Source organism: Alosa alosa, chromosome 8 (genome assembly GCF_017589495.1).
Source record: "Alosa alosa isolate M-15738 ecotype Scorff River chromosome 8, AALO_Geno_1.1, whole genome shotgun sequence".
Classification (NCBI taxonomy): domain Eukaryota; kingdom Metazoa; phylum Chordata; class Actinopteri; order Clupeiformes; family Clupeidae; genus Alosa; species Alosa alosa.
The window spans coordinates 11,049,885-11,121,973 of NC_063196.1; the positions used below are offsets into that span (position 1 = coordinate 11,049,885).

General features: G+C 40.5%; 2 protein-coding genes across 3 annotated transcripts in view; one reads left to right on the forward strand and one right to left on the reverse strand.

The window, feature by feature from the left end:
• mmut (methylmalonyl CoA mutase) overlaps positions 1 to 13,292 on the forward strand; it is a 36,883-nt gene extending 23,591 nt beyond the window's left edge. For both annotated transcript variants that reach the window (XM_048250013.1, XM_048250014.1), the window contains exons 10-13: positions 1,171 to 1,302; positions 5,079 to 5,226; positions 8,500 to 8,667; positions 11,552 to 13,292. In XM_048250013.1, the coding sequence (XP_048105970.1) occupies positions 1,171 to 1,302; positions 5,079 to 5,226; positions 8,500 to 8,667; positions 11,552 to 11,680 (577 nt within the window). In that variant the 3' untranslated portion in view covers positions 11,681 to 13,292. The remainder of the gene's footprint in view (positions 1 to 1,170; positions 1,303 to 5,078; positions 5,227 to 8,499; positions 8,668 to 11,551) is intronic.
• A 7,353-nt stretch (positions 13,293 to 20,645) lies between these two features.
• Positions 20,646 to 42,369, reverse strand: opn8b (opsin 8, group member b). Its single transcript, XM_048250807.1, has 4 exons — positions 42,349 to 42,369; positions 26,856 to 27,149; positions 23,015 to 23,346; positions 20,646 to 21,075 (listed from the first exon to the last, which is right to left on the reverse strand). The coding sequence occupies exons 2-4, from the start codon at positions 27,109 to 27,111 to the stop codon at positions 20,689 to 20,691; spliced, it is 975 nt and encodes a 324-aa protein (XP_048106764.1). The 5' UTR covers positions 27,112 to 27,149; positions 42,349 to 42,369; the 3' UTR covers positions 20,646 to 20,688.
• Positions 42,370 to 72,089: the final 29,720 nt, after the last annotated feature.

Genomic DNA, 72,089 nt, shown 5'->3' on the forward strand with positions numbered 1-72,089 from the left:
TTGTTATATATATACCAACCGGAACGTTTTCAGACCCTTTCAAGTTTTCCACATTTTTTTATGTTTCAGACTCATCTTAAAATGGATTCAATTATTTTTTTTTTTCTCATTAACCCATTTACTCCTAAAATGCCTGCTAAAAACGCCTATAGAATCCTATGGCATTCTAGAGTAAATAACCTTATTTCCTGAGGGTTTTCTGAAAACATACTAAAAATTGTCAACGTCTACCAAAATTTAATATCTAAGCCTCTGTAGCACCTAGAAACATGAAATAAAAAGCATGCTGCGCTACGCAGCATCCAGCCGGAGATTCAATGTTGCGCTATGCAGCATCAGGCGGGAGATAGAATGTTGCGTCTTGCAGCATCCAGTGCGAATGGGTTAATCTACACACAATACTCCAACACTCCACAAAAAAGCAGGTTTTTGGAGTTTTTTGTAAATTTATAAAAAAAAATAAAAGACTGAAATGTTTCATTTACATAAGTATGACCCTTTGTTATGACTCTTGCAATTGAGCTCTGGTGCCTCCTACTTCTATCAATGGTCCTTGAGATGCTTCTACAACTTGATTGGACTCCACCTATGAATTCACTGAAATTTATTAGGAGAGGCAAACATCCCTTTATATATGGCCTCACAGTTGATGGTGTATGTGAGAGTGAAGGGTCGAGAGAATTGTCCGTAGTCTGTAGACCTGCGAGACAGGGTTGTGTGAAGACACAGATCTGGTGAAGGATACAAGAACATTTCTGCAGCATTATAAGTGCCCAAAAGCACGGTAGCCTCCATCATTCTCAAATGGAAAAGTGTGGAACAACCAACAGTCTTCCTAGATCTGGCCGCTCAGCCAAACTGAGTAATCCGAAACAGATGGCCTTGGTCAGACAGGTAACCAAGGACCCAATGGTCACTATGAATGACATCCAGAGTTCCTTTGAGAGGATGAGAGAAGCGTAAAGAAGGACAAAAAACAAACACCTGCTTTTTGGTGGAGTGTTGGAGTATTGTGTGCAGATTGATGAGAAAAAAAATGAATGGAATCCCTTTTAAGATGAGTCTGAAAAATAACAAAATGTGGAAAACTTTTCTAAAAACTTTCTAAAAACTTTCCAGTTGCATTGTACTGTATATATATTGACTGCAAGGTTGCTGTGCATTCCATAGATGCTCTGTGGGTGAGATCACTGATGCCATGAAGACCGTGTTCGGAGAGCACAAGGCAAGCACGCGCATGGTGAGCGGCGCTTACCGCAGTGAGTTCGGCGAGTTGGAGGAAATTTCCCTGGCCCACAAACGGTAAGAGAACACTTTGTTGCTGACCTTGGGAAAGAAAACTGGCAAACATTGAGTTCACCACCGTGATATTTATTATTTATGTCATGGCTTGGCTGAATCTCCTGTTGTAAAACATTCTTTAGTTTACATTTGACTGCTTCACCACCTCAAACATCCATCACATTCTCCACATTCATAGTTGTCCACGTCACCACCCTTAATAGCTTGGACTGACTCCACAGCTTCAGTCGTCATAGGATTGCTTTACTGTTCAACTTACACAACTTGCTGCTGTGGGATCTGTAGTCTTAGTCATTGTGTGTTTAAACTATACAGCTTACAACTTCTCCTTCTCCAAAATGTAGCTTATATTTGGAGTGCTTTTTAACCCCCATTCCAACAAGCTTCTTGTAATGGTTACTAGCAATGGGTTCGTTAGGTCTTGTTGTTTTATAGAATATCAGCACATTCACTCAAGGTTAAAAGTGTGTCAACAATTTCATAGGCCAGCATTTTAACAACACTAGTATAATGTGACATCCTTTATTCGTAAAACTGTGGTAGGCATGCATGTAAGTGCTATTGATGGAATGCCATACTGAGCCCTGGCCCTTAAATGGTAAGAGGATAAAGGGATAAATACAGGTGAAATGGCATTCAGAAGGCTAATCAGAAGGATCAGCAAGGATTTTTTTCTTGTTTTCGAGAAATATCCAATGTTTTCCTACCTTTCACGCTTTTCAGCAGCAGAGAGATCCTTTTTCTTTCCCATATTGCTTGAAACCTGTGGCATGCTTAATAATGTGCAACATCCTTCTTAAGTAGTTTTCTTTTGATTGGGCTCACCTGGCAAACTAATTATCACAAGTGTCTGAGATTGATTTCAATGATCCAAAGAGCCCTGAGACACAATACCATCCATGAGTTTAATTGAAAAACAAAAAAATAAATGTTTATGACACTTAAATCCAGTTTGCATAATAATGTGAGAGTGAGTGGAGTGAGTGGAGTGAGTGGAGTGAGTGGAGTGAGTGAGTGAGTGGTTCAAGGACAGTGCATTTGTAAGGTGCTGAAAGGAAACATGACAAAAACAGGTGAGTGGAAGAGAGCAGCGACCCTAAGAGCGGAAACCATTGTGTCATCATGAGTGGCTTGTTGCCAAGTCAACAAAGAAAACAAAGAAAGCAAGGTGCTTATGCAAGTGTGGTCCTTTTTTGTAGATGTTTTTGTGTGGCTTGGTAATTAAATATTATACGGCTCTTCAGTATGCTGCAGAAAGCTCAATTAGCATCAGTAAGCCTTCTCAACGTTGGGAGGTTACATAAATCTGACCAATGGCAATAGTAGAGGGAGGTTACATAAAAATGACCAATGGCAATAGTAAATTCATGTACTGTGTGGTACTTCTGAGAGTTCAAAATATACAGATGAATGCATGAATGGAATTACTCATACTATTACTTTACTAGGAAATTACACAATGAATTTCACAAACATTTGTTGAACAGCTTGTCCATAGGATATTTAATTATCTACTCTATTCGAGTCAGGTTCCAGGAATGTTAATTTTAGACTTTGGCTGTTAAGAAAAACACTTTTGCGTTTAATGTAGAGATTATGTACATAGCCAGCTAAACATTTGCAGCACAGCTCAGTAAAACTACACAAACATACCGTTTGGCAATGAATCAAGCAGTTTGCCTGAGTCTAGGCAAGCGGTGACTGAGTCTAGATGTTTATTTTGGGCATCTGGAGTGGACACATACAGTACGCAATACACATAGATCTGATGTTTCCATAATAACTAATGTATGATCAAATTTTTCCATTTATTTTGGCATGAGAATTTAAGTGTCTTGCGGTTTATCATGCTTATTGTGTAGCAAAACTTTTAAGCCAACCAGGGCATGCTTGAAAGACTCGTTTTGCATCCTATCCATGCCACAAAGAGCCTGTTTTGATTACCAAGGCAAAGGTGGATTGAAAGTAAAGTCCAGAGAGGTTTGCGCTTATGCAAGACTGAAGGTCGGCTGTGGAACGAGATTGAAGAATACATGCGCTGAGAAAGAGTATGCGATGGTGATGATGGACACCAAAGAACAGAGATTGGAACTAGATGTCTGCGAGAGATTGGCACTAGATGTCTCCGCTGTCCCTGTCCCCTGTCCCTGCAAAACTGTGTACAATTTTGTTCCACCCTCACCTGTAGTTTTGTCCTGCTCGCCAAAAAACTAAAACATAACTAAAACAAAACAGCCAAAGCACCTAAGAGTCAGCAGGGTGTGACAGAAATCAAAAGTTGATAAAACGTTGGCTAATGAAGGCCAATGAAAACCAGATGGGCCTAACAGTGAGGTAAATATGTTGAGGAATCTCCTCGAATTGTGTGCTCACATACCCAGAATTAGCATTGTTTACAGACCTAGTAAGACAGTTAATCCCAAATTGCTCCATGGGGACTGTCCCGGTAATTAGCTCAACTCCCTGTGGATAAGGGCATCTGTGGATAAGGGCATTAGATTTGCATCATTAAATCTGCACATTATTTTTCAGTATTACACCTGCCTGTTCTTGTGCGCTGCATTAAATTCTGAAACCTTGAGCCTTGAGCCAAGGACTGTTTGCAGGATTTGCCGTGAAAGGTGGCATGAGTGCATGTGTGCTGCTGACAGCTCAAGATCAGAGATGGGGACAGCTAGATGAAAAAGAATTAATGCAGAATTATGTAAAGCAGTATTATGTATCGCCATGTTCCTGCCCACCAAAAGCCCGTAGGTAGAGGCCGACACAGGACACAGACACTCCTGCCTACTCCGGTGAACATGTGCTCTTAAAACATAGAACCTTGTGCCTGCCCCTGAACATGAATATACGTGATGATGGGGTCAACAGCTAAAGAACAGCGATGGGGATGGAGATATTAAGATAACGCCGAATCCAGTCCTTTCCACCCTCTTCCTGTTCTTCCTTAACGTGTGTAATTAAACTGTATTACTTATAAGTATTAATTATATGAAACGCCATTCATATTAGCTCATATTAGTTCTCTCATACAGAAAAAATGGGCCATGTTCAAGGGATGATTGCTCATCACGACAGGCTTCTTTTCTTGGGTGTAAAGATTTACTGTAAGGTATGCCTGGATTGTCCTTTTATAGTGTGGTGAATTATCTGTCTTATCTGCCTCTCAGTCAGGGACTCATAGTATTTTCATGTAGCTCCTTGTTTTCCACCCTCCAGTAACTCAACGGGTAGAAGAACGTACTAATAGCGCCAAGGTTAGATGTTCAAAGCCAAGGTAGATGACATGCTGATTTAGCAAAAAAAGCCTCAAGAGGCCGTGGTCTACAGTAAAATGCTAGGGGGCATTGTTAGGCACGGCATGAAGCAGAGTTTGGTGTAGTGATACTCATGGAGTGAGATACACAGGTGTTTGATTGCAGATTATCTGTTTACTAAGAAAAGGCACAGTATATCTGTACTTAATTGAAAGTCTCTTTGGGTGAAAGTGACAAATGAATGAATGAATTAAATTAAGTAAATTAATTTATGTAAATGTAAATTGTCACTTCAATGTTGAGTTGGTGACAGTGCTTTTCATATGTGTAGAGATTTGAACTGAAGACTACTAGTAACTGAAGTTTTTATCATTTATTTTAACTAGTACTGAATACTGTACTGCATTTTTACATCAATCTGTGCATTGAGTGGTCGTGAGTGATTTTGTTTGTTTGTTTGTTTGTTTGTTTTCTATGGGTTTCGTTTGTTCTTATGCTATTGTGGTGCCTGCTCCTCAGGGTGGTGCAGTTCAAAAGTCATGAGGGCAGAAACCCGCGTCTCCTGGTGGCCAAGATGGGGCAAGACGGCCATGACCGGGGGGCAAAGGTCATTGCCACAGGATTCGCTGATCTGGGCTTCGACGTTGACATTGGACCACTCTTCCAGGTGAACAGTTGAGCAAGGAATGAAAGCATTTAAATATCAACCTACCAAGTTTATCTAATATAACCTACGACCAGGGGTGAAGTGGTAAAATAAGAGGTGGATAAACTATGAATTCTGTGATCAAGGTAAGGTGGACTGTGCCATGACATGTGGTATCAGAGTTTTGGTAACACTTTACTTGACGGGTGAGTTCATAACACATTCATAGCAGCTGTCATAAACTGCACATAAAGCATTCATGACTTTCATGAGACATGACTCAACATTCATACCAAACCTTTCATGAATGTGGAAGACAGAATGACAACAACTTGTCAAAATAAAAGTCCAACAATCGCAAAGGCGCATTGTCATTTTTCTCTCCAGCCTTTGTAAATATTTCATAAATATATCTTATGAAGTCTTCATGGAATGTCACTTTACTATACAAGTTGTGAAGTATTAAGTAATCACTGAGTTTAACACTGGGAGGTAAACTAGCCTACATTCAGCTGACCATTATTTGTGTAACCTGGAAGGTTGGACATTCCCAGTAGCAAAAAGATGAGAAATCATCTGCAAAGGTTACATCATAAAACAAATACATTTTATGAAACAAAAAAATTATTTGCTTGACCATGTTCTGTCTTTTGGCACCGGAGTAGCCCATTGACTCAGATGTGATGTGATCAGGTAAGAGGTTTGGAACAAAAATGGCAATGCTGCTTTGCGATTGTTGGACTTTTATTTTCACAAGTTGTCGTTGTTCCGTCTTCCACATTCATGAAAGGTTTGGAATGAATGTTGAGTCATGTCTCATGAAACAGTCATGAATGCTTTATGTGCAGTTTATGACAGCTGCTATGAATGTGTTATGAACTCACCCGTCAAGTAAAGTGTTACCAGAGTTTTTAAAAAGGCATTCAGAACATTTTTGATGATGGTGGAGGTTATTGTGTTTATTGGAGTGTGATTTTTGAATGCTAAAAGTTGCAATTGGTGAATAAACTCTTTTGGGAGGTGGATAAACTCTAAAAAGAGGTGGATAAACTCTATTTCTGAAATGTCAGAGGTGGATAAACTGCTTTTACTTGCGTTTAGCCTCCACTACATCCCTGCCTACGACTGTTTTTGAAAACCTGTGTCGATTGTTGTTGTTGTTATGGACACATTCAATTCTCTTATTTCACAAGGGCATCTTAGAATTTCTGTAAAGGTTTTGGGTGACGTAAGTGTCTCACAAAATGTCTCATCGATGTTTCTGTGGATGTTTTTTTTTTCTTTGTGAGCACAACTGTAGGGATTTGGAGTGTGAAGCCTAGTTTATGCTTCCTTTTCATACGTAAATAGATGTTCATACATTGATTCATTTAATATATATTGAAGTTGACAAAAGGACAGACAGAATCAATGCAGAGTACGGACGCATGGTCCTTCTGTATCCTCTCTGTTACTCTCCAAGTATTCTTTAGAATGTTGATTCTACAACATTCCATACATCACACGTTATGTCAGTACCTGCTAAAGATTCAATTATGCTGAGCATTACCGTTTTCATTTACATTGGGTCCTACATTAACTTTAAACACATATTCCTGGAGGTCTGACTGATTCCAGGAATTCAGACATGGTTTAATGGGGTGACATTTAAAAAAAAAATATTATCATTTTTTTATTCCATCTTTCTATGTATCTTTCCTGTTCAGGTCATCTTTTCCTCTAAGCTCATTATTTGCTTCAGTGGACCAAATGAGTCATCCAGTTCTTTTCAAAAGATGTCCTAATTTTTCTGTCACTAAAAGAATGATTTTCTTTTCTAAACCTTTCTTTTGTACTTTGTCTGTCACAAGGCTAATCTTCTGAGGTCAAGCCTGCAATCCCAGCAAGCCTGCAACCCCCCACACACACACACACACACACACACACACACACACACACACACACACACACACACACACACAACCAGGGAGATAAAGCTGGTAGCTGTTCGCTGTCAGCACACCATGAGACCAGATGAATCCAAAAAGTCCTCCCATAGTTGTGCAGATTAAAATGTATATGGATGGGCTAAGCTTCACCCCGATGTTTACAAAATACGGCTCACGCTCTAATGATTTCTCCTTCATGCTACCCAGCAGAGCACAACACAGACAGAGACAAATGGCCCGAACAAGTGATTTGTTCAGGGACAGACAGACAGACAGACAGACATACACTTATATGGCATGGGGTGGGCTTTATATCATGACAGACTGAGGAGCATATTTAGCGCTGTTCAATATAACCAATGGCTGTGCTGATGGCAGCCATGTTAAACAACATGGATGTGCATTTTCTTTGGAATTGAGTAAACAACTGCATTTAAAACCTTCGTTTATAAGAAGGATGTGTTTGCTATGCTTCCAAAAAGATTTGGTTAGAGTGAAATGTACCAATTTAATTTCACTGCCAATTGTTCCCTTGGGGATCGGAAGCAGATAAACAGTCCCCAGACTCATTTTCAATATGAAATGAGATTTGAGAAGCAGTGTGGTGTTAACCAGGCTAGTGTTTTTAGGTATGTGTTACCATAAAGGGTAGTATACCATGTTTAATTGTAGTATACCATACCATTCAATTTATACCAGTGTAGTATATATTGAATAGTGGGTTGTTTGTAGGCACATTTCATTTGAATAATTTTCCCTAAGGGAATGCAGATGAATCCCCACTGTGTGGGAATTCTAGTATCTAAAATAAGCTGGATCAGTCATAAACAGGAAGAAACAAGCCATAAGCAACATCAAACATGTCATTTCAGTTTGTTTACAGCTTGACGTCACTTGTGACCGCCAATCTCACCAATGTCCTCCTTCCTCCCTTCTCTCTCTCCCCCTCTGTCCTCTATTTATCCATATTTATCCTTCTCTTCGTCTCTCTCTCTGTCTCTTCCCTATCCAATTTCTTTGTCTTTGTCTCTCATTATGTTTTTCCTTGGATCTCTCTCCTACATTTCTCTCATCCCTGCCCTCCATCTCCCTCCCTCCTTCTATCTAATTCTCTCCCACCATCTTGCCCCCTTTCTCCCTCTCCCCCCCTTCCTATAACACCCTCTCCCTCCCCCTCCAACCTTTCTCTTCTACCCCCTACCTCTCTCTCCACTCTCCTCTCTCCACCCCTCTCTCATCTTCTCTCCTCGTCCTCTCCTGCTCACCTCATTTGTCCTCCTCCTGCCTGTTCTGTTCTGTGCTCTTGCCCGCTGATGGATGCTGGCCTGGGCCTGCCTGCGTGCGTGCACCGCTACCATGGCAACAGACGCCCCTGGAGGTGGCTCAGCAGGCGGTAGACGCGGACGTGCACTGCGTCGGAGTAAGCACGCTGGCGGCCGGCCACAAGACGCTGGTCCCCGAGCTCATCAAGGAGCTGAGGAACATGGGCCGTCCTGACATCATGGTCATCTGCGGCGGAGTCATCCCACCCCAGGTGCCCCTCCCTCACCCAAAGACACAAACACACACACAAGTTTATTTATATATTGCATTTCATACACGGGTAATTCAACAAAATCAAAGAATACCAGTAATAGTAAATAAAAGCAGAAAAGGGCAAGAGTTGAACAATAGCTTTAAAAATAATAGACTATAGAATAATTAAAAGATATTAAGATACAGAGTGCATCTGATTACACACATTCACTTACAGACACTCACACTCACAGGTCTTCCTAGTTAAGTTTACTTCAATCGCACATGCACATATTTGTACCAGTCCCACCCCCCACCCCCGTGCGTGTTGTGGAGTTAGTCGTCCATAGGGTAGGCTAAGTAAACAATACGTTTGCAAAGTTAACTTTGACAAGGCTGGCGGCTAGCATTATTATAATCAAAAAGTCCTTTGCATAGAGGTGATACTTCAGACTTGATGCTCCTGTCAACAGGAGTGGTCTGGGCGTTTTTTTAAACGTAGGCTAAATGTTCCATTTACTAGCCCAAGCAGTGCTGTCTCGTCTGCCTCCTTCAGTCACTATAGCCAGACTGCACTGGGTCAAATGTCACTAGCCCGCCCAAACATTTTAAGATGGAAAACATGTTCTCAGTATGACTGGACCATTACAAGTTTGTACTGTATGCCCATTGGTTTTACATAAGGCCCTTGCTTAGGGGCAGCCGTGGCCTACTGGTTAGCACTTCGGACCTGTAACCGGAGGGTTGGCGATTCGAACCCCGACCAGAAGGCACAGCTGAAGTGCCCTTGAGCAAGGCACCTAACCCCTCACTGCTCCCCGAGCGCCGCTGTTGATGCAGGCAGCTCACTGCGCTGGGATTAGTGTGTGCTTCACCTCACAGTGTGTACACTGTGTGCTGTGTGTCTTTCACTAATTCACGGATTGGGATAAATGCAGAGACCAAATTTCCCTCACGGGATCAAAAGCGTGTATATATACTTCCCAATCAGTATTTTGTCTGCGAATGCAGTACGTTATTATTGTTGTGCTAATATTTGAGGTCTCCGCAACAAATGGAGCACATGAAGATATATTTAGGATAACACAAAGTGTGCTTGCATTTTCATAATTCTAGAATGGTATGTGGGTTAGCTAGGAGGAACACGAAAATCTATGTGGGAATAGCAGTCATTTAGTGTACCATATTTCATTCATAGATAAAATACACTTACTTAGTTGCACTGTATACCAGTGTTCTTTACCATTGTTGAGGTAAAACAATGATTTTCTTCTAAACAATTATCTATTTTTCTGATGCCGCTTTTTGCCTATTAGCCTATTAGTGAAACTTTTACTGAAAATCGTAACCTTCTCTTGTTTTATCCTTAATATGTTCCTGCTCATGAATATTTTCAACATAGTGAATTTTAAGTAAAGAATAATGATTGATACCAAATGGGTACAAAAACATGTTTATAACACTCTCTATGTCCCTCTTTTTGCAAATCTAGGACCTTATGGAAAATTAAGTAGTAAACAAACATGTAATGGTTTATTCATACTGAGAACATGTTTTCCTTCCATCCTACAAAGTTTGGGCTGGCTATGAATAATCAAAGTCAAAGTCTGCTTTATTGTCAATTTCTTCACATGCCCAGACATACAAAGTGATCGAAATTACGGTGAAGACAAGACATATTTTACCAATTAAGTCCACAGACAAACATAACATTCAAATGAACAAAAATACTTTACAAACATAGTTTTCCAGATGTGTTATCTGGCATCAAAAAAGACTAAGTAATGCCAAGGGCTTGGTTTTGGGTTCCATTCATGATGTACACAAGGTTTGATTAAAAGTGGAAAAAGCATGGTTTAATCACGCACATCCAAATCGTACAGGTGCAGGATCGAAGATACGGTTCAAAGAAAGTAGGAAGTCTGAGGAAGGGCCGTAAGGGCTTGAAACGTTACCATTAAAACTACTTGAATGGGAGCTCTCCAGTGTGTGGATCTTACACTTTTTCTTTAATTAAAAATGGAGACAGTGCAGCAACAACCTCATCTGCTTTGACACGCAATGACCCTTCTACAAAAGCCCCACACTGACAACACACATAGTTGCAATTCAGTAGGCATTGTTTAGTCATGGGATGTGAATGCACAAAATCCCATGGCTATAGGCGAAACAAATTAGGCCAATTAGGCTTCAGAAGATGTTAGCACCGTGCACGGCTCATAGTAAAGTCACGATCTTCATTTCACACCTATTGAGGTTTTGAACCTACGTCACAATATCAGATCACTATTTGTTTACCACCGGACTGGTAGGCAGAGTGGTAAGCAAGGCAGATTGCAGGGTTGCATAAGCTACACATAGTTACAATAGGGAGGGAAAGTAATCTCATCGCCCCCCTACTGGTTGCCTTCCTACAGCTTAGTGGAGTTAATGGGATTCTACATAGCATAAAATCGTGATCTCAATTCTAAGCAAGAAAAGTGTGATTCTCGGTTTATATAGAATCGTGCTGCAGTAGTGGCAACTGCAGTATTCAGGAAGTTTTTCCAGCACAAAATTAACTTGATTCATTCTTTCCTAAGATCAAAATTCATTTTTTCCCTTTCATTTGGCCTAAAATGGACTTTTAAAATGATAAATTTGATTCTGGACATGGAATATATCATTGGAGGAAGGCATGTTGCAAGCAGCAGTATCACAACCAAATTTCTAGTCCCATAGTCCCATCTTGATGTAGGTAGAATTGTCAAAATAATAGTAGAGTGCTTAGATTTGTGGGATGTAAGATCTTTTAAAATCTCCAAATCCCTTTCTCTGCGCTTTAGTAGCGGTCATGTTCTAACGTTACCCCCTCTCTATCATTCTCTCTCTCTCTCTCTCTCTATCTCTCTCTCTCTCATTAGGACTATGAGTTCCTGTACGAGAGTGGGGTGTGTTGTATCTTCGGGCCAGGGACCAGAATCCCACAGGCAGCTGTGGAGGTCGTCGACAACATTGAGAAAAGTCTGGAGAAGAATCGGCAGGCCATGTAAACACACAAGCTATATTTAGAATGCTGGAATTTGCTGTGGCCTTCTGACACAAGTGTTTAGAGAGGTTTTTTTTTATGTTTGTAGCAGCAGGGGTTGAGATTTAATACAGAAGCCAGAATAGACTTGCCTCTTTCCACTGGTCTGAACTGCTCTGAATTCATACTCATCATTGCCATCACTCTGAACACTTTAATGACTGTTTGTTTGAAGTAGCAAGGGAAGATATTTTGTTCATAGGCTAAAGTGTACTTCTGTCTATCGAAGCGATTTCTGACTCGGCAGCCATTTTTGTAAAACATATTTTCAATACTTACACATGAGGACTTTATTTTAGTTTTTGGGTTGAACACGATTTTTGTGACATTTGACTAATTTCTATGTGTGATGTCAATGAAGCTGCTGTAGCCCTGTTGTCTTTCCACTGAACCAAATCTTGGCATCATTCTGAAATACTAAAATGTTGGTTCATTTTCAACTTCCTCGTTGACATTTAATTTTGGCCATCCTTATTCAATATTACACTCAAAAGTAGGCTACTTATTGTTACAAATGATGATGATCTGTGTGTAACGTCAATCAGAGATTGCCCCCCACACACACACACACACACACCACCACCCCCAGGGCAGGATCAAAGCCTTCTGTTCTCTGATCCTGCCCTGGTTAAGGTCCACTCGGCGGATGAAAGTGTAATGGCGCGAGGTAATTCTCTCTCTCTCTCCGTCTGTCTCCATTCTTCTCTCGCTCTTCCTGTTCCCATTTCGTCCTTCCCTCACTCCTCTCTTCCTCCCTCCCTCTCGCCCTCCCTCACTTGCTTTCCTTCTGTTTGACTGTTTCCCTTCCTATCTCACCACACTCCATCGCTCTCTCTCTCTCTCTCTCTCTCTCTCTCTCTCTCTCTCTCTCTAAAACACACACACACACACACACACATAGACTTTATTTTCTGTGTCCCACCCCATTGGTGGGAAGTTGGGAACTTTTTGCATCCTAAACCACAGTGGAGTCCACTGCAAATGTTCTTGTGTGTGTGTATATCAGGCCCAGTCACACACATTCATTGGCTTAGTATTACTACCCTGTTGTTGTTGTTATTATTGTTGCTGTTATGCTTTCCCCCTATTTTCCCTCCCTGTTATGTTTTTCCTCTTCTATTTCTTGCTTTTGCTTTCTTCAATTCTTCTTTCTTTTTTCAATCTATTTTCATCTCTTCTTCAAAATAATAATAAAAAAAAAAAAACTCATGACCACTATGATTATAACCATAAAGGGTTGGGTTGTAATCCACATCAGGCCGGATCCAAGTCAGACTCATTCCGTCTGCTTTTTGGCAGAGGACCATGATCGGTCAGCTAAAGACTGGGGCTGTAATGTGTCAAGGCCACTTATCAGCCCTACTCTCCATTGTGTTGTCACTTTGGCAACTGAGAGCACTAATTCTGCCTTTGCAATAGTAAGCTGTCAGGACTGTCTGTTTGCCTGTTCCTTTTGCCCAAGCTGCCACCTCCTCTTCCACAGACACATTGATCTAATCGGGACACATATTTAGTGGATCTCTATGGACAGTCTTGAATTTCCCCTGGGGATCAATAAAGTATCTATCTATCTATCAGTTTAGCATTGTTGGGGAAAAAATAAGGAATCTTAGGGATTTAAAGATCAATCAAATAACCTCTGAAAACATCAATATCACTAATAATCTGTGCGGTCTTTGAAAAGCTTTTAGAGCCACCTCCATTGACATGGCTTACCCATGCAAACTGTATTGCATTGATTTGTCATTGAATGACAAAACCACAGGTGTCAGTGCAGACAAGGCTTTCTGGAAGATTCCCACTGCTTGTTGTAAGAGCATGAAACATTGACAAGCTAGTAGAGAAAGAAAACATTGATATTCTAATGGTGGAAGAACAATGCCGTCTTGAGAATAAGAACCTCTTTAATTACCTTAATTTTCTTAAATGTCCCAATTACAGAGTGTCCTCTCTCTATTTTGTGTAAATTGATGAGTCTGTGAACAGTGCCGGGTGGCAGCCATTGACCTGGCTCTTAGCAAAGACCCCAGGATTCTGTTTTGGTTTTGTGTGTGATAGATGTGGAGGACAGTGTGGGTGCAGCCAATCTTTTTTTGGAAGCGGGGAGAGAGAGGGGTGTGTGTGCGTGTACATAATTAGATTTGGTCAGACCTGTTAATCAATGTTAAGGCATTGCATGTGGAAAAAGACTGATTTGGTAGGTTTTAATCGGTTATTCATGTCTTTGCTGGAGGGAAATATCTGACATGCATCCTCATGTCTCCACATGACTGGATTGTTGATTGTTTGAAGCTTTGTACTTTGTCAGAAGAAATTAAGACAGATTTCCATAACTGATTTCTTTCAATTTCACTGATAATATGAAATATTATATCAATCCCAATGGTGTGAGAAAAACTGGAGGAGATTGTACAAAGAACACATCTCAAAGGTGTCTTGTTTTTATTGTGAGAAAAAAATTAACTGAATAAATATTTAAACAAGGGAAAAAAAACAGGACCCTATTGGTTATTTGAAATGTATCACTGTGGGATCGAATGATGGCTGTATTTGAATGTGAATATTTTTTTAAATATTTCCTCGAACATGACTCTCAGATCGGCAAGTCTGCTGCATTACCTCTCATTAGGTAAAGAAGACCTCCAGTCTGGACAAATCTAGTTGGTCTTCAACTGATGTCTGCATCTGAGGTAATAAAAGTCATAAAAGTCTCCTCACTCCAGACTTTTGAGATCTTAAATTGGACTTGGGCTGAGAAGTAGAGCTATTTTGCAGCTGTGAAACGGCCTTCCTGTTGTCTCAGCCCATGTGTGATTAAGTGAGATCTCGATAAGAGCTGATTTATTTTTTCTTGTGACACAAAGAAAATACATTTTTGAGGGCTCCTTCCTTAGCAAGTTTACTCTGAGATAATTTAACCAGAGGCACTAAACCATGGTCTTGGAATACACTCCTAGATTACGTTAATTACTCCTGGCTGGCTGGGGGGCAGCCGTGGCTTACTGGTTAGCGCTTCGGACTTGTAACCAGAGGATTGCCGGTTCGAACCCTGACCAGGAGGCACGGCCGAAGCGCCCTTGAGCAAGGCACCTAACCCCTCACTGCTCCCGAGCGCCGCTGTTGTTGCAGGCAGCTCACTGCGCTGGGATTAGTGTGTGCTTCACCTCACTGTTCTCATAATGTCACTCATAATGCAGAGACCAAATTTCCTTCACGGGATCAAAAGAGTATACTTATACGTACTTATACGTACTTACTTAATTCTGGATAATGTTGTACTGTATATCAGTATACCTCCTTGTTTGTCATGCTACTGAGAACCAGGAGACAAGGTGATGCTCTGAAGTGCTCACCTTAAAAATGACTTTTTTGACCACATAATTCCAAACAAACGTCACCAGGGAAACCAAGTGGTTTATCCACCGTTCTTTATTTGTTCACGGCAAATGATACATTCACTTCTTTGTCGATCATCAGACATCACACTGGGGACATTTTGCAAACGCATATTTGTTTGACACACCATGTAGGAAGCACTGGAGCTTTCTTTCAAAATGAAAATGAAAGGTTCAAAGAGTAGTGTGTTACAAATTCTCTGGACACACTGCTCTGAGAAGAACACATTCAGAAGGGAAGAACAGGGTTCAAAAGAACATACCCATACAAGTCCGATGTTTTTGACAGCAGGCAACATCTTAAACAATGTGCAAGTTAGAATAGATTAGAGTTAGGTGACATTTAGTCATTCAATATTTCAACATTGTAGGCTAGGACCTGACAGAGCAGAGAACACACATGAGTTGTGTTCTCCATGAAAATCACACTTATCTGAATATTATTTTGGCAACACTTTACTTGATGGGTGAGTTCATAACACATTCATAGCAGCTGTCATAAACTGCATATAAAGCATTCATGACTGTTTCATGAGACATGACTCAACATTCATACCAAACCTTTCATGAATGTGGAAGACAGAACGACGACAACTTGTCAAAATAAAAGTACAACAATTGCAAAGCAGCACTGCCGTTTTTGTTCCAAACCTCTTACCTGATCACATCACAGTTGTCGTCGTTCTGTCTTCCACATTCATGAAAGGTTTGGTATGAATGTTGAGTCATGTCTCATGAAACAGTCATGAATGCTTTATGTGCAGTTTATGACAGCTGCTATGAATGTGTTATGAACTCACCCGACAAGTAAAGTGTTGCCCATGTTCCTTTCAACCCAATTCTCCCCTACTCAGGAAAACAAAGAAGCCAAGACCGTTTCTTATGCGACACCATTTTCTCAAAGCACATGAATATGCCTTCATACCATACCCTACCTAGTAAAAGGCCAACAACCCTGATTATACTTGTCTGATGCCATCTTAGTCAATTACAGATGGGGAATCACATACACACACATTTTAGGTGTTTTACCTTAAATTTACAACATGTTAAACTCTCAAAGGAGACAGGGCTATGGATATACCTGCGTATTTTCTATTCCTTAAACAACCATGTGATACCCAATCCACATTCTGTGTGATTCTTTGGACAACTTGAATACTTATAAATAATATTACCATGGCATACACATACAGTGATTGGAATGTGCAGACGCTAGATCCGTTTATTCATAGCAATCTAGACTAAAGATCATCAATTTGGGAGTTTTGGCACATAGGAGGGCTCCGAATAAATGAACTGATTTTCTCTTTAACAGGGATGTTACATTCTGACGCCTGTTTTAGATCGAACTTCAACTTCACAGATTACTCACTTATCCACTCATTATCTTGAAATAGCAACCAAATGTGAAGAAATATCCATTATAACATTATGCCAGAATCACCTATGCTTTGTGTAGCCCAGATATTTACTAAAGTCAGCATATAACCCAGCTAGCTTTGGACCCTGTTCAGACCACACTCTGTTGTAATACCACTTTAACCTCAATGCAATGCAGCTCAAGTCAATAGTGAGTGAGCCATAATTTTACACATAACACCATTAAAGGTACAATTAACAATTGTTAGTTTGGCTGACCAGCCAGTCAAATTACATCTCTACATTCTGTGGCCCAAGCACCATGTTGATTAGTGCACGTGACATGTCATAGAGAGCTAATGGACTATGAATAAAAAATGCTGCTGCATTTCACTTGGGTGTATTGCATTACAGTTGCGAACGTCACTTTTGAATTTAAATCCCCTTCTTACCATTATCTGAGAATGCCTTAGAGCCTTTCATATAGCCTAGCTCATAGCCTAATCCAGCTAAACAGACATAAGGTAAATTTTTATTCAAGAGCAGAACAGAATAAAAAAAGATCAGTAAGAACAAAAAATAAATATCTACTATTACTACTACTAAATATTTACTCATACTGTATGTTGAAAGCAAAAGGTGTAGAGTTTTTGGTGGTAGACACTGAATTGTGCAGATATAAAATAATACTGATGGAATAAAAATCCTTCATGTTCATGCCTTCGCTGTTTAAGAGAATTACATTTTTAGAAATTTGAAGACACTACAGTAACTTCAACGCCAGCTGCACAGACACAGACACACACTCGCACGGATGCACATAGTGATAGCCCTAAAGTAAAATGTGGCGACCATACAACAGCTGGAAGTCCTGCTGTTCTCAACGTGGTGCTTTGTCATAAATATAGGAGTTGAGGTTGCTGATTTGAATGGATCAGAAGGTTTATTGTCCTTTCTTTTAGGTTTTGAGGTAGCTGAATTGTTAAGCATGCAGTTCACCTGATTTTGTAAAGTAAGGAACCAAAAAAAATATATATAACTAATTTTGCACTACCAACAAGGACAGGTGACAATGACTGAAGATGAAATATTCCCTTGGCATAGACTTACCAAGGGAATAGGAATATACAAATCTAATACAACGCTTTTAAGAGAGAACCTGTGACCAAATGACCACAAATATAAAAGCAATCTGGAAAACAACCAAAACTGGAATGCTTAAACCACAATAAAGCAGTGGGTAACTTCCAGTCCCACCTTTACATTTTTATGCAAGGGTGACAAAAAAGAAACATAGTCACGACTCATAGATTAGTGTTAATGAAGTGTCAAAAATTGTGTTATAAACAGACTGTGGTGTGATTTGACAGGTGTTGAATTGGTCATTCTGTTTCACAATGCTTGTGGCCTCAGATGTGAGACAGACATGCTCCTAGTTTTCTCTCTCCACTTGACATATGAGAGAATGAGACAGGTCTGGGTAAAACTTTACTTGAGTGCTGCTTCATAAGACAATCATATCATGACATGCAGTAACGTCTACAGTTACTGCAATAAATGGTTATAAGTTATGATTGAAGGAACCATATGTAAGATTGTGGCCAAAACTGGTACTGCAATCACTTTCAAAATACTGAAGAGCGGTGTATCCCCTCCCCCTTCCCCCTGACTCGAGGTTGCCAACCCAGATGCTGAAACACTACTGACTTTGTGATTAGTAGATAGGTGGAGGGTGGCGCATCAGGCCAAAACACAACATCAACATCAGTTGAGGGCTGCAACTTCACTTTTTAAATGACAATATCCTGGCCGGACTACTGTTGTCAGTGATATAAGTATTTGAAATGAACATGATTTCTTAATGTCTAGTGACATATCAGGGCCATTTTATGATTAATTGAAATATTTTTCTTACATACGGTTCCTTTAAGTAAAATGAGCAGAATATCCAGACTTCCATAAACTTTTTCATATTGCACTGCCTTGGGTCCAGCTGTGTGATGTGTGCACCGCTTTGACATTTATTTTTTAAATCAAACCTCTTATCAGGTAACAGCTCCCACTGCTCCTCCTAACCATAGTATTATGTGTCTGCTGTCACATTCATTGGCGCCTTATGCAGGGGCTTACCTGGGCTTCAGCCCAGGGGCCTCGACCAATGAGGGGCCTCCTAATAATAATAATGATAATCAATAATATTAAACGGCCGTGTCCGTATTCGCGGCGTCAGTCATAGCCTACTCTGGAGCTAGCCTAATTGAGCACATTGCACTGCTCTACAATGACATCCATGCAGAGGCCCCCTTTGTCATCTCTTCTAAAGTGTAACAAAATGTAACAAAACTTAATATATTCCAATGGGTGTGTAGAGGAGCTAGAGGAGAGGCTGAAACTGAATGACAAACTTACAAACTCTGGAGATAACGTGGGTTGGATTGAAGCAACGATAAACGAATGACGTGGATTCCTGTAACTGTCCATGAAAACAGAAGGCATAGCAGGTAAATATCGTAGCAAATAGCCTGGCAAATTTCACTTGTCTCACTGGAGTGAACGCAGAACATGGGTTGTTGCGCAAAGAAATGAATTAGTGATTAGCATCTCCCTTCACCAAAAGCTAACCCATTCGCACAAATAATAGCCTATGTTATGTTTTCTCCATTGTTAACGTGAGATATGTCTCCATGTAGGGTAGTATAGTGATAATGCATAAGGTAGCCAATGTTCATGTCACATGAGCCAGCTGCTTGTTCTGTAGGCTAAACGTATTTATGTCCCTCCCAAGCTGCGTTAAAATGGTGTGTTAAGTGGGGTGGGGTGGGGGGGGCTTAAAAACATATAGCCCAGGGCCCTCAGGTGGTATTAAGGCGCCCCTGGTCACATTCATGTCATTTTGATGACAATATGGTACTATGTGCTATGACTGCTTTGTAACGGCTGTGACAATTATCTATGAGGTTAGCCCAACACTGTCACTGGACATCAACTACCATGATTGCTAATGACGGGAAGAGCAACGCTATTCACAATAATGGCTGTGTCAGTTTCATGAAGCAGGGTTCAAGGAAAGTCTTACCCAGTTTTGTCAATATGAGTCAGGCAGCTACTCAAGGTGATACTCAGCAGAATATAGTGAATGCTTGCAAACAACAATACACAAGAACAGTACCAAAAGTATTATTTGCTTGTTGAAAGCTAAGCTTGTCGTCATTTATTGTAGTTGCTGTGGTATTATTGATTCATATTAGAATAGTTTCATGCCTTTGTTTTTTTTCTTTTTGCCCCAACAACCTTGTGATTAGTAGTGTCTCTACTTTGAGATGCCACTAGTCCTCAATTGGCGCTAATCTGAATAGGTAGTGTAGAGCATTTTAAAAACTTCTACAACTTTTTTTTGTTGACTTTTTACATATTGGATAATCAAAAACATTATATCATCCACCTGATAAATAAGAGTAGAAATGTAGTTGTTTTGTGATTCTTTTAGAGAGGTCACCAAAGATCTGAAGCGAAACAAAAAGTAGCTATAATTTTCTATGATGATGTTTGCTTATTCTGCCAAGCATTACTCAAAAAGTCTCTCTTCTTTTCCTTTTGTGTGTTGACTGTTGTCTCTCTTTCTCTCTCTCTTAAGCCCCTGGTCTGTTGTTGAAAGCTGTGGAAAAACTATTTTCACAGATATCCTGAAAAAAAAGAACCCACATTATCCAGGACATCTGTTCCAGTCAACATTTTAAGCATTTTTTTTAATCCTCTCTCAGACAGGAACCGCATTCTTACACTAACTTTGTGAGTGTCTTTCATTGCACTCAGTCTCAGACACACAACAGCAACCTCACCCTAAATTATAGTCACAGTTGCGAGTTTCAGAGAGATGAATTGGCATGACATTCATTTTTCCCCTTGAATTCAAACGAGGCCTCTGTCAGGATGTGACAAGTGGCAAGGATGGTTGCCTTTGAAAGCTGCAGAGCTCATGAGTTTGTGCACCTCTTTTTTTTTTTATAGCTTTTCAGATGTTTACCTGGACTGAGAGAAAGAATACAAACTCCCCTTGTGGAAAAGATCATTTGGAAAACTTTCCATAGCAGTACTTTTTTTTTTGTCACCCTCTCCTCTATTCTCCACCTCTGCCTCCCTAGCCCTGGGCTTTAGTCATGATCTATCGTCTGGGGCACCAGCTGTAATACTGCCCCCCCACCTCAATAAATAAACACTATTGGTATTCCAGAGTCAGCCGCGTCTCCATCTGCTCCGTTGTCCCGAGGTCCTTGTCGTCCATGCGGGGCCTTGGCTGTGGAGGTTTGGCGTCATTGCACACCAGGTAGACGGTGTTCTCGATGGCCTTGTTGCTGTCCATGTCTGGGTTGCAGGCGTTGGACCATCTGTACGGACAACACAGCTGTTTGACTTGGGTCTTGAAGGTCTTGCTGAAGATGTAATAGATGAGGGGGTTGTAGACAGTGGAGGTCTTGGCGAACAGGCAGGGCAACATGCTCACCAGTGGCGGGATGGAGGTGCTGTCGCTGTACACTGACCACAGACTCACCATGCCGTAGGGCGTCCAGCTACCCAGGAAACCCATGCTGATGAAGATGGCGATCTGTGAAAGAAGGAACACCATTAGACATCACCTTACATCACGTTGCATCACACTGATTGGTAATGAACGAACTACAGGGACTTGTACCAAGGCGTTCTTACTAAGAGCGACTTACAGTGACCTGCAGTTACTACAGGAGCCGTCTCTGTGGAGCATCTCAGGGTTAAATGCCTTGCTCAGGGGCACCATGTTGGCAACCATGGCTGTGTCATACTGTGTGTAGCTTTGGAGCATCTGTTTGATGTAGTCAAATATAAATATAAGACAATCGGGACCCTAATTTAAATGATGGGCAACATGTAAAGTCTGTCAAAAAGCAAAGTTTTTGTGCATGGAAATTTTGTCTGCAAATTAAACCCTACACAATGTCGAGGAGGTGACGTTCGCCAGGGGACCTTTAGGGGACGTCGCCAGGACTTTATTTTGTTTACTGGGTGTCAAACAGAGGAAATTAACTTTTAGAAATTACATGGTCCAGCGGTTTGCCTACTGAAGTGCTGGGGATTTAAAGGTTTGTAGGGGAGAAACACACACACATTTAAAGAGGGGATGTTTGGCCTCTTTTCCACAATAAGTTTCCACAATTAGTTTAAGGTCTTAATAAAACACCTGTGTCATTCCTTGGTCAAAATACCAAAGGGATGAAGCACCAGAGCACACACACACGTACGTACGTACACACTGTATATACCTTGTCACCCGTACGGTATGTGTCAGTTCAAAAATCTGTCCTGGTCTGAAGCAGGTAACAGTTTCCCCATGCAAATGCTGTGATGAAATAGCATAGCTTATTTCTGCAGAGTATGCAGGTACAGCATGTCTGTTAATGGTCTCTGATAGCCTGATGGAAGGGGGCGACAACATAAGAAAAAGATGAGTGTGATGAGTTCCATCAAGAATTGTATTGCTCAAGTCAGCATGCTGTATGAATATTAATATCCTGCTCTTTGTACCAAGACAAATGCAATTCCAACAGTGACAAAGGACTTACTATTATTAAGAGAAATTTCTAAAACGGATTGTTCCGGTCTTTGATAATGATTGGCAGAATTGCATTCAAAGCCATTGGGTTTGTACACCTGACCCATTACATCCTATATTACACTTGATACAAAACTGTAAAATTATTCTCAATTAAATATAGGGTTGACATAATTTGTAAATCATAGCATTTTTTTTTCTTATTCACAAGCGTGTTTATAAAAGGCATTGTGACAGGTGTGTGTGTGTGTGTGTTATTGCTTCATGCCATGACATTTAAAAGCACTGAACATCATTGCTTTTGCCTTTGTTTCTGGGGCAGGGCACAAAGGCAGGGTGTGGGATGTCTAACAGTAGGACTGAGGTAGGCTCTGTGTGTGGAGAGGTGGTCGCCTCAGGAGGCAACAAGTACTCCGCTCCTCACGTTTACGTCATGTGTCATTGTGTCAATTAACCTCTCCCTATTCATTTCCAGGAGAGAGCTTTATGGTGAGAGATGCAACAATGCATTGGTTTTAACTGTGGTACCTTCAAGGGAACTGGAGGCAGATTGAAGACAGCTTTCTGTGTGTGCATGCGTCTATCTAGCACTTCAGTCTGAACTGAAACATACTTTGGTTCATGGTACATTACTTTCAGTAGCCGCGTTTACATGGACCTTTTTTCTTTCAATCAGATTGAAATGAATCTGACTAAAGATTTCAACCGAACTGTTTACATGAACACTATATGAACTGATTGGCATTTAATTAAGGCCTTTTGTTGCCCCCGTCCCAACTTTTTTGAGACGTGTTGCTGGCATAGTCAAATTTATCAACATTTGATATGTTGTCTATGTCCTTTTAGCAGCTAAATATGGATTTACGAGATTTTTAGATCACATTTTGTTTTTATGTACATCCCAACTTTTTTGGAATTGGGGTTGTAGATATATATAAAGGAAGATGATGTTTCTCACCAGTACAAGTCTTTTCTGCATCTTGACAGCGTTGGGCAGGTGGTTGAAGCTGTTGATGGACTTGAAGGTGACCCGCAGGCGCAAGGCGATGCCGGCGTAGCAGGTGATGATGACCACGGCGGGTGTGGCCAGGTTCATGGAGAACATGCTGATGACGAAGGAGAAGCCGTGGTCGATGTGGCGCATGTTGGCCCAGGACAGTGTGCAAGACAGGCCAAAGGGCTCAGGACCGTACTGGCCCCAGCCGGCGAAGGGGAAAACGGCCCAGAGCAGCGCGTACAGCCATGCCCCCACCACCAGCAGCTTAGCATTCCGCATGCTCACCCGCTCCTCTGGGGGGAACAGTTCAGTTCAGTTCAGTTCAGTTCAACTCAATTCAACTCAATTCAATTCAATTTAGATTGGCAAGTCAGATTGGACTCTTTTCCAAGCAGTATTGCTGCAAGCTCACCCACTCCTCTGGGGAGAACAATTCAATTAAATTCAAATCTATATCCAACCAATCTATAAACCAAGCAGCTGGTTCTCTACGATGGACAGAACAGTAATGTTGAATGAGAAGGAGCTGGGACACAGACCAACAGTAAACACAATGTCACTTTTCGGTAACACTTTATTTGAAGGGGTCTACATAAGGGTGACATGTAACCGTCATTACATTAATGACACATTATTGATGTTTATGACTGTTGTCATAATGTGTCATTCGGTTTTTGGAATGTCAAGTTGACATTGTTTGGGTGTCATCATTATGACAACTTGACATTAGCCAAGATGACATTATTTGACGGGTCTTTGTCATGACAACTTGACATTAGCCAAGAAAATGTAACCCGTTTACAATAGTCATGACGACTAATATAAATTGACATCATAAATACGACATTATAAATTGGTCATGAATACTTTTCTTGACCTCAACTACAGTGGTAATAGTTTTGACTTGTCATTAAGCTGTCACAAATAACTATTACACACCAAAATAGTTTCCTGACAGTGTCATGAATACTTACTTACCTTTGACCTAAAGTACAGTGAACCATCTGAGATGTTTCCTGAACATGTCATTAAGTGTCATTACACCATCATGTAGGTCCTATTTCTGTACATTTTACATTTCTGGAACATTGAGTCTAATTTCAACTATAATGACAACAAATACCATACTCAGTCATGACTTAAGAGTTTTTTTTCAGCAATGCATTTTGCAAAACCATAATACATGTTACCATGCCAGCTAACCTAACTGTGCATGTGAAACATGCATACAACTATTCATATACTAGTCTTTAAGCACCATTTCATTGCCATCATTTATGCAGCTTTTTCAAATCATGCACAAGTCTACCCAACACACCATTACGATGACGGATTCCTAACCAGTAGTGCCATTCAATCATTTTAAGGTGTGTTTTGAGGGACTGAGGGGTTCGATTCCCCCTGAGACGCCATATTTGTCTGTGTAAGGGGCACTTATTTTAATGTAAAGTGAAGTGCTGCCTTTCTAAGGAACTTTTCACAAGAGGAGTAGACAAATGAAAGTACCAAAATAGTTTACCCAGAACATATAGCCGGCATTTATTAAACATCAAATATCAAACAGTATGACCTTGTTTCTCTTTTCTGTCCTTTTAGTTGTGAAAATCAGTATTTCTCTTAGTTTTCAACCTTTTAAACACAAGTTGAGAAAAATATAAAGTAAAATGACCTCAGAGCTCTGATAAAATAACCCCAAAATAATAAACCAAAGTCCGTCTACCCGGGTAGTATGTTTTTTTTTTAAGTGGTGAGATCTCGCGCTTATCTGTAGGCTACGATGAAATGAAGAAATATTGAGTAGAAGCAGTTCATGTCGCAGGCAAGATTATCATTCGCGCCTCCTGCTTATTTGCTCTCTCAAATCATGCATCCAAACAAAAAAACAACCTGCATAGCAGGGCAACAATTCAATTCAATTACTCTCTCGATACATTTTAGCAGATCTGGAAATATAACTCATATTCATGAACTGTAGTAGCTTATTCTTATTTGTAATCTATACATTCACTACATAGCCTACGCAGCCAGCCAGAAGCAGATGGGCTCCCGCTATTAAGTCACGTTCTGCTCAAGGTTTCTTCCTGGAATATGGGAGTTTTTCCTCGCCACAGTTGCCATATGGCGTGCTTATGGGGGGTAAAGGGTTAAGGCTGCCAGTCTTATGACATGTTATTTTTCTATATTTTTGATATGTTGCTGAGTGGATCATAAACGGCCCCAGCAATGAAGAAAAGTGATTGATAATGACTGACTGACTATTATTGTGTTACATGCTTCAAATGTAAAGCACTTTGAGCTGATTAATGTAATGAAATTATTATTATTATTATTAATTTATAATGGTGTCATGACAGCCAATTGTTCAGGCTCACCACTTCACGAACCTAGAAGATGAGTCAGGCCAAACACAGTTATATGTCAATTTTGCATTTCTTTCTTGGCTAATGTCAAGTTGTCATGACAACGGTTTACATTTTCTTGGCTAATGTCAAGTTGTCATGACAGAGACACCCTCAAATAATGTCATCTTGCCTAATGTCAAGTTGTTATAATGATGACACCCAAACAATGTCATAAACATCAACACTATGTCATTAATGTGCATGACATGTGTCATGACATTCTTATGACGGTTACATGTCACCCTTGTGTAGACCCCTTCAAATTACAGATCTAAGATGTTTATCTATACCCCCTCTGTCAAGTCAATTAAATTCAGAAGTGTACTGTTGTTGATGGAAATAGATATTCCCAACGGAAGCATCTCTTGACAAATGGCAAGAAATTGGCAGAAGAGTCCGCTGTGCAACTGGGACACAAAATATTTGAAAAACACATAAATAATAATAACTATGCAGGCCGAGGCAAATTAATATGAGTTGATATGAGAAACATGCATTTCTCCTCTGAAAAATCAAAAGTACTGCCCTGCATATCATATGAAAAATCAGCATCAGCAATTTTTGTGGTAATGCAGAAGGCTTAACCTTGCCCCATGAGCTTACACAAGTCAAAGTCGCAAAGTCGCACTTCACACCAAGATGGACAATAAATACATAATAACATCTAAAACATAAATGCCTAAAAAAATAAAAACATCAATAAGCCAAATCTGCAGGGGTTAAAAGAACCCCTCATTTAAATCATTATAAGTTATTTAAATGGCCACTGGCAAAAATGAGCATATGGGGTGTATGCATGAATTTTTGCATAGTAGCCTTGTGCACAATCCCTGCAAAGCAGTTCATGACCCTGGCTAGAGACTTTGCCAAACATCATGATACAGTAGTTAAATAGCATGACACAGAGAGTTTGAACGTCAAATAGCATAACCATGACCTTTCAAAAAGGTCTTTAAATAAAGGGGCGTTCTCAAATAGGTCCTTAAAGGAAAACTCTGGTCTAAAAAACACCTGGGTCTATTTTTGGTTGATAATGATTGTAAATTTTGGAGACCAAAATGACATTAATCCAAGTAGTTTTCAGTACGCCGATCCATGCCTGGGCCTGTTTGAAGAGGTGGACTCGGGGCAGTTGGATGTATCTACAGTAGTATGATCGCAAACGTGCCTGAATACAGAATGTGAACTATTACGTGATAGACATGACTGTTCCATTCCACACCGTCTTTCAACTCGAGTGGTAAGACTACTTGGACAGGAGTGTAGTATATATACCTTGATATTCTCTTCAAATCAAAATGGGGTAATTTAACACGTACAGTGTTAAAATTAACTCTGAAAGTATTTTTGGGGGGGAATTCAACACTTCAAATTTTGTACACTTGTGATTTCCTACTCACTGGGTGACTGCAGGTTGGTGGACACGATGAATCGGACGACGGCCATCACTGTCAGCGTCGCCATGCTGGCTATTCCGAAGAAGAACCCCATGAAGCCGTAGTAGCGGCATGTGACGTCACCGCCGATCCAGTGATGGTTCCAGGCCGACGCTGCAGCCAGCGGGTACATCGTCACGGCCGCACCAAGGTCCGTCACAGCCAGGCTCACGCTCAGCAGCTCTGCCGGCTTCATGTGCTTGGAGCGCTTGCTGGCCATGATGAGCACCAGGAGGTTCCCTATGATGGACAGAACAGCTAATGCCAAAAACAGATGGACAGGGAGACAAGGATACAAGAGAGACGGAGAGCTTACTGGCACAGTTTGTGTTTTTCAATACAGTCACCTTTCCACATGGTAAGAACTGTTTATTTATGCCCTATCCATATCATCCCATTTTGCTAAACATATCACGAAAAGCTAATTGCAAATATAAGTCTTCTTTCATTAGAACGACTCCTGAACACAAATTTTAGTTGTAAACATTCCTTTTACTGCAAGCCAGATTGTTAGGTTTGACTTTAACCCTGCCAACTGTAAGGTTATACTTTAACACCTTGTGTGTGTTCAGTGATGCAAAAACATTTCATCTTAATCAGCATAAGCTCTCAGTTTGCCAAGCCAGCTCCCTATGATGGACAACACAGTTATGTTGAATGAGAGCGTGGGACAGAGACATGACAGTAAACCCAATGGCTGCAAAACATACATACATACAACACTTTATAGCTCTAAGAGACGATTATTAATACGCTGTCTGTTAATGTTTGTCACTTGTTTACAGTTTGAATAATCATGAAAACAGAGCTTGCAGATATGTACGCCTTCTCGTCATCATGTTGTCATCCTTGAACAATAAATCTCAGAAGTAAATATTTCACTTGAAGGGAGACTGTTGGTTAGGTTTGACCTCTACTTAGCCTTGCGTCTAGCTGAATGATGGGAAGATTTTTAACCAGCACAAAACGCTGCACCCTCAGTTTTCTACAGGCAACATACAAATAAAAGCCAGTTCATACACGTGTGCAGTACATTCCAACCGCAGCTGGGCTAAGAAAAGCCCACAATAAGAGAGGAAAGAACCGAGGTGACCTCCACGGCTGAAGATATTCTTTTTTTTCTCCTGTGTTCACATCCGATGTATTTCTTTATGTCGTCATGATTCTCAGTGGTGACGTTTGTGTTTGTTTATGTAAGCTACTCCTCCTTCCTTCATTTTTTCACTTGTTTAGTCGCTGTGACTGAACAGCTTCATAAAAAGAATGAAACACAAACAAAAGTGTAGAGGGACTGCTGGTTGACTACTTAAAAAATATCATCTCTCTCTTCTACAGCCCTTTTTCTTAAGTAAACTTCTTACAGGAATGACCTAAAAGATGCCTCTGTGTGTTTACCATTGTCCTTGTTATGCAAGTGCATGATGACAAACTCAACAACCCGTTACAGAACGCTACTGAGCTTAATATCTGATCCAAACAAATGTGGACATCCAAGAAACAGACAGTCATGCACTGAACCTAATTTCTGACACACAAAGATGTGGTCATTAGTTAACAGATCGTGCAAAATAGCCTCTGTGGGGTCTAAGGGGCAGAGTGCAGCTACATTCTCAATAAAGCACTGATTTGAAGAATCAATGTGCGTTTATGTGTAATTAACTTGTAATAAACTTGACTATGCTACACATAACTCTGTCAAATCAACAAGGTGACTGGGTGAACTTTACAGGGTATGCAGTGTAACGACCAAAGCTGTGACATGATGACAGTTAGCCAATAACCCACCGAATGCACCAAAAAAAGATGAATGCGTGCAATATAACCCAGTCAAGTCATCTTGTTCTAATTATGGAAAATTATGTGAATATAAAGCTGTAGTTAGGTGCACTCATGTCTACAGTCTGACATTAAAAGTGGAAAGGGCTCATCCCATGGATGAATAAGCATGTTAAGGAAAGACCTTCATTCATATAACTCTGGACATTCATTTTGAATGGTAACAAAGGCAGACTGCAAAAACAAACAACACACGCAAAAAAAAAAAACGAGGGGCCACTCCACAGGAGTCTGGAGATGAGCACAAGGACTTGAGGGGGCGACGGAAGCAGACAGGCAGACTGGTGGGAAAACAGCCCTCACATGGTTTGGAAACACCGAACCGAATACGATGGTGAGCACTGATAAGTACCCAGGATGAACAATGCCTGATTGAAATGGGTGCTCCGAAGTCACACCATCTATCTTAAAACCCTCTCAGGCTGAACAGCAAGCAGAGCAAAGTGAAATTACAATGGATTTATACAGAGTGCTTCTCTACTCCTCTGAGAAAGGTGAGCATCATTACTGATTGCCAGAGCGACTCGCTGAGCAAATTCAAATTGTGCTCTCGCGAGACCTCTGGGTTTCCAGGATAATCACTGCGAGTACAGTGTTGCCATAAAACAGAGAACAACACAGCACATTAAAGGTGGGGTAAGCAATTGTGCATGATGTTGCATTTTTTTATGTTTATATTAAAACTTCTTAGCAGACGATTTTGTCCAAAACAATTTAGTCTACATTATATTTCAACAAAGAAACAAACAAAAACACACCAGAGAGGTAGCACACCTCAGTATTCCCAGAGGAACTCCACACACGGTTTTGTTTTTGTTTGGGGGACAGGCCTCACTTTGTTTCTAGTTTTTGGAGCCTGGGCTGCCTACAGAGACCGGGTTTTCTTTTACAGTGTAATCATGGAGTGGATTGTGGAGATTATGAGGTGTTCGCTGAACGTGACAAGCTAGGCTACCTGTTGGAGACCTGGTTTCTGTTTGCCTTGAGTTTTTGGCGAATGTTTGTGAACACTCGCAAACAGTCTGAGAAGGTAGTTCTCCACGAACATACAGTGGAGCTGGACGTGGGCTGGACAAAGTTACGATGGAATGTTTACACCAAATTGTTCAAATGTAACTGTTCAGAGAAAACATGTTCACCATGAACAGTCGGCACTGTTTGCCAAATTTGAACACACCTCTGGTGTAGCCTCTTGGGTTCCGAGAGCTTTATAACCGGTCAGCACTCAACAGATCTTTTTCACAGCAGCCATTTTGACATGAAATAGTAGGACAAGCACATAATATGTTAGTTATTACATTAATGAAGTCTATTCAATTGAAGTGTGACAGAATCAGAACCCTAATTACAGTAATGTCATCAGCAACACCTGGGCCTGCTATATATTTTATGTCAAAATGTCTGCTGTGAAAAAGGTCTATTGCTTTTCCTGTAGGACTGGAAGTGTGAGTCAGTAATTGAAGTAAACTGAAATTTAATTTCCGAACTTGAAATTCAATTGGCAGAACTGGCAGAGGGGAAGAATTTTGCGAGTGTGAGGATCAAATACAGAACAAATTAATCACATTTTGTAATATTACATTCTTCACAACTTTTTTTCAATCAACTTTGTTTGAGCATGTGAGATGCTCACTTACACCACATGACCATGAAGTGACCACATTAGGCAGTCACCAGTTTTTGGGCCTGTTAACATTTGTTTTTAGAATGTGTCTAATGGCCTCCTTACACCAAACAACTTTGACAAGATTTGGGAAGGATTCTTAAAAGATTGGAGTCTTTCGAGTAAAGTTTGAATGGGGGGCATTAGTTAAAAGACTACAATCTCTCAAGAATCTTTCCCAAATCTTGTCAAAGTTGTTTGGTGTAAGGTGGCCAGTAGGTGATCCTATCACAAGTGGTCAGCCGAGACACATCACGGTTTACAAAATGTATTCAAGGTGCTTAGCTAAAGACATTGCTGAACTCCCATTGTCTGGGACGCATCAAAATGCTTTAGCATTTATACTACAAACGATAAGCGTCTTAGTGATTGTTTACACGTGTATTTAGAACTGACAATGTGTGATGGGATCACCCAAGATGCCTTTTTAAAAACAAATGGAAACAGGGTCTTTGGCACATCTGACCAGATGACCCATTGAGACCCACCCGACAAGACTTGTATTCCGGAACAGTCGTTTCAAGTTTCAAGAGTCATTTTATTATACTTGTGTAAGAAAAGTTAAAAATCATGGTATAATAATTGTAAATGCTGTTTATGTTGTGTGGATGTTGTAACATCTGTGTGTATGTACTGTATGTGTATGTGTGTGTGTGTGTGTGTGTGTGTGTGTGTGTGTGTGAGTGAGTGAGTGAGTGAGTGTGTGTGTGAGAGAGAGAGAGAGAGTGTGTGTGCATGAGAAAGAGAGAGAGTGTGTGTGTGATTAAGCTTGTGTGTGTGATCACAGACAGACAGATGACAGGCCCTCATTGTCCATGGTTCATCAGCCTGCTTTCCTGGTGAAAAAAAATAACGGTTCCTGTCTAAGCCCCACGTGAAATGAAGAATGGAATCCTCTCCACTTCATTTCTAATCAAATGCAGGTCCAATTTACTTAAATCTTACATTCCAATATGCAATTGGTTTCTGTATTTTCAGATGTAGAGAGGAAAGGTGTTAAATTCCTTGTGCTATAGGTAGGCTCTCCTTCACAGTTCAACATGTGCAGCCAGTAGCCTGAATACCCAACCAAAGCTGCAAAGACATTAAGGGCACACAGTGTGGACAGACGTCTGCCCAGGTCATATACTATAGCTCTGGTCTTTGCCATTCAAACACGAGATCTCAGTGTGTAATTGACTTTTATACTGTACGTCGACATAAACACCATCCAATAATAATCATAAGATGCACTTCACATAATCAGTTTGACATGAATCTGAGACGGACGGACAAACCACAGTGAAAGCTTGACCTCCTGGTGAAGGTGATGAAGCAGCCTTTGTGAGCAATAACAAGGCTTTTTTTAGCACTTGTGTTGATGCAGGTTCTATAGCAGAGCCAGTAGCCTGAATATACTTTTACAGAGCCCAACATTTCTAAAAGCAGCACTAAAAATAAGAAGCTGACGACAGAAAGAGAAAAAAAGAAACATCTAGGTATGGCTGTCCTGTGATGATATAGGGAGAGAGATTTTGTGTTCTGATAAGATAAGCCGTTTGCTCTTTTTCTCTCTGCCTCTTCTTGCCTTTTGTCCATTATCAAACTGTCAGACACTGCTAAGCTACAGATATCCAGCCTTCGAGTCCACACACACTACCAGACTTTGGGGTCATATGGTAGTGCTTTCCCTCGATATGGGTCAGGTATATGCAGCTGACTTGGGTACAAACAAAGGGTCTGATTGTGAAACACTTTGCGAAACCATCTTTCCATCTTTTTATGGTGTATGGGATGTTTCATGCAAGAAGAGAGAGAGACAGAACACATCTTCTTCCTCCTATTCTTATTACTATTGTTCACTTTATTACTGTGATGATCTTAACCTTTGGGAATACTGTATCCATTCACAGTAATAAAGCAAGTTGAATTTGAATTTGACAGAGAAAGACACCATCAGAGAAAGATACAGACAGACACAGAGGATCTTATCTTATGCCCCGGCACATTGTGGCGCCAGGCAACATGTAGTTTGTGTCCAAAGCTCATCTTCCCGTCTGGTATGCACTACGCATAGGCCTATTGTTTAAATAGCAAATCAACTTGTGCAAACAGGGTGGTCAAGACAAGGAGTAGCCAGGCACCTAGATCACACATTGCTCGTTCGTTTGTTTTACAGTTTTTACTCTTTTGTTTTTCAAAATCCAGCGCGAAATTAAACACTAAACAGCAACGATAGTCTGTAGAGCAGCGGTCCCCAACCACCGGGCCGGGCCGTAGCCTACGACAAGAGTTTAAATGCATGCAAACTAAATAAACTCAATTTAATTTGCAATAATACCCACTGACGATGGTGAGCCAGATACCTCAAAGGAAAAGAAGGGGTCATTCAATACGAAATATGTCATATTTAAAATATGGTTTCGCAGAGACCGGTGACTCGCATGCACCAAGTCCTTTATGTGTGGTATTTGGCGATAAGTTGTCAAACGAAGCAATGAAACCATCAAAGCTAATTCGACATCTAGAGTCCAAGCATCCTACACTTAAAGACAAACACCTTGAGTTCTTTGAGCGTAATAAGAAACGCGAGCAAGAAGTCAGGGCTCTACACTAACATTTTTTTCCAGGAACACTTGTGCGCCCAAGTTAAACAATTTAGGAGCACAGACAAAAATCTGGAGGCACAGTCAGTTCTGTACTTAACTTACACATAATGTAACTTTACACTGCAGCCAACAGTTAAAGAACATCAGTGCATACTTTATTATCTTCGGTCTATTTTTCTACATTTTGTTCATGTAAAATAATATAATGCATTGCCATATTTGCATATAGCCTGAAGTAGGCTATCCTGTCAAATGTAGGTCCCTAGGCCAATTTATTTATTTGTGAATCCACCTGTAGCTAATCCTAATATGCCCATGGGTGACCTCTGACTGCATACTGCCCAATACTAGGCCTACTACTAAAACCGTGAATTTTCTCTTCCACAAAACCTAATCAGTCTAATCAGTGATATTTATATCTATTTGAAATATCTGCATTGATGGGGGCAGTTGTCAAATGGTAGGCCTATGCATACTTTCGTTTTGCACTTCAGCTTGTATTCGGTGTAAAACAAACAAGCATGCATGGATGCCTGGAGTTGTCTGTAGCGTTCTCTTTGAAGAAAACGGAGACTATTATGGCAACTTTTGTGACTGTTCGCTACAGCTATATTTTGCATATTGCACCCAATACATCAACTGGGCTAAAATGCATGTTACCTTCTCTCATTGCATTCTCAGAATCTTATCCTGTTCCTCATATATCCGATGAATTCGGTGGATTGAAGAAATTAGTTCTAGCCTACTTGGTATCTTGGCTGGCTAGTCTAACTTTTTCTGCGCATCCTTGAATTTGATAGAAGCAACTAGCGAGTCACAACGCGAAAACTGCTAACGTTGATGGGAGGTGTAGTTTTTATGCTATATTGGCGACGTGATTTTATGGTTCGCACCAGTAATGTTTTGCGATGTTGCGGTGTATTTTGTAGGCAAACATTGACTTGGCTAGAAGTCATTCGCACCAGTGCGCCTAAATATTTTTTTGCACTCGCACGCAATTATTTTTACTCGCATGTGCGAGTGAAATGGGCGCACTGTAGAGCCCTGCAGAAGGACAAAAAACTAGTGCGTAAAGCAACCACATCGGTGAACGTGGCTGCGCTAAAAGCCTCATAGTGGCTAGTCGGATTGCTAAATCTAAGAAGCCCTTTACTATTGGGGAAGAGTTAATTCTGCCTGCTGGTAAAGGCATGTGCAATGAACTCCTTGGGGAGGCTGCAGCTAAAAAAGCTCAGGTACCGCTTTCTGCAAGCACTGTCCATAGGCGAATTGATGATATGTCAGAGGATATTGAGGCACAGTTGTTAGAGAGGGTGAATGGGTCACCGTGGTACGCTATCCAAGTTGGTTGGTTGCAGGTCACTGGCCAGAGTGTTTGAGTTGCGAGAGCCGCTGCAGAGATTTCTTACAGAAAATAAGTCACCGTTAGCTGCATCTTTTAGTGATGAGGGCTGAGTGTCAAAACTCGCTTACCTGTGTGACATATTCGGGTTGCTTAATGACCTCAACCTGTCACTGCAGGGGAGACTGACGACTGTCTTTAAACTGGCAGATAAAGTCGCTGCATTTAAAGCCAAGCTTGATTTGTGGGTACGACGAGTGGATCGGGGTGTATTTGATATGTTCCAAACAGTAGTGGGGGTTTTGGGAGAGACTGAGGCAGGGCCCTTTCTCTCGCAGCTGGTGCGCGATCACCTTGTTGCGCTTTCAAATGAGTTTGAGCGTTACTTCCCATCCTCCAAAGATCCACGGCAAACCAATGAGTGGGTCCGCAACCCATTTGTCAATATCCCGAATAGTCCTAACTTGTCAGCGCAGGAGGAAGAGCAGTTGATCGAAATTGCAAATGACGGTGGTCTTAAGAGTGTGTAGGCTATGAGGAAACCTCTCTGGCGGGTTTTTGGATGAAAACCAAAGCAGAATATCCCGAGAGAGCCGTAAAAGCGCTGAAAACGTTGCTACCATTTCCCAACACGTAGGCCTATCGATGCGAGTCCAGGTTTTCGGCAATTACTGCAACTAAGACCAAATTGCGCAATCGACTGGACATTTCAAACACACTGAGGGTGTCACTGTCTTCCATAACCCCCAGATGGAACCTTCTTGTTGCAGGGAAACAAGCACAGGGCTCCCACTGATTATATTCGTAATGCACGTTTAGTTCCCATGTTTTGTTAGCATATTTTGTTAAGCATGTTCACACATGATAGATGTAGCTTCAAGTTGTTCAATTTTCATAGTTCATATTGTTCAATTTTCACTTCTTCAAGTTCACGTTTTTCACATTTTTAAGAGTTCGTTACCTTCACTGTTCATACATAACTGGAGCTAGTTCTTTTCAAGTAATGCATGCACGGAACATGGAACCCCCAACCCCCCCACCGGTCCGTGTTGTATTTGGCTGCTGTGTTTGACTGAAATGTAGACTTTTTTTTTTTATTTCAATACAGAATATGAAACAAACCTCAGTTTAGATAATCATATTCACACATTTTTTTGCCTAATTGACAACCATGACCATGATAACTGATAATATAAAATTAATGTGCACCTTGAGAATATGACAAAAAATCTTTCAGAATGCTTTCCATTCTTGAACTGCATCGAATCGAATCGCATCGAATCGTACTGAATCGTTTTTTATGAACATGTATCTTTTCTTGTATCGAATCGTGCCCATGTATCTAGATGCGAATCGTATCGTCTTTTACATGAGAGATTCACACCCCTAGTATGTATGTATGTATGTATGTATATATGTATGTATGTATGTATGTATATATGTATGTATGTATGTATGCATGCATGTATGTATGTATGTATGTATATATGTATGTATATCACATGGATCCTTCTAAAGGATCAGCGCTTAATACCTTACTGTATATACTGTACAGCTTTAAAGGTGGTGGTGACATTTTCATTTAACCTACATCAATGCCCACAGAATGTGTTTTAAACACAGACTGAAGAGTTCTTGATGCAGGCAAATGTCAGTCACTGATCTTTCACAATTTGGTTAACGTCCAGCATGACTTATAAATTACTCTTATGTCATGTTAGTCTGAATTGGCTTTTAATGTCGACATTTTTCATGTAATCAACACACGTCAGACATTCCTAAAAGGGAAATTCAGTCTTTTTAAACGTGGTAGTTCCAGTCCTTGTGGCTACCACATAGTGTGATATGACATAATGGAAAAACCTGGATGCAGCAGGCCCTGGATTTATTATAAACATTTCTAAATGTGTTATGTCACATAATATGTTTTATCAATATAAACAAATGAACAATAACAAACTCATATGAAGTACTACTAAACATATGCTTGTATGAAAAGTGTTGTGAAAAACATATGTGATTTGAGTAATTGATATCATGCATCTGTGGTGGTGAAATCATCATTAAGACATTAAGACATTTATAAATGAAGGTCATCTGCAGAGCTTTTATCAGGTTCTGCTATCTGGCTTACAACTTCACCGTCTCTTAGTTGAGAAGACCCCAAACTCTCTTCTTTTCTTGACCCATTGTTGCGTCTTGAATGCAATATTGATACGCAAACTGTAGGTTTGGCTACATGCATACATAACCTGCAAACCACAGATCAAACTAGATGTACCACATAGCGGTACAAAATATGACTGCCGCTCAGTCCTGTACATCCGTTCCGCGAAAATAAATCACACTTCAATTTGTCTCCATCTTGAAACTTTTGTGTATGCTTGTTTGGCATGCCTGAGTGTGTGTGTGCGGCTGCACAGAAAGTAGCCTAGTGGTGCTGAAAAGGTGAATAGATTATAGAATAGCCAAAGAAGATGTAGCATTGTAATAAAACCTTTAAAATCTCTAAACAATCACAAGTAGGGCAGTTCATCACAGTTCATCCATTGCAACTGGATTGATGAAAGGTCACTTACACCTGTAGGCTACATTGTATTTGGGAAAAGTAATGCACAAATTAAGTAAAAGTAATCTGAAACGAAATGCTGTTTTACATCTAACCAGTGGTGCAAATAACTGACATGTCCAAATGGGCCTTGATGAAATGCGTCGCTAGACTGTTCATACACATTTTAACGGGCCAAAGTTAATTGAAGAGCTGTTGTCCATTATTGTTCGTGCAAATATAGGCTGATTCATGTTCCCTTGCATTGTGTAACTGAGGTCCATGGCTAGTCTGGCTTTCACCAGACCTCAATCTTTTAAGAAATCAAAAAATAAATAGCGGGCAGATCAGGCTGGGTTCACCCAGCCTAGTAGCCTAGAAATCTAGACGCACTCTAGCGGCGGCAAATTAATTTGCTCAGCCTGTACGTCTAGTATCAAACCATAGGGATTTCTATTGGCTGACGCCGTGGACTTCATCCAATCACAGCGCTCTATGTTGTTAGAGAGTCTTAAGGCGGGCTTAACAGGATAACGACAGTCCTGTGACGGTGAACAACAAGGAAGGTGGCTATGGCTAACGGAGAGCGGTTGTTTGAATCAGCGTTGGCGTCAACTTTGGAGGAGTTGGACTTGTGCTTTTCTTTGAAAGTTGAGCAACACAATGCACTTAAGTAATTCCTTTCAAGAAGGATGTATTTGCCCGTTTGCCGATCGGATACGGATATGGTCATTAGGCTGGCCTATTGCATGCCTAGGCAGTTTGAAAGACAATTCTCTGCCCGCACCTTGGATTAAGCGAGGTAAATGGTTCGATTCCAGACTATACATTTCAATGATATAGGATGGCCCGCCAGGCTACCAGCCTAGTCCATAGGCAACCTATATTGTTTAATTTTCCGATTGAGATATCCACGCTCTGGCTATTCTAAATGCAAAAATGCATCAGGGAGTTATGACAAAACTGTAACTAACAAACTAGATCCTAATAGAAAGCTGCAGGTAGGCCTATTTACAACATAAATTGTCAATAGGCTATGCTGGCGACACAAATAAAATCTCCTTTGGAAACCAATGGCTTACGCCTTACAGTGTCAAGCGGACTTAAATTGCCATATCGTGGCGAAAAGTTGTAATAAAATTCACGCAGCTCCATGAGTCAAGGAAAGCGCGAATGAAGTAGCCACTTCTAAATGGGACCCACTACACAGTAGTGCAGCCATAATGAAATGAAGGTGTCATTGTTTGGATACTTCACACACACATGCTTTTTTAATTTCACAGACTACAACTACCAAGCTGGAATCAAAGCACATCGATTCCCCTCTCACACCCTGCACGCACTTAAAACAAATAAACAGGCGTCTCAGTCTCACTCACGCATGTATAGGCAAAACTGTATCAGATCGGTGTAACGTTGGTAAATCTTCCATTGCACAGAATGATTTTTGTAGCACGTGCAACAAAAAACAGTCGAAAGATACAATTACAGTGCTGCTATCAATTTGCTTGGTATAACCGCATTTATAGTTTTCTACAAATGCAATCAATCAAATTGGCCTCCCATCACTCAACCAACGCTAACGGTAACATTACCTAGGTCCTTATTGATATTATAAGATTAACGTACCTGCAGTAAAAACCAAGCATGTCCGATAAACATCCTCAGATTTATTTCGGCTTCAAGAAGAAATGGGAATTACATTTCATGTGAACATCGTCCTATCCTTATTAGACGTTCTCTGCGGTAAACTACAGTCCTTGTAGGAAGCGCCCATTGTTTTTTCCAACCCACTTTTAACTTCCAACAAAATTACGTCTCACTGCAACGATCGCCATCTAGTGGACAAACGCGACTACTTATCGCCAATACTGGAAATGCAGCCATGATGATGATGATGATGAATATTTATTTTGGCTTTCTTTTAATCCTACTGAATTTGTAATTATGTATCGGCCGTTCTAATACCGATAGTATGTGGGTGCCTGTGTGTGTGTGCATGTGTATATGTGTGCACCGCCATCTACAGGTCATACACATAAAATGTGGTGCAGTTCTGAACATCTTAACTGAAGATAGGGGCGATTAAAGCAGAATAATATAGCATTTTCATTTTTTACCGGGGTGCAAATCACAAATGAGTGATTATGGGCCCAGGTTGATGTGGGCCCTTGAGACCAACATACCATAAAAGATTCTTCATCCTCAGTGCCACGGTTCAGGTAGTTATTTACGAAAAACTGCTTTTTTTGCGGTTCGGGGGGCCCAGCACGGGGGGGAGTGGCCCCCGGGGACGAAACAAATTTTTTCCGTAAAAGTCTAGTTGGGATACATACCCACCAAATTTCATGTGCACCGGTGTTTCGGCATCCCGGGTATCGTTGACCAAAAATTCAAGAAGTAGATGACGGGGAAAAAAAAAAGAAAAAAAAACTTTGACAATCATTATATGACCGCTTCGCTAGCGGCGGTCATAATTATAACGTTACATCAGAGAAAGTCAAAAAGTCAGCGTGAGAAAAGGCATGTAAGGTAGCATGACATCTGTCAATTGTGTGTGTCTCACGGTAAATGTGTGAGACTTGAGAGCCCTGCGATCGATCGATATCCTCTGGGCGGTCCCTTTCTATACCCATTATAGGAGGCCAAAGACTTGTTTGGTTACAAACAAGCAGATGAACTCACAGAGGGCATTTTTATCATTGCCCCATCCCTGTACAGAGCGGACTATTCCAATTCTACGCTCCTTAGCCTGTGATCTGCAGATAGAGCTTCTGGCACACGCATGTGATGCTCCACCCAACCTTTCCTCCACTTTTTGGTTGGTGCACCCTAGTAGTACTGACTTGTACCGACAAGACAGTGTATTTAATATAGCGAGAGTAAAGTTGCCACATTGTATGTTACTTATACAGGGCCATGCTCTATGATTTGGTTCCAAAACGTATACGTTTCTGAAGAGCAATATCATAACCATTTCAAGTGGCACATATTGCAGCTGTCTTGTCTGTTGTCACAAAAATACCTTCCAGTTTCTAATATTGGTCAGAATCATTTATGCCTATATTGTCCAGCTGGATCGTCTCCTGATAACATTTCCCATCAGATAGCTGCTGTTGCCCATATGCAGTGATCCTGATCTGATTTGTCAGCCAACACTGCAATGTCACTGCATGGCAGACTGCCCACACAGTGACCAAAACAACACCAGGAGGGGGTTTTGACATTCCTGCCCCTTCCCCCCAACCTTAATACAGCCATTGATGTTCATGAAAATTGTGTGCGTGGTGTGTGTGAGAGAGTGGTGGGGGGGGGGGTTGTGTGTGTGTGTGTTTGTGTGTGTTTGTGTGTGTGTGTGTGAGAGAAAGAGTTCACATGTGTGTGATCAAACAACAGGCTTTCATAGTCCATTGTCATTCAGCCTGATTGCCTGCATGAGAGCTGTTACTGAGTCTGTAGCCTTGAGACTGATACCGCTTGCCAGACAGCAGCAGCTGAAATGCTCTGTGGCTGGAGTGATGGGGGTTATACGTAATTCTACTCCGGCCTTTACTGATGCATCTATGAATGGAGGGGAGCCCACATCCTCTGATGCCCTGGGATGTCCACACGACTCACTGCAGCGCCCAGCGCTTGTTCATATCACTGTGGTCCAGAGAAAAAAGAAGCTTTGACTAAAATGTTTGTACAAATTAAAGGGACAAACAAAACAAACAGCAGTCTTCTTGTCACACCTTTTGGTAAGCACACAGGTTGAGAGCTCTCCTTACATAAACTGGTGGGTCGGGATCTATTGGACCTGTATTTTAACAGACTTTATAGCCAAAGTCAGTCATGGACACAGACAATGTTTATGTGAAAGGTCATGTTAGACATAATTTTAGCGGTAGGCTAAACACAAGTAGGCTGCGACCCTGAATATTTGAAGTAGGCTAGGATATCACTTAAATTGAGGACAAAATATGACAGAAACCCCTGTGTGTGGTGTGCAGTGAATTGCTGGCACATGAGAGCATGAAACCATCAAAACTAAAATGCCACGTGGAAACAATTTGGCACTTGTCAAAGTCAAACCTGACATCAGGAGTTGAAGACTTAAAAAATGTAATGCCAAACATCCGCATGTTCCAAACACGTAGGTCTACAGGCTATGTGTGTCTTATGTAGCTCACTATATCCGTTGGCTTGAACACTAATAATGTATGTGTCGCGACTTTATGAACATGGGAAATGGTGGGTCACAAAACCAGACCAGTTAAGAACCACTATTAGATGAATTAACAATGCCGGTAAAATTAGCTAAATCTGAGGTTTGCCGCTGCGGCTTGTATAAGGTATAGCCTAGTGGACGAACACGCAGGTAACTGTAAATAGCATGATAATACCGTAGCAAAGCATTGTCTGTGTTCGTTTGACTGGTAGTAAAGGTGAAAACATGTGCTTAGACTTGTAGGTCATTACAGTTAGGCACGCTCTCTCTCTCTCTCTCTCTCTCTCACATACACACACACACACACACACACGTTTGTGCGCGTTTCCTCTCACGCTGTCAGATATATTTATTTTAAGGTTGATGCAGAGGTTAGAGTTTACATCCAAGGTAACAGGGTGCACGATGTGAAATTAATAAAAAACGGTCACAAAACAGTCTGAAAATTTCATGTTTGAGTCGCATAAAAATGTGTAACTGCACTCTTCTGCGTTCAGGGAAATGTCATCTGTCCCATCGTTTTCTAAACGCGACACCTTTGGTTATTACTTTACGCACTGCTCCATGGACTGGCCTTTGATGATATGGCATGGTACCCTAGAGTCAGTTGCGACTAAATGGACACAGTTCTCAGCTTAATGATTCACATTTTCTGTCCACAACTAATGCCGCATCGATAGCCTGACGATATTTGTCAAAGCCTGATAACATAATTGCAATGGCAGGCTGCATTTTGGTGGGACGACTGCCACCCCCGTGTCAAAGCTATTTTACACAATTTGCCTGTCACCTTGCCACGAAAGGTGAACGTTTTTGCTGATATATGAAGGTGTGAAGGTTTAACCACTTTTAGCACACCCTCCATTTGTCCTAGTTTGTCTACATTTGTTACTGCTTACATGGGCTAGTAATAACAACAAAATGTGAATTCACAATTTGTATTCTATAGGCCTACAGTAAACTCTAATCAGAGTAGGATATTGAACTAAAATCAGGTCATGACAAATACCTTAAATATGTAACTATGAACACAAATTAATAACATGTTATCAATGTCAACCGATGCAAAGATCAGAGCGCAAAATAAAAGACCAAGCATATTAAGAAACACTGCATGAGCCTACATCTATCTCAGCTCAGCCCAATTGACCATGGAATTTGGCTCATCAGTGTTCAAAAGTAACCTCGCTATATAATGACTAATTATAGGCTACAACTTTGTTTTATGCCTCAATATTTTAATAACTAACTGAATTCGCATCGCACTTACCAATGACAAGTAGATACGCGCCAACTCCGACATCCACAGCATGTGACAGTTTTGACGAGTAGACATCCATTTGAAAAAAAAAAACTTTTATATTGGACAGTTCCTACAATATCCAAACGCAACGATGAAGTTCGCAAAAGTCGTTTCCCAATGGCTGTCGACTTTGTCACATTAGCAGAAGCGGAGAGAAGAAACATACAAAACACCAAAGCGCACCGAAGCTCCGAGGCGCACCTCTCGTACAGCTTTTGTCAGAAACATCTGACTTGACCAAGTGCGCCGGCAGGAAGGATCAGCTGGAGTGCGTGTGAGAGAGTTCTCCCTAAGCCAATTCAGATCACATCGCGTCCTTATCTTTAGGTCTACTTAACGCCCTCCACTAACCATAAACTGACGTAGCCTATGCTGGTCTGCCCAGCCTATTGGGGTAGTGGAGAACCTCCCCAATGAGAGCGTAAATTTGGAATGGAGACCATCAATCATACATTACATTTAGCAGGGCGGCTAATAGCAGTTTTTTCAGTGGAATCGTCCAAATAGTGATACAAGAACCAAATTGGGCACAGCTATCCTCTCATAAACAATGTATCTGATTGGTAGCGTTGCCAAATTTCCTCAACCCCAAATGCCCCCTCCAAAAAACAACAACACTGTTTTATATTATGTAGGACCCTTTAGAAATATGTGTTACTGGACCCGTTTCACTATTTCCCTATTTCTCTACATTTAAGGTGTAGGACTCAATTTCCCAGAATCCCCTAATTTAGTTTTCTAGCAGTTAATTGCACTAGATATATATTTTCTTTTTATGATTAAACCAATCTCTAATTCATGTTGTTCATGGTGGTTGGCTAGAGATCAATAGGACATTAGATTACCTTTTTAGGTAAAAATAATAGTTTCCGCTGGAGGGAGGAAGCTCTGATTTTTCCTCTAGAGGAAGTGAAGCAGCAGCTACGTTTCTACTCGGGAGGAGAACTAATGTTTGGAGACTTGAAACTGTGATGTTCGGCCCAAATATTGTATACAGTTAATAACTCTAAAAGCTAGTTTGTTGTTTATGCATTTTAGTCCAACAAGTTCGGTTTTATATCGGTTAAGACTGTTTCTCTTCGACCAACGGCAACAGCGTGGTCTCCATTACCACTCAGTTCTGAGGCTAACTTGAAGCTGAGGCTAGTTAAGTAGCTGACTTGCTGTGTGCCTGGACTGTGGTTCGCCAGAGACTACCGTTCCCGTGTGTGTGTGTGAGGAAAGCAACGGACAGACAACGAGTGAAGCTGAGGTAGCCTGCTCAACCAGCTATACCAACGCTTGCTGGGACTTCGTTCTACTGGCCAGCGTGTGAGGTCACGCCATTTTGCAGCAGTTAGAGGTTGCGTGAGTACCAAAGTGAAGCCAAGGAAAGATAGCGACATGGGACTGTGTAAAAGCAGCCTCGTTAATCGTTTCTTTACTAACATGGATTACTGACATTACTTGGATTATACATTATGTGCACCAACGTGACGACTGGGCCCCAACGTTAGTTTCAAATCCAAGCGCTTGGTTTAGTGTCATATGGTACTTTTTTAACTAATAGGCCTATTTGAACTTTCACTTGTTGTGCAACAAAGACACATTGAGTAACACGAATTGTCATTGACAGTATTATGGTGTATTTCATGTAGCATTGTTCAGGGTAAAAGTTTAATTAATGTAAACTAACTGGTATTGCATAGAGTTCGAATTATTATTGAATTGAATTTCCATACATTACTATTTAGAAGTATGCTGTAGGAAAGACTACAATATAATTCATTAAAACTTAATTGAAAGATAGTGATTGAACTTTTAAAAAGGGTTTAAACTTTTTGCCATTATTTTCTTCAGTCATATTAAACTGAATTCTAAAAGTTAAAAGATAAAGGGTACAATAAATGTTTTATGTTTCAAGTCCCCTTACATGGTTGCATAGTATTTCATTTAGGATAAGCCATACAGGTAGAAGTAACTTTAATCACTTTACATTTCTGAGGATTTACACATTTATATCAGGGCACTGGTATAGTAATTCTTCAGTGGAGGCACCGCAACAGTTAATTATTCTATTGACATTTTTTTCCTTCTACCTTTTTCTACTAGTGTTACTATTCCCTAACTTAAATGGTAGACGGTAAGTCCAGCAAATTGAGAACCTAGGATCCTGTTTATGTTTAGTCTGTTTATGAATGTGACTCCAGTATATGTTGAGACATAGGGGAGAAAAAAAAGGGTTACATTTGGCTATAGGCTACAGATAATAATAATGACAACGTATTTTTTGTATAATGGTTTAAAATAATGCATTTCTAAAATAGAAATACTACCGATTTGATGCTGTTTAACTTTAACATGGATCTCAATACAAATGTCAAGTTTTTGCCTGAAATTGCACTGTGCCTATTTACAAGGGCATTGTTCCCACCTCTTGGGGCCTACCATCAAATGTTGGACCTCTATAGAAAGCTGAGAACCTGTAGTTTTGAGTTTATATATAGAATATAGTTTTTTCTTTCTGCCGGATTACAAACATAACACTTTGAGGTTTCTTGTGGACTATTTAGATTGTATGTCAGGTGTTCTGATATAGACTGAATATACACAAAATATGGAATAATTACAAAAAAGTCTCTATTTTTGCATTTACTTTGTTCATTCAATGAGTGTGTATAAGAGAGACTATACATCTGTTCAACTAATATTGGATAATACAACATGAAGATTCAATTTCTATGGATTCTTGTGAATATTTCAGTACCCAATATGTTGCATCTACTTATTGTGCTGCAGCTACACCGCAGCCAGAGGTCAGGGTAGCACCAAAAGCGGAGGAGGGGGAGGGGGGCATTTTGGATCAAATTTAATTGAGACATAATAAGATTAATCTGATAATGTAAAGCACTATACAGATTGTACATAAAAAAATGTCATTTTTGGATTCCCAAGAGTAAAGCTTTCAAATGGTGTATAACATTACTATGCTACATAGCAATATGGTGCATACAATTGATTTAGAATGTTGGGGGGGGGGGTAACCGTCCCGCCGGCGGGACACTGAACACTATGTGGTTTTAAGAGCATTGTCTACACGGTATTCATAATATTTGAATATTATGAATTGAATATTAATATAATAATATTATATTCATAAAATTTTGCCTGCTCCATTCAAATATAGCTTATATAGTCCACAAACTCTACCATTACATCTGTCACATTTATAGTATAGTATAGTATATAGTATATACATACTCTTTTGATCCCATTTATCCCAATCCATGAATTAGTGAAACACACTCAGCACACAGTAAACAGAAGCACACACTAATCCTGTCGCAGTGATGTGTTGCCTGCAACAACAGCGGCGCTCGGGGAGCAGTGAGGGGTTAGGTGCCTTGCTCAAGGGCACTTCAGCCGTGCCTACTGGTCGGGGTTCGAACCGGCAATCCGGTTACAAGTCCGAAGCGCTAACCAGTAAGCCACGGCTGCCCCGTTATAGCACAATATTAACAATGATAAGCATACTATTAAGTTGGTATAAACAACCTTCATTCCTTTGGAATATGAAGCATGTAATGACATGATGCTGCTGTAGCTAGATATTTTCTGTTTGCAATTAAAAGTGAATTATGAACCTGGTAGCCACCTAACTATCTGAGTGGAATGTGTTTCAAATGGCATATTATGTGCTTCATGTAAATGCTTAGTTTAAAGGGAAACAAATGAAAGGGAAACGAAAGACTTCAAGACTATCCAATTCCATTACACAAAGGCAAAGACCACTCTTAATGTTGTCCTCTTGATTCCCTTAACTTTCTTATATTAAAAAGGATAAATCAATTCTCAACAATGACAAGTCGACAAGTATCTCCCTCTCGTGCGTGTTCAGACGCGGTCCCAATTAAAACGAGTAGCATAACGTTAGATCTGCTGCACAATGGAGACAGAGAGGACCCAAAAAGTATCATCCTTATGTAAGATGCTGTTGGTGCATTTTGACATTGTGAACGTTCTCTAAAAAGAGTGAAACGTAATTTGCAGTAAAGCTACTCTGGCTAAATTGTGGTGCCCCCTCTGTCCTTTGGTGCCCTACGCACAGTGCAAGATGCGCATGGTGGTAGCGGTGGCACTGGACACTTTGTTCCACGTGCGTTTACAGTAGCCTACATTGACAACTTCACAAGGCCGATGAGGCTGTGATTAAAATTCGGGACTGGAGCTGTCCCTGATTAGCCTGGGTTTTCACATGCTGCCTTGCGCGCAATTTTATTAACGCTGCTAGGCAGCCTGGATCATTTATAAATATTAGAAAGCTAGATGCCATCTTGGTGGGGGCAGCAATCAATGGAGGCCAATGGAGGAGCATGTGCCTCTGACTGGAAATCAGACAGGTGTCTGTGATTGCCTGCAAATGTTGCCCATAGACAATAAAGATGCTGCCCCCACCAACATGGCGGCCGCGTTTACGATGCCACCTAAGAGAACTCAACAGTCAATGCGTGATCTAGCTTTCTAATATCTATGGCCTGGATTCCATGGACTTCGTTTTCACCTCACCGAAGGAACCAATCACAGAACGGAGGGGGGACAGCAAGACGATGACGACACACCAAAGCCGTTTTGAGCTACGTACAGACGCATTTGATTGACATTCGTATGCGCCCGATAAACGGCTCTGGGCATTCGTAAACCACGTTTCAAACACGAGAAAATGAACGTGTAGTTCCCAGACCCCATCTCAATGAGATGAGGTCTGACGTTAGCCAGGCTAGTCCCTGATGGGACAAATCAAAATCACCCAAAATACGGGATGTCCTGGACAATTCGGGACTGTTGACAACCTTACTTGACCACTGGAAAATCCAAGATGGCAGCCATATTTCAAGATGGCCACCAAAAATTTACCTGACTAAATGTTTTTTTTCTCATAGAAATGCATGTATTGGCTCAATTTCACCAACGGTAACAGACAGGGGAGGATCCAAGGATTCTAAGAGTACCTCATTTATGAAAATTGGGCATATACAAGTCAAAGGGCACCACATTATATGTGCCTCTTCGCAATGAATCCACCAGTCCATGTAAAAAGTTTATACTACCCCACACACACACACACACACACATATATATGCACATACCTTCACACACACACACATACATACATATACACAAACACATAAGCGGACATATACACACACACAGACGCACACTCCCATACACACACACACACACACACAAATCACAAATGTGTTTGTCGTAGTAAAATGTCTATTTTAGCGCACTTTCACACCTGGCTCTTTGAATCAGAACGTGGAGTGTTTCCCCCAAAAATCGTTTCAATTGGAGGAGGTGGTCTTGGCTCGTTTCCAATCGAACTCTAGAGTGGTTTGTTTGCAGTGAGAAAGCAATCGGCCCAGTGTAATGGAACAACTCACTCGTACTTACATTTTTGTAGGCCTACATATTAGGCTACAAGTTTATTCAACTTTTCGCAGAGTAGAGATCTTGGTTTTAAGCTAATGTCTTTTAGGCTAACTTTACCGGTGTTACGCGAGAGGAGAGGGTGGGATTAGCCTAGAGACTGTGGACACACACAAACATGTAATGGATGCCAGCTAGGTTAGCTGTGTGTGTGGAACGTTGGTAAACCTCACTCCCCTGCTGGCAGGAAAGCTAGTAGCCTGGGGCATTTAGCTCGATCGTCAGCACGCTCGACTCCCGATCTAGGTGGTGCTGTTTTGTGGGTTCGAGTCCGGGCATGTGCAGGGCTGAATCGTGCAGGTTCAACACAACACAGGTTACATTGGTGCCGTGACCCGGATCGGGAGTGAGGTTTAGGGGGGTGAGTGTAACGTATGCCAGCTAGCTTAGCTGTGCTTGTGGAACGTTGGTAAACCTCACTCCCCTGCTGGCATGTGAGCCAGTAGCCTGGGATTTTGAGCTCGATTGTCAGCACGCTCGACTCCCGATCCGAGATGCTGCTGTTTTGCGGGTTCGAGTCCGGGCGTGTACAGGGCTGAACCGCGCAGGTTCAACACAACGCAGGTTACACTGTGACGGATATTGGCAGGTCTTAGACCCCGCCCTGTTTGGTGTGCCTGTGCTCTCTACCGCTCTCTCTCTCTATTCCTGTTGAGCAGGTGTTGGTGTTCAGGTGTGCCTGATTGGCAGGACTATAAATCTCCTGCATCCACAACAGTTAGCCCGGCTTCCTCCTCCTGGCATTTGGCTTTCGTTGTCCTTCGGTTGTTAAACCCCTAGACTGATTTTGCATGACACTTTTGGTTTCCTTCCATTATACTGACTTGCACTACACCACGTCATCATTTAGTCTCTGTTAAATTTACCGTTAATTAATAAATTATCTTGATTATTATGGAATCAGCGTGTGGCCTCCCCATTCATGTTTCATGCTTCATGCATCGAGCCGGCATGTCACAACACACACACACAAACACCCACACATACATGGAGCTCTTATAATAAGATAAATGTGTGGGTGAAGTGTTGGGCGATTTCGGTACAGTGTCTTTAACAGTGAAATGTGAACAAGCAGGTCAATAATTAAATTGTGCGTGGGGTTGTTTGTAGACAAAAATGTAATCTCAGTTGGTTTATTATATCATTTGTTTCAATTTAAATTTTGCCATGTGAACGAATTCAGGCACAATGGAGAATGAATTCAGGCACAATGGAGAATGAATTCAGCTTGTGATTCTAAACAAAATAGGTAGCAAAGCACCCTTAAAGGGCCGTGCACACCAAGAACTATAACTATAATGATTAGAACTATAAACAAAAAAAAAACAAAAAAAAAAAAAAAAAAAAAAATATATATATATATATATATATATATATATATATATATATATATATATATATATATAAAATAAATATATAATGGTAGTCAAGTGAATGACAGGCGTTCACACATAAACTATAACGGTAAAGACATCAAGAACAACTAGAAAAGCATTTCCTGAAGGAAATACAGTGCATGAAAATGCAAAAAGTGACTGTTAACTAGCATGCTAACATGTTAGCATGCTAACTATGTTAACCATGTTACTTAGCTAACTTAGCTAATCATTTTTAGCAGTTTTATTAAAAATGCTAACTAGCATGTTAACTATGCTAACCATGTTACTTAGCTAACTTAACTAATCATTTTTAGCAGTTTTGTTAAAAACTGTTAACAATGTTAACAATGTTAGCAATGTTAACATGCTAACCATGCTAACTAGCTACAGTGGGTAGGAGTCATAGTTGATGATAAGTAACAGTTACAATGGCTGAACAGTTAAAAAGTTCAGTAGTTTAAAGGGTTAAATTGTTTAACAGTGAAATATTGTAGTGAGGACTTTTTTATTTTTGAAACAGTTTTGGCAGAGGAAGCAGTTGAACAGGATGTGTAGTCTTAATAGGGCCAGTTTGTATGCTTAAAGCCTGAGACTGGCAGTTGATCCAGGTGGCCCGAACACCTGCCATAGGATTCTAATTGCTTACTTGGCATTATTATGATGTCATAATCATAATGTTAAGTCTATGGGGAAATTTTGAGTAGTTTTTAATTAATAGTTTAAAAAGTATAAAAGTTACAAAGCTGAAAAATACATAGCACCCATGTCCTAAGTAAGACCTACATTAACATAGTTTGAATGAAGTTTTACGTTAAACGGTTGAAGCTGCATTAAATGTTAGAAGAAGAATAAGAACTAGAAAAGCATTTCCTGAAGGAAATACAGTGCATGAAAATGCAAAAATATGATGTAAAATATCATACAGAGTAAAAACAAACTATATTGGTTGCTAGGTAGATGAGATGTAATATAGTTGGAATGACTGAACAGTTAAATAAGTGGATAGTTTAAATGGTTAAATTATTTAGGTAGATAGTTGACGATAACTGACACTTGGAATGGCTCTAATGTTTGCTAGCAGTTATGCTAACTATATTAACAAAGATAATAATGCTAACCAAGTTACTATGCTAACTAGCATGCTAACAATGTTAAAATGCTAAGTATGCTAACCATGTGACTTAGCTAACTTAGTTAATCATGTTTAGCAGTTATGCTAACTATGTTAACTAACATGCTAACAATGTTAACCATGTTACTTAGCTGACTTAGCTCATCATTTTAAGCAGTTTTGTTAAAAATGCTAACTAACATGCTAGCATGCTAACCATGTGACTTAGCTAACTTAGCTAATAATTTTAAGCAGTTTTGCTAAAAATGCTAACTGGCATGCTAACATGCTAGCATGCTAACTATGTTAACCATGTGACTTAGCTAATCATTTTTAGCAGTTTTGCTAAAAATACTAACTAGCATGCTAACATGCAAACATGCTAACTATGCTAACCATATGACTTAGCTAACTTAGCTAATCATTTTTAGCAGTTTTGTTAAAAATGCTAACTAGCATGCTAACTATGCTAACCATGTGACTTAGCTAACTTAGCTAACTAGCTACAGTGGGTAGGAGTCATAGTTGATGACAAGTAACAGTTACAATGGCTGAACAGTTAAAAAGTTCAGTAGTTTAAAGGGTTAAATTGTTTAACAGTAAAATATTATAGTGAGGACTTTTATTTTGAAACAGTTTTTGGCAGAGGAAGCAGTTGAACAGGATGTGTAGTCTTAATAGGGCCAGTTTGTATGCTTAAAGCCTGAGACTGGCAGTTGGTCCAGGTGGCCTGAACACCTGCCATAGGGATTCTAATTTGCTTGGCTCTATTGTGATGTCATCAGCCCATGTTAAGTCTATGGGGAAATTTTGAACAGTTTTTTAATTAATACTTTAAAAAAGTATAAAAGTTACAAAGCTGAAAAATACATAGCACCCATGTCCTAAGTAAGACCCCACGAACATAGTTTGAATGAAGTTTCTAACGTTAAACGGTTGAAGCTGCATTAAATGCGTTAGAAGAAGAATAAGAAGAAGCCTAGGAAGAACAGTACAGTGCATTTTCATGCACTGTAATAATAATAATAATAATAAGAAGAACTAGAAAAGCATTTCCTGAAGGAAATACAGTGCATGAAAATGCAAAAAATATGATGTCAAATATCATACAGAGTAAAAACAAACTATATTGGTTGCTAGGTAGATGAGGTTTAATATAGTTGGAATGACTCAACAGTTAAATAGGTGGATAGTTTATATAGGTAAATAATTTACTTGGTAGATAAGGTTTAATATAGTTGGAATGATTGAACGGTTAAATAAGTGGATAGTTTAAATGGTTAAATTATTTAGGTAGATAGTTGACGATAACTGACACTTGGAATGGCTCTAATGTTTGCTAGCAGTTATGCTAACTATATTAACAAAGATAATAATGTTAACCAAGTTACTATGCTAACTAGCATGCTAACAATGTTAAAATGCTAAGTATGCTAACCATGTGACTTAGCTAATTATTTTTAGCAGTTATGCTAACTAACATGCTAACCATGTTACTTAGCTGACTTAACTAATCATTTTAAGCAGTTTTGCTAAAAATGTTAATTAGCATGCTAACATGCTAACTATGCTAACCATGTGACTTAGCTAACTTAGCTAATCATTTTAAGCAGTTTTGCTAAAAATGGTAACTAGCATGCTAGCATGCTAACTATGTTAACCATGTGACTTAGCTAACTAGCTCCAGTGGGTAGGAGTCATAGTTGATGACAAGTAACAGTTACAATGGCTGAACATTTAAAAGGTTCAGTAGTTTAAAGGGTTAAATTGTTTAACAGTGAAATATTGTAGTGAGGACTTTTATTCTGAAACAGTTTTTGGCAGAGGAAGCAGTTGAATAGGGTGTGTAGTCTTAATAGGGCCAGTTTGTATGCTTAAAGCCTGAGAATGGCAGTTGGTCCAGGTGGCCCGAACACCTGCCATAGGATTCTAATTGCTTAACGGCTCTATTGTGATGTCATCAGCCCATGTTAAGTCTATGGGGAAATTTTGAACAGTTTTTAATTAATAGTTTAAAAAAGTATAAAAAGTTACAAAGCTGAAAAATACATAGCACCCATGTCCTAAGTAAGACCTACGTAACATAGTTTGAATGAAGTTTTAATGTTAAACGGTTGAAGCTGCATTAAACGCGTTAGAAGAAGAAGAATTAGAAGAAGCCTAGGAAGAACAGTACAGTGCATTTTCATGCACTGTAATAAGAAGCCTAGGAAGAACAGTACAGTGCATTTTCATGCACTGTAATAAGCATAAGAATAAGAAGCCTAGGAAGAACAGTACTTTGCATTTTCATGCACTGTAATAAGAAGAAGCCTAGGAAGAACAGTACTTTGCATTTTCATGCACTGTAATAAGAAGAAGCCTAGGAAGAACAGTACAGTGCATTTTCATGCACTGTAATAAGAAGAAGCCTAGGAAGAACAGTACAGTGCATTTTCATGCACTGTAATAAGCATAAGAATAAGAAGCCTAGGAAGAACAGTACAGTGCATTTTCATGCACTGTAATAAGCATAAGAATAAGAAGCCTAGGAAGAACAGTACAGTGCATTTTCATGCACTGTAAAAAGCCTTGGAATAACAGTACAGTGCATTTTCATGCACTGTAATAAGAAGAAGCCTAGGAAGAACAGTACAGTGCATTTCCATGCACTGTAATTACGCTGGGGATCAATCGAATTTTAGAATGATAAAAAGCTAACAGCCAATCAGAATCTATCAAATTTTGGAGAGACTTTGCTTATCGTTTGGCCAGTGTGGATGCTTTTATCGTTATGGTTATAGTTATCGTTCTTGGTGTGTACCAAGGGCTGTGTGAGATCTCAGTCTGGTGCAGTCTGGTGCACACTGATGAGCATGAACTCGATGAGAGGGTGCTCAGTGGTAGTGGGGGAGGGGCATGAGAGTTGAAAACATGTATGTTATACTGTGAAGGAGACGCCTTTACAGATCTTGGGTACAACATGCCACAAGCCAACCAGCTTGTAAGAGGCTGGCGGACCACTGTCGGTCCATTGGGGGCATAGCTGGCGGTCCGCTGGTGGGTTGCAGACAAATTGCCCAATTTTTTGCCACTATTGGTCTAAAATCTTTTTCATTTGATCAGTTATACTCCATATATCATTTTTATTCACTTTTCTTAATATTCATGACAAGTTAAATTTAAAGAGATGGTGGTTCAAAGGCGGACCACAAGTAGCATACCACCAGCGGTCCGCTATCTGCCAATCTGATTTTGCTATATGGGCAGTTGTGCATTGATGCTGAATCTCGTGTCATGCTGTTTAATAATGTGAAATAGGCTGTTGTTGATTCGTCTCTGTAGGAAATCCCTTCCCTATAGTACAAGTAGTTGAACTCTTCTATTTATTGCTCATACATTTTTTCTACAGAAGGATAAATGTTCCTCCTTGTGTTGTCTGCAGCATTACACAGCTTTTCCAGCCTTGGTTGGAACCGTTCCAACTTTTTAGAAACATTTTGTTGGCATCAAATTAAAAATAAACCATGCATTGTTTTCCATAAAATAGTAAAATTCCCCAGTTTCATCATTAGTCACATTGTCTATCTAACTATCTATGGGTTCCCATGATTTGCAGATCATCACATTCTGTTTTTATTTTCATTTTACACAGTGTAGCAATTTTGTTTAGGAAATGGGGTTGTGGTAAATAGCCTCCCCTGTCAAATGAAACCATTGGTCGGTGTATTGATCAACCACACAGGCCTTGGAACAATTCAGAGAATGAAAAAAACTGTTCCCTTTTGTTACACCATGCCTTCCTCCTGTTCTCCTTGTACCACTAAGCCCTGAGAGACCATCAGTAATGATTAGGCATGTTCTGCTCCCTTAATCTTAGTTCACTAATGATCACATGGAGTTATGAGTTCCATGAATTCAGATGAATATGGATTTTGCCCGTTCAGAAAAAAAAAAATTCTTATTCCCAGTCATTGCCTGCTATTTCAAAGAAACAGTTGAAGAATTGTAAATCAATGTCAAGTGAGTGGTTTTGTTTAAAGACAGTGGTTACAGGCTTTTTCATCAGATGGCCTGTGGAATACTTGATAGGACAATAAATAACTGATGATGATAAAGAATGTATGTGTTGGATCCATCTTAAAAGTGGCTTTTTGCTTATCATTCTAAACATATGAATCCTCCTTTCAAATGTAATTAATCATCAAAATGATTTAAATATTTATAAATACAACACGATTAAGAAGAGTGCCTAGGGTACAGAATATTATGAATTTAAAAAGCATTGGGCTTTGGATCATTGCATAGTTTTCCCCTCTACATTTATTATTATTCCATTTAGCAGACACTGTTGTCCAAAATTACTTATATGTATGTATGCCAACTATATTATAAGGGATTACATTGTTCACGGAGCAACTTGGGGTCGAGTGCCTTGCTCAGGGGGACACTTTTCAGGCTACTGCACGCTAGCCCAGCTCCTTAAACACTACACTACCAGTGCCCTGATTCTACTGCAGTATATGAGTGGGGTAATTTGTGTTTAATGAGTCAGAGACTTCAATGAGAGCCCAGACCAAACAAGATATGAAAAGTTGGTTTGATTGATGTCCTTTGCCTTCCTAATATGGATCATTTGACAGTAGGGGAGAAGCAGGGCTTTTGGGAGGTCTCTCTGCAACACTGGGGGGTCTTGAAAGTAGTTCACAGTACTGTCACTCAGATGAGTGAGATGGCTATCAACTTCGGCCAAAGCAATACCCGCCCTTGGTGCATGATTTGGTAGTTGAACTGCACGGTCATGTTATTGCTGGAGTGGCAAGTGTGTAAATTCAAGTTTCATGTGCCAAGCCATGAATCTGCGACAGCATTTGGATTTGTAATCCATAACAACATTTTCTACAAAAGTTCTACAAAAAAAAAAAAAATATTTATAAACAAACATGTATTTCTCTGTGACCTTGACTGATAACCTTTTTGACCAATTGCTTTTCTGAGCTAAGCTCATCATAAATTAGACTACAGTATACATGCCTTAATTATATCATTAATTACCACTACAAAGCCATTTGGATTAAAAAGCTGTGGGAAATGGAAAGTGTCTGTCTGCGTCTGGCCCTCATAGAGGTCCGCTTGTGAAACACAAGGCAATAAACACAAGTGGAATCTGTGAGGCCCTCGCGATCTGCCAATCAGATTATTTCATTTGTCCAGTCCTGTGCATGAACCTCAACTGGTTGCCGTAGGCGGTAATGATAAAAAAAGTCATGGGGTTCGATTTCTAGGAAGTGTACATACTCACCTGACCCCTCGTTGGTGTAAGTTTGCTTTAGGAGACAAATGCAATACACACCATGAACCCGGTGAGGCTTTCATGTTGAAGATGAGCTAGGTGGCTGAATTCCCTATTCATGACCCCTATTCTTCCAATGTTCTAGACTTTTTGTGTTTGCTTATTTCTGCCTGCTGCCTTTTGCCAAATCCATTGATGCTTGCCTTCCGCTGCTGACTTTGAGCTGTGACATTTTCATGTTTCAACTCTCTCTGTTGTTTTCTGACCTCTTCGGAGACGCGCTGGGGATAGGAGTGGCATGAAAGTAATGTGCTCAAAAAAGAAATTGATGCCACCTGCTCCCAGACTCAAGTGGCACATTCTTCACTAAAATGCACTTCATGGAACTAGGAACTTGTCTATGTTTAAGTGTCATTGGATCGCGGATTAGAATGCGGTTGCCCTGCTATGGTCCTCCTCAGGGACACAAAACAATGTCACTAAGCAACCGTCCCTTGCTGCAGTTATGGGACAAATGCCATTACAATAATATTTTCATGTCCAAAATATTGCCTTTTCTGCACATGAACTGCAAATAATTTATCCAAAACTGCAATTTTGATACTCAGAAAACTGCATTTCTCACACTTGAAGTAGTCCAGTTATATTTTGTAAATCCTTCAACAGCAGGCAGCGTGGAGAGTGTCTGAAGGTGTGGCCTTTAAAAACAAGCCACACGTGTGCCGGTGGTCTCCTGGTTTAAGTTTAAGCATTAATCTAAAAAAGCACACACAGGTGCTCACATGATCTGGCTCACACACTAAAGCAGTCTGATACTAAAGTAGTCCAAGAGAACCATACTCATTTGATGTAAATGTTGATGGGGATGTTAAGTGTGTATTGAAAATCAGTCTAAAGGGTTGCAGACACCGGTGCCGACATGAGTCTGCTTTCGACATTCGATTACTTAGACCCCATTATTCTCAATACAGCCCGACACACCAGTGTTGAACTCTGCTGCCACATCCGATGGTGTGCGGGGTTGTATTGAGAATAATGGGGTAAAGTAATCAAATGACGAATGCGGAGTGCGCCGCACTCATGTCGGTGCCGGTGTCCACAGAGCTTTAGGGTGCAGATTTAGAGGACAACAAAGGTGCTGTGCTTTGGGCTCCAAATGTAGCTGAACAAGATTCAGTCAGCCATCACAAACCTGTGGGACATGAAGTATTCATTAGAATCTGACTTTATCCCTTTGACAGGAGAACCTCACGTCTTCTATGTGCCAACATTTTGAAATTATCTTATCCAATTATCTAAAAACATCTGCAGCCATTTAACCTGACTTCTTAATAGCCTAATGTACACATACAGTGAGGTAACGCTGCTAATCTAAGGTCAAACAAAGAGCAGCAGTGTTACATTAGTTGTGAGGTGGGACAGGAAAACAAACTTTGAAGATTTCTCGAGGATATCTGCTGGATATCCTCGCTATAGAGATCTCTTTAAGTAAAGGAAAATTAACTATACTTGTGCATCAACCAAACTCTTTAGCAATATTAGAATTTATATTAATTAGTAAGTGCTAGTGCTTATAGTAATTAATGTAATAGCTGTAAAAAGTTGAAAGTAAAACCAGCTCTTGTTTTTTTTTATTGTCACTTCATTTTCTCTCTCTCAGTTGATACCCCATAAAATCAGCTGTCTGTCAAAGCCCTCTGCTGGGAATCATTAACTTGAACCGATTGCAATCAGCACCATAAACACATAGTGTGAGGGGATCATCACCACCAGCAGGCTTGACTCTATAGTGATTTAACCAGCTTCAGATTTCACTTCAGATTAAATACTGTATGAAGACATCACCATAGCCACAGAGGAGCCTTTGTATGTATTTGGGGTCACAACCTTGGCTGCAAGTGTATAAACACACAGGGAGGTCTTCGGCTTGACGGTTGTGTGACAGAGATAGCATACCAAAACACTACTGACAAAGTGCTGACATTTGGTGATAAGAAGAAAATGTTGCACACTCTGGCTCCAAATATCCTATTGGATAACGTTTCCCATTTACAAAAAAGTAAAATGTAAAGAAATTAGAATGTAATGATGACAGTAATAATGCACACAGGTGCAGCTCATGAGCAATTAGCACCTGAAGCCAGCCTCCCTGACACACCTAGCGGTCTGCAACAGTAAAGCACTCCGCAATCAGGAGCCGACATGAGTGCGGTGTCACTTGCCACACATTTCAGTGGCGAAATTTTTAACTGGCAAGCAGAGGATAAACAATGGATTTTATTGAGCGGTGCCGACAAAATAGAACTCAATAATAATCATTACTGCGGTGGCGGTGGAAGAGTTTGGTGCTGATGCGTGGAGTTGAATTGAAAACAGTGGAATCTAATGTAACTGAATGTCGAAAGCGGAGTGCACCGCACTCATGTTGGCACCAATGTGTGGAGGCCTTAACTGTGTGGAAGATATGAGTTCTGTCTTTTACAGTGCAAGAATGGCATCCGAGCTACTTTATTCTTTGCCTGAAGCATGTCATTCCTGCAGATGAAACACAGCCAGGAGAAGTGTGATAGTTTGATAGTACTTATGACTAATTTATGCAAATTGCTTTGGCAGATGGATAAATGAATACATGTCTCAATTCCTCATTATTTTGTGTGTGTGTGTGTGTGTTTAATTGCTTTGACTGTAATCAGCTGAAGCAGGAGAACACACAGTATTGATTTGCCATTGCCGGAATTACATTTCTGTGCCATGCCAAACCCCTTAAGTTTCAAAGTAATGGTTTTTCTCTTTGGAACAGGTCCTTTTGAGTCTGAGAAAATACTTTCCCAACACATCGGGACTGAGATGATCAGAACTTAGCAGGCAACTTGAATGCAACAATTTTTAACAAGTGTGCGCAGCGTGCTAATGACGCTAACCAGATTTAATAGCAATTTAGCCAGTCGTCTTCTATGTGCCACTGCCAACCGGTGCCAAAGTGAATGATTGGATTAAATGTGCATGCTGAAGAGTATATAAGTATATATACGTATAAGTATAAGTATATATACTCTTTTGATCCCATGAGGGAAATTTGGTCTCTGCATTTATCCCAATCCGTGAATTAGGGAAACACACTCAGCACACAGTGAACACACAGTGAGGTGAAGCACACACTAATCCCGGCGCAGTGAGCTGCCTTCTACAACAGCGGCACTCGGGGAGCAGTGAGGGGTTAGGTGCCTTGCTCAAGGGCACTTCAGCCGTTCCTACTGGTTGGGGTTCGAACCAGCAACCCTCCGGTTACAAGTCCGAAGCGCTAACCAGTAGGCCACGGCTGCCCCCAGGAGGGGCGTGTCCGTTGAGAGAGAAAGCGGGCAAGGAGAAGCTGTGTAACTTCTGCTTTGGTAAAGTTGCACATCATTTTTTTAATATTAATCTATGTGTGTGTTATATTTTTTTACATGTTATTTTTCTTATAATTGATTAATCAAAATGAACATATGAATTTGGCAGTCCTACTAATTACATTACTAGCAGGGTACCTAAACACCCATTAGATTAAAAAAAAAAAACCTTCCCATAATAATGCACATTCCTAATCTGATGTAGATACAACACCTCTATTCAGGCCCAGACCACAATATAGTCCAGGGAGTTTGAGCACGATAATAGGCATCCAGAACTCCATTGCACTCTGGGATAGGTTTGTCATTAAATGGCCTCTTTGGCTAATTGGTGTTCCTCGTCCAGGCTGACAGGAACAAAGGCAGCTGCTGCAGTTTGCAAGGCTGATGGCCCGTCCACCCAGCTGAGGCGTCACCCATAATTGGTATGCCCTAGTGATGATCTTAGATCATCAGGAGACCTGGAGTTCTCTTCTGTGCTGTAACCAAGCAACTGTGGAGCCAGAGCTCATTTTAAGTGTCACATGAGACCCACTTGAGAGGCGCATGACTGAGGTACACACAGCTGATGTGCATGGGCGGATTATTAACTTTCAGGCCCCTGGGCCCAGATGTATTAAGAGCCCCCCCCACTAATTGTCGCATATGTGGGAGGGGGGGGGGGGGTTGGGGGTCCTCCCCTAGAAATGTTTTAATTTGTTTGATGTGATTTCCTGTATTCTGGTGCATTTTGGGGATGGCCAATACTAAATTCAATCAGATTCATAGCCTACATCCTGATTTGTTGATATTGAGGCAATGATTCCATGCAAAAGCTTGGGCTTCAGGGCCCCCTGACCCCATGGGCCCTGTAGGCCCGTGCAGTAATCCATCCCTGCTGATGTGGAAGACACTGTCCAATCGCCTAGTTGGTGCAAGGTTTGATGAATATTTGATTTGATTCCCATCATGGATCCTGTTTTTTGTTTGTTTTTGCCTCTGGTTGGTTTTAAGACTCGTAACAGGTCTCCTGGGAGAACCCATCGGTACCAGTCTGAGATTCTAAATAATGAGCGACCAATCAAACAGCAGCCGTGTCACTGGTCAGTAGTTTAGGGTGACAGTGAGTTGCTGGGCCGATCAACTCTCTGACCAGCTCTCTTAATTGATTCATGCTGTTTGTAGTGTGTGGATATGCCGCTTGTCTAGAAAAAGAAACTAGTCCAAATCAAAGACAAGTGAAATAGAAAAGTCTCAGCTGACTTGTTAGGCTAATGAAAATGTTTAGTGGCAACTGCCAAGACATCATAGACTGTGGTCTGAAGAGGGACTGTGGCCGTTCAATGTAATGAATACTGGACAAACAGAGCTTCTGCGACGCAGAGGAGAAGAGTTAATTATTTATGTACAAATTCACTCTTCACCTAAAAAATAGAAACTATTTAACGAGAGCAGCGCAATCATATATATATTTTTTTTTTTTCTTAATTTGTGTGATGATTCCCACACACACACATACAGTGGCTCACATACACACACACACACACAGTCTCTGGCAGTGTACACAGGTTTGCACACACACACACTACATACACACAAATACAGCATATGCAGGCACAATGTAAAAATAAAAAATTACAGCACAGTGATGCGCAATGCAACTGCTGCATAACAGAGGAAATGTTCTTTTGCAATACAGATACAGACTTTTCTTTGGTTGTTGTCACCAGGGCAGTGAGGGAGACCCAGAAATCCTTGGAGATGTGACTGTGAAGAATTGTGAAATTTTATATAAGTTCCCTGGTGAATTTCAATCAGTTATGTATGTGAAGAGAGGGGCAGACATTTATTTTAGTAATCAGAAGTTATTATCTATGTCCAACAAGAAACATATTTTTATATATATGAAAATAATGACATTATGTGCATAGCCAAGACATGACAAGAAGAAAAAATAAAAACAGATCATAATCATATTCTCACCCAGTCCAGTCTAGGGTGTGAAGCTAACAAAAGCTTGTTTGAGGATTTCAGCGAGTCTCTTGACTTACTCATCTATTTAGAGACGTGGTTTCTCTTTTTGCAGCTGAGTCAAATTCAGAGACGTCTGCTGTGGTCAGAAACAAAGTCGTCACAAGGGAAAACACTGTAATGGATGAACCCTATCACCATCGCCTTCGGCATCAGTTAGAACAAAAAATAAAATCAAATTAAACTGTATCCAATATGGGCGGCATGCAGATGGCTAAGTCAATAAAGCATTGTATTTTATTCATATTTATTCAAATGCAGTATGCATTTCCTCTCATGCTAACGTCTTAACCAGCATACAAAATGAAATGTTGGCTTTGAAATCGTGTCCTAGTGAATTAGCTCATCTTAGCTAGTTTTTACCAGCAACAATGATGTGCCCTGTAACTGGGGTGTGTGTTGAGGGTGTGTGTGTGTGTGTCTGCTTGAGGTTGGTCTGTTACAGACAGAAATGGTGTGGGGTGGCAATGTGGCAAGAAGATAATTCATTCCCTGGAGTCAATCAAAAACTAGATGTCACAAGAGAGGACAAGGCCCAGAAAGGGTTGCCCATTTCGTCCACACCCGCATGCCTGACCACAAGAAACTACTTATGGTCACGATGGCCATGTATCACTGAAAGGTTGTTGCACCACTGACAGGCCTGAAGTGTGAAGAGTGGTTAAAAGCAAGCAGGAGACTTGACGTTTTGACATGGGGAGTGGGGGAAGGAAGCGTTCTCTGAAAGCAGATGCTGAAGTTTTACCCCAGAGTATTGCTGTCAGTCTTGTTTTTTTTAATTAGCTCCTCGAAGACACTGTCCAATCGCCTAGTTGGTGCAAGGTTTGATGAATATTTGATTTGATTCCCATCATGGATCCTGTTTTTTGTTTGTTTTTGCCTCTGGTTGGTTTTAAGACTCTAACAGGTCTCCTCGGAGAACCCATCGGTACCAGTCTGAGATTCTAAATAATGAGCGACCAATCAAACAGCAGCCGTGTCACTGGTCAGTAGTTTAGGGTGACAGTGAGTTGCTGGGCCGATCAACTCTCTGACCAGCTCTCTTAATTGATTCATGCTGTAGTTTTTGTTTATGTATGTCACCTAACATGTAGTGCGATTAAAAGAGAGTAAAGCGTGCTGTGTGCTTCCAGGACAAGGCATGTGCATGAGCGTATGAGGAGGGTGCACACCGGGGGCCCAGGGCCAATAGATAACCCACAGGACCCAACCAATGCCAAAACCACACAGCGACCGCCAGGACCGAAGTCTCCCAAGCCATCCAATGGGGCCCCGGCCAGAATAACGATGGGAGAGGCAGAGAGAAAGAGTGAAATTAGTAAAGTTATCAGAGAATGTAAATAAAAGGGGGAGGGAAAGAAGGGGATGCTATTTATATTACTACTACTAATAATAATAATAATAATAATAATAATAATAATAATAATAATAATAATAATAAGAGTTCCAGCTACCCTCCCCTGCCTAGTGTTCGATGATATGTGTATCTGTTGATGAAGTGTGTTATGATCGTGTGGAGATGGAACTCAGGCAAAGAGGGTCAGGACTTTATGTAGGTGATAAAGGGGTACCAAGGAGAGGTTGTATCCTGAGTATTAAGTTTGTAGTTGATAGGTTTTCTAATGATATATAGTCTGTTAACAAGTTTTTCCAATGAGTGATGTGAGTTTTTTTCTTAGATTTCCAGTTCATGAGGATTGTTTTCTTGGCGATAGTCAGCGCTACCAGCAGTGTTTTATTGCAGGAGTTGCTTAAATTGACTGTGGATGTATCACCAAGTATGCATAAGGAAGGGGATGCTGGGATGTGACAGCCAAAGATGGAATAGAGAGATTTTGTGACACTCACCCAGAAGTGGTTGATTGGAGTGCAATGCCAAACCGCATGAATGTATGGATCTGGGTTATTTTGTGTGCAGTGAGTGCAAAGATCCGAGCCAAACCCCATTTTAGCCAATTTATGTGCAGTGAAGTGGAATCTGTGAAGAACCTTGTATTGTATTAGTTGTAGATTACTATTCTTTGTCATGAGGTAGATGTTTTTGCACATTTTGGTCCAGAAGTCGGCACCGGGAGTAATTGATGTCTGATTCCCATTTGTGATATGGCAGGCCAATTGTTTTTTCTGAACAAGATATATTTTTGTAAATTTGGGAGAGTATTTTTTTGGGAGAGGGAATATTAAGCAGCTCTGAGATTGGTGGGGAATGTCAAGGTTAGCTGTCTGGATGTTAATTTTTCCTAGGATAGATGATTTAATTTGCAGGTATTGTAAGAAGTGTTTACTCGATGCCGTGCTTCTGGACCAAACAGGAAAATGAGGCCAGATTATTGTCTTGAAGAATGTGTTGAAGGTGAGTGATGCCCTTTCCCATCCATGTGTGAAAGCTAAGTGTTTTTTATTGACGGTGAAATCTGGGTTATTCCAAATCGGGTGAATTGATGGTGCTATAGGTGAATCAGTGATGTGGTAGAATCTCCACCAGGCTGTCAGAGTAGCTGAAATTGTTGGGGCTTTGAAGGATGGATGTTTTTTTGACCGACTGACTGCAGAAAGGGAGATCTGATATTTTAATTTCTTTACAGATTGTTTGTTCTAGGTCTAACCAGGTGTTGTCTGAGGGGTGGGGTGTAGCCATTTGTGGATGAAGTGGAGCTGGTTGGCCAGGGCATAGTGCTGGAAGTGTGGGGCCTCTAGTCCTCCCATTGCTTTTGGTTTTGGAGAGTGGCGAAGTTTGATCCTTGGGGTCTTATCTTTCCAGTAGAATTTAGTGATTAATGAATCGAGAGACTTAAACCAGAGGGTGGTGGGCTGGGTTGGAATCATAGAGAATAGATAGTTTATTTTGGGCAGTATTGTCATTTTGATTACTGAGATTCTGCCCATGATGGATAATGGGAGGTTCTTCCAGCGTTGAAGGTCATCATCTATTGAAGTGAGTAGAGGGGAATAATTTAGGCTAAATAAGTCTGACAGCCTGGGGGAGACTTTTATTATAAGTAAGTGATATAGTTAGTGCAGAGTGGGATAGGTGAAGAGTTGGCTGTCACATCCCAGCTGTTGGGATGTAATGGGAGAACTGCAGATTTATTCCAATTGATTGAGTATTCAGACATTTTAGAGAATGTGTCAATGAGTTTGATGGTTTCTTCTACTGATGTTGTGGGGTCTTGAAGAAAGAGAAGAATGTCGCCAGCATAAAGGCTGATTTTGTGATGCATATATGGAGTCTGGACACCTTTGATGAGGGGGTTCTGACGGATGGCAGCTGCTAGGGGTTCAATGAAGATTGTAAATAGTGAGGGGGAGAGTGGGCACCCCTGTCTAGTTCCCCAGTGAAGAGTGAAACTTTGTGATGTTAGTCCATTGGTGATTACTGTGACTGAAGGAGAGGTATATAGAAGTTTAATCCAGTTAATGAACGACTCCCCTGAAGCCAAACCTCCCTAATGTGGAAAACAGGAAATTCCAGTTCACCCTATCAAAAGCTTTTTCTGGCCCAGAGTTGCTATGATGGTATTATCTTGAAAATTTGTAGAGTGATACATTATATTTAACAGTCTGCGGGTGTTGGTGGATGAAATTCTACCTTTTAATGAAGCCTGTTTGGTCTGGGTGGATAATGGATGGGGTGACCTCTGCTAATCTGTGTGCTAGCATTTTTGCGATTATCTTATTGTCCACATTGAGGAGAGAAATTGGTCGGTAGCTGGATGGCAATGTTGGTCCTTATTGGGCTTGAGGAGCAGTGAAATTGAGGCTGTGGTGGAACTAGTTGGAAGACGTCCTTTCTGTTTTGATTCATTAATCATTCTGATGAAAAGTGGAGCTAAGATGGTCCAAAATTGTTTGTAGAACTCAGCAGGAAAGCCATCGGACCTGGTGCTTTATTATCGGGCATCTGTTTCAGGGCATCAAACAGTTCTTGTTGAGTTATAGGTGATTCTAGGTTTTTTATTTCGGTCTCATTGAGTTGTGGTAATTCGATGCTGTTTAGGAAAGAGTCTATGAATTCCTGGTTGGGGTTTATTTCTGAAGAATATAGTTTATTGTAAAACTGGTAAAAAACATGATTTATTTCTTCAGGTGAGCTGGTTAGCTTCCCTGCTGAGTTCTTTATGACCGGGATTGTTGATTTTTCTTTGTTACGTTGGATTTGATTTGCTAAGTATTTACCTGATTTATTGCTATGGTGGAAGTTTTCCTGCCTTAGACGGTGAATCATAAATTGAGTGTGTTTATTGAGTATTTCATTGAGTTTGAATTTATGTTTCCTAAGTTTTGCCTGTGTTTCTTCAGTTGGGTTGCTTGCATTGGTTTCTTCTAACTGTTTAATTTTATTGTTGAGTTCTACTTCCTGTTCTTTTTCCTTCTTTTTTTTGTATACTGAATATGAGATGATTCTTCCTCTGAGTACTGCTTTTCCTGTTTCCCACAGAAGGGAAGGAGATGATTCAGGGGAGCCGTTCATTTCTAGAAAGAATGCCCACTCTCTCCCAACAAAACTGATGAAATTTGGGTCTTGTAAGAGGGATGTATTAAAACGCCATTTGGTAATTGGTCGCTGTTGGTTCGTTATGTTCCATTTAATTGTAACTGGGGCATGATCGCTAATGACTATGGGATGAATAGTTGAATCAGAGATATTTTTCATTATAGAGTTGCTGGTTAGAAAATAATCAATACGGGAATAGGAGTGGTGGACCGGAGAGAAAAAAAGAGTAGCATTTGGAGTCTGGGTGCTGAAGCCGCCAACAATCGCCAAGGCCAGAATCGCTCATGAACTGTTTTATTGTTTTTGTGGATTGCCAGATTCGTTTGCTTTTAGAGTGATCAGATCTGTCAAATGTGGGGTCTAACACTGTATTAAAGTCGCCTGCAATTATGATGGGACAGCCAGATAGAGTTGAGATGGAGGTGAAGAGGTTCTGAAAGAAAACTGGGTTGTCTGTATTAGGGCCATAAACATTAACAATTGTTACAGGGGTATTGTGAATTGAGATGTTTATGATGACAAAACGTCCTTCTGGGTCTGTGATGGTGGCGTTATGGATGAATGAGATTCTTTTGTTAATCAGAATGCAAACTCCCCTTTGTTTTGTATTGTAATGAGATGAGAAAATGTGATTGAATTGTCTTGATTGAATTGTCTTGTCTTGAAACTACAAAACAGGCTAGGGTAAGAGTGGAGTGCAGGTAGATGCCTCATCAGGTGTCTATCTGCATGCCTCACTTATTTTAATGCACACATTGAGGAGGCATACATCTTACACAGGGTAAGTGTGGTGTGCATGGGGAAATCCTGACCGATATTCACCATGCATGCCCACTCTTTTAATGCTACACTCTAGATAGACCCCTCAACCTAGCCATTCACATACTGTACATATTTAGGTCAAGAGTGGCGTGTTGGGTGAAGGTCTGGGGGCGAGGTGTGGTTGGTCGTGGTAGTGGGGGATGTGTGCATATGCTGGGGGCCTGGGGCGATGGGTGGCACGCAGGTCCTCCCCTCTGTCAGCTCGTCGCAGTATAACTGCAGGGGCTGGGTGGAACTGTGGCCATTAATGGGTGCCCAGGTTGGCAATCAGTCAGGCAATCAACCAGGCAATCAGTTATTCCTATTATTATACTTATCATTAATAGAATAATTACAACTCCTCTCCTCTGAAACCCTCCCTCTCTATGTTCCAGCTTCTCTCCTCCTGGCCCAACAGCAAGCCAGCCTTATACATATGCGCACACACACACACACACATACATCCTCACATACTCACTACCCCTCACCCCCCATCCCCACCCCCATCCCAACACCACCTCATTCACACTCTTAGAGCTACCATCCGCACCCAATCCCCCCTTCTTTTCATTCCGGTCATCAATTTCATCCCTGATAATCATATCTGTAATCATCCTGGACGCAAATCATCCTTAGCCTTTCTGTTATTAATGTTATGTTATGTTTGTGGAAGCCAAGTCAATGTGATGTCTTGTTAAGTTACAGTATGTGTTTATGTAATGTACGTCTGTTTGTCGTATGTAGTATTCATGTGCATGTCGTAGTGTTGCATTTTCTGTAATGTCAATGATGTTTGCAAAAAAAAAATTTGATTCATGCTGTTTGTAGTGTGTGGATATGCCGCTTGTCTAGGATTAGCTCCTCGGCCTAACAAGTCTTCCTTGAAGAAGTGGAAGAACTTTGAAATCCAAGGAAGTGAGGATTCCAAGAAAGTGAGAAAGCCAAGTAAAGAGAGAGTGTGTGTGTGTGTAGCTTAAACACAGTATGACAACCCATTAGCTCTCCCCTTAAAAAACACATATGTAAAGAGTTTTTCTGTCTCCCAGCTCCTGAGCTTTATTTAGCTCTGGGTAATATTTTATTCAAGATGCATTACTTGCAGAGGAGAGGAAATGAATTACAAGGAGAGGAACAATGGCAGATTCACATTGAGGAGTGGAAAATTACACCAGATTCGCATCACACAAGGAGCAGAGCCGAATCAATGTGTGCTTCTGTGTTGTTGATTACTGTAATCAAGCATCATCAATGATCACTGTGGCGTGTTTGAAGTTTTAAATAATCCTTTGTGTGTGTGTCAGCCATTAACCTCTCCAGGAAAGAAGTGTAGGGGACAGTGGAAATATATACATTTGACATTGTGGTTACTGCCCCCAAAGTGGTGGAGAAAACCCCAGCATAGGGAAAGCAAATAGCTTTGATTTAATGTAACACATGATGCACACACCTGAGTAGAAAAAAGACCTTAACAAGATGAAATCTTTAAGCAAACATGAATAAACGACAGAAGAAAAAAGCTTGGACTGAGTGTCAGCAGGGTTGAAACATATTAAATTCCCTCTTTTGGGTAATTCCAGTTACACATCTCGACTGGACTCACTGTAGAACTGTTTTCAATGGTCAGACTGTTAAGCTCGGTGGCAGCTCTGCCGTTCTTTCCTTCATATTTGATCCCTTACATGTTAAATGTCTTGTATGATTACATTTTAGATTACATGATTACAATGCATCTTTCTCTTTTTTGTAATGTCATTTCAAGCTCATCAGAAAGAATCTATGCTGACAGATGTCATAGTGGACAGCATCAAGTTCACCATCTACCAGAACAACCACTGGCCAGAGAACATTAATTTGCGCGCAGTCCATTTTCCCCAAACACTATTAGTGTTACCTCTGAATGCTTCCCAAGTGGCCACATAGAGAGGCCTGTGTGTCCTCAATGTCATGTGTGGGCAGCAGTACGAGAGAAGCCTTCAATGGCAAAAGGAAGGGAGGAAGGAAGGACAAATGTATTATCAGAGGAGTGATGTTAAACATAGCCAAGGGTCATCTGTAAAAGAGAGAGAGAGATAGAGAGATGTCACAATCTCAATCTGATGCCACAAATGCATCGACCTCAATACTAGGTAATCATTCCGATTATACACCATTTTGTGTGACCTAGGGTGAGATAGAGAGAGAGTTTATCAGGAGATAAGAAAAATTCCACTAAACAATATAGAGTGAGAAAGAAAAAAGTGAGAGATTAATTATCAGAAGAGGAAACCACTTGGCCTATATAGTGTGGTTCTTTCCCAAAGATCTGCACAGAAATGGCAGGGGGTCCCAAGACTTGACGAGGAGTGTGAGTGTGAAAGCTTTGATGTATATCATCAGCAACTTGTCATGTCCACACGTATCTGACATGCTCCCGCACTAATTGCTGTAAAATGTCGTGGTTTGATGCACACCAATAACGCAATGCTCTTATGATCAGTCGCCGCAGCGGACTCTATTTGTGGGATGGACATAAGCCTATGAGACAAGGATATGAAGAACATAATAATTAGTGCACTTTGTGCGAAACCGAAAGATCTCACTATGCCTCGCGAAATAGCACAAGTCATTTAATGAAACATCTAACGTGGTGCCACGCTAATGTTTTTGATTCTTGATTAAACACAAACTTCTAGTGCATGCCAGCTTTGAGCTGTGAACTTGAATTCACAATTGAACTTAAAGAGAATAAAGGGATAGAAATGCAGAAAAAAGATTGTGTGGCCTGGCAGTGCCACCGCTCCCACTATCCAGAAGCTATCCAATCACTGCTTATATAATATATGTGCACTCTATGCATGTATGCTTTCATAATGTTCATCTGTGCAGTATTTAAATTAAAAAAGCTCTTGAGTCCTTCAGGTCAAATTCGACTGCCGTCGAAACTGCAGATACAAAACCAATGAAACACAGTCAGCATAGAACCAGAGGAGGGAAGAGGCAGATATATAGGCAACAAATCAATGTATTGGTGACACAAGATATTCTGTGTATTGTTTGCAGTTGTACGCTTGCATTGGGTGTTCACCACTGTGTTCTGTCATGCACCAAGTGGCTACAATTCCTTTTCTTTATAGCCTCACAGCACACTGCATCAAGAGATGTGACCATTAACTGAAAACTGGATAACTAAACATGAAGGTTCTTGCAATTTTCTCTTCATCTGTCTCAACAATTGGCAACGCTACTTTAGAAAAAAAAATAATGACACTGTGATTACTGTTTTCTGAGTGTAGACATTAACATAGAAAACATATAATTGTTTTTTGACATTGACAGACGGGTGGCACAGGCTACTATCCTGTTTGGAGCCAAACAATCTGGGGTTGTGAGCAATATTACCAGTGAAAACATCCCCCAGAGTTTGATCAAGCCATTCAGTGGAGAGAGGGGTAAACTGAGGACATTCAATCAGGTTTGATGAGCAGGACTGTATTGCAATGGAGGGCTGCTATAGGGCACATTGATTTGAGGGGAAATGTAAGTGTAGCAGTAAGCACCAGTGCCAATTACTCAGATACAGTCACTAGAGTCACAAGGATGAAAATAGAGAAGACAGTGAAGTCAACAACAATGCAATGAGGGAAAGTGTTTACCATGTAACAATCAAGCTGATTTCAATTCTGTGTACAAACACCATATCCTACAAACGGAATGCTACTGGTCAAACATAAGATCAATTTAACAGCTATAATAAAATAAATTGTATAAATAGAAGCTAATCTAAAAATAGACTTACATTACATTATCATTATAGTAATCTCCTTTTCAAAATATTTTATTCCATCCTGGGTGGTATGCATTTCACACACATCCATCTCCTGTCATCTGACTTTATGGAATTGTGGTTATTGCTCTATATAAATAGTATCAACTGTAAATAAATCAATATAAATAAAAAATACTCTAAAACTCTAAATAGGTTGACAGTGCATTTCCTTTCGAAAAGCCCTTTTCACCAATGAAGGGCATTTATTTCTACATTTATTTATGTCTGCTGCATTTCCTGCAGAAAATGTGGTGCTGTGTGTGTGTATGAGTGAGCGTGCGTGCGTGCGTGCGTGCGAGCGAGCGAGAGAGAGAGAAAGAGATTTTTTCTAGCATTAAAGAAAAAAAATCTGACATGTGTACTGTCAGGGAAGAGTCCCTGAATGCTTAAACAAACTGCCCTGCTTTGTAACCTGGAGGTGGGTTTTTTCCCATCAAAACTGTTCCTTTGATTATGTGATTGATAATTGCTGTTTACCAATGCAGTCACAGTGCTTCCTCAAATCCTGCCCAGCAGGACTGCCAGTCCCTCATTGACAAGATTTCGTTTTGATCTAAAAAAAAAAAAACCCTCATAATCCTAATTCCTAGCATTAACACAGCTCATTAGCACAGCAGGTTATGGATCTTCCATGCACACAAATTGATTTCTAAGGTTTTGACATGTCATTGTGAGCTGCCTGCACAGCAAATATTATCTTACAGAATAAGGCCTGCAGTGGTAAAAACCAGCCACCCCCACTCCCCCCCAATGTTTCTTGTTTTTTTCCCTTCTTGCTAGATATTGAACGTTCCACCTTTACAGTATATGCCTCATTGCACTTGCTGCGATTGCACAGTCCATGTTCCTGGTAATTGGTGAAGTGAATTTTCTTAGTTGTGAAAATTGTTCTATTGATAGTTTATTTTTAAAGTATTTTCACCTAATACGGTTAAAAAACTGAAATCAAGTATTGTTTTTATTAAAATTCATATCAGCCTAAAAATAAATATATTATCTTGATATGCTGCTTATCTTACTTAGATTTTATAACACCAACCATTTTTGAGTGAATCTAAATTAAGTGACAGTAAACATTTTATATGCTACTTAAAAAACTTAAATGGAGCTGGTTTAAATAAACATTTCAAAACCGGACTCAGAACAACCAAAAAACAGCCAAACGGGAAAGTTGTGTGGAGGTAGCCTACAGTGCAACCAGGGGTTAAAGTGGGGCGAAACGCAGACACCTCAGATAAATTAATAAATAAATATATTATTTCATACCAACAATATAGCGTGATGATATTGTTAAAATAAATGGTGAGTTAATTTTTCGCGTGTAGCCTACCAGCAAATTGTAGCTGCCTCTCCTGCAGGATCACGGTGTTCAACAAATCAAAATATAATATCACCCCCTGGCCCCGCCTTCGCCAACACCTGTTATCCTATGGTTATATTTTTGACCATTTCTGAACTGTGAAACTCAAATGTGCATAGATGCAGATATCATTACTATACAACAGGGGTATTCAATTAAACTTCAGCGAGGTCCAGTTACGGAAAATTTCCTCAAGCAAAGGTCCGGAGCATCATAATGTTTAACATGCGTGTATAGGATATGGATGGATGGCTGGATGGATAGATGGATGGAGCCTAGTTGTAGGCCTAGGCCTAATGTTTAATGTGAAATAAAATTAGTAGCCTAAAGGCAACATTCGAAACGAGGAGAAATAAGGCAAGATAAGAGTAGGCCCTAATTAGGGAGAAACACTGCTTGGCTATTTTAAGATCTTAAAGTGAACTTAAAATAAGATTTGAGCTGAGACAAGGAAGGATTTATTCCACAGCTGGTTTCTTGAACCCATCAATCAGCAAGTTTAATTCTATTTTTAATGTTGACCCGAAATCCTGGAAACATTTAAGGAACATCACGTTGTTGGGCAGTGAATGGATGTGTTAAGATTGTGGTGGATCAATCATATTGCCCTCTTAATT

Excerpts from the sequence above, each read along its gene's own strand:
- opn8b (XM_048250807.1), bottom strand. The coding sequence starts at position 27,111 with ATGGCCAGCAAGCGCTCCAAGCACATGAAGCCGGCAGAGCTGCTGAGC. Across the intron at positions 23,347-26,855 it reads CACCAACCTGCAGTCACCCA|AGGAGCGGGTGAGCATGCGG; the intron begins GTGAGTAGGAAA and ends TGTTCCCCCCAG. Across the intron at positions 21,076-23,014 it reads TGCAGAAAAGACTTGTACTG|ATCGCCATCTTCATCAGCAT; the intron begins GTGAGAAACATC and ends CTTCTTTCACAG.